Source organism: Ostrinia furnacalis, unplaced genomic scaffold (assembly GCF_004193835.3).
Source record: "Ostrinia furnacalis isolate ACB-3 unplaced genomic scaffold, ASM419383v2 OfSCF7640, whole genome shotgun sequence".
NCBI lineage: Eukaryota > Metazoa > Arthropoda > Insecta > Lepidoptera > Crambidae > Ostrinia > Ostrinia furnacalis.
In genome coordinates this window covers 1-63692 of record NW_021137879.1, presented here as the reverse complement: position 1 = coordinate 63692, position 63692 = coordinate 1, and the positions used below count along the sequence as shown (strand labels likewise).

General features: G+C 34.8%; 3 protein-coding genes across 6 annotated transcripts; 2 read left to right on the top strand and 1 right to left on the bottom strand.

The window, feature by feature from the left end:
• Window positions 1–9153: 9153 nt before the first annotated feature.
• FMO2 (flavin-dependent monooxygenase FMO2) lies at window positions 9154–17810 on the top strand. 4 transcript variants are annotated; one of them, XM_028322363.1, is made up of 9 exons: window positions 11066–11314; window positions 13888–14087; window positions 14214–14352; window positions 14440–14611; window positions 14700–14975; window positions 15085–15248; window positions 15326–15469; window positions 15945–16193; window positions 17042–17810. In XM_028322363.1, exons 1-8 carry the CDS (start codon window positions 11240–11242, stop codon window positions 16158–16160), a joined length of 1386 nt encoding a protein of 461 aa, XP_028178164.1. In that variant the 5' UTR covers window positions 11066–11239; the 3' UTR covers window positions 16161–16193; window positions 17042–17810. The 4 variants fall into 4 exon arrangements, with proteins under 4 accessions (XP_028178163.1, XP_028178164.1, XP_028178162.1 ...); XM_028322362.1 differs by lacking the exons at window positions 11066–11314; window positions 17042–17810 and adding an exon at window positions 9154–9288 and having other exon boundaries at window positions 15945–16196; XM_028322361.1 differs by lacking the exon at window positions 17042–17810 and having other exon boundaries at window positions 11080–11314; window positions 15945–16196.
• On the bottom strand, window positions 17655–32988 carry FMO1 (flavin-dependent monooxygenase FMO1). Its single transcript, XM_028322365.1, has 8 exons — window positions 32796–32988; window positions 25474–25673; window positions 24112–24250; window positions 21651–21822; window positions 21017–21289; window positions 20708–20868; window positions 18711–18854; window positions 17655–18185 (listed from the first exon to the last, which is right to left on the bottom strand). The coding sequence occupies exons 1-8, from the start codon at window positions 32874–32876 to the stop codon at window positions 17982–17984; spliced, it is 1374 nt and encodes a 457-aa protein (XP_028178166.1). The 5' UTR covers window positions 32877–32988; the 3' UTR covers window positions 17655–17981.
• An 8021-nt stretch (window positions 32989–41009) lies between these two features.
• LOC114365724 (helicase SKI2W-like) lies at window positions 41010–42522 on the top strand. Its single transcript, XM_028322360.1, has 4 exons — window positions 41010–41135; window positions 41207–41380; window positions 41653–41911; window positions 42305–42522. Exons 1-4 carry the CDS (start codon window positions 41097–41099, stop codon window positions 42520–42522), a joined length of 690 nt encoding a protein of 229 aa, XP_028178161.1. The 5' UTR covers window positions 41010–41096.
• Window positions 42523–63692: the final 21170 nt, after the last annotated feature.

Here is a 63692-nt window from a genome sequence, read left to right as displayed (position 1 = left end):
AAAGTCTTTACCTGTTTGAGTAACATTTTCACCCGTCTTGACAAAATCCGCCATAACTGTTTTTTTTTAGTGTTTCCTATTGTAAATTTTAAATCTACTGTACATTGATCTCGGAGCTATCTACTTAGTAAATTCAAATCTAACTAGAGTGATTCAAAGTCAGCACCTGACAATATTATTCTTAAAGCGGGCAATCACTACCAGTGGGCAATCACTCTCTGGTTTACCCTACTTCTTTAAATATGTCAATGGTAAAAAAGCGTCTTCTTCAATGCCCCTGACAATGAAGTATGGAAACACCATTTCCTCAAATGTTGAAGAAATATGTGACATGTTCTCCAGTTACTTTGGGTCGGTATTTGAAAGTAAACAGAGCCATGACACCTTGTACGCGACCGAGTCTCATCATCACTTCTCATTATCAACTGCTGAAATCGACTTAAAATGTATAAAAGCTAAGATCAAGAGTCTTGACGGCAGTAAGGGTAATTTTTATAATATCAGAGTGTAGTTTTCGTCCGGTCAAAAGTATATCATTTAGTGACAAACCGTTATCTGAAGGAGCCGAGCCGTCAAACACAACCCTGAGGGGCGTAGTGGTACTACTTGGGCGCAACACACAGTGGTGCGGAATAATGTATTTAGAAGGCTCTGTGCCTTGATACAGTTCCATGTGATCCAAGGATTCATATTCCTTCATGAAGTCACCATAGGCCTTACGAAGGTCTGGTGCTCTGGCGAGACGGCGCTCGATTTGAGTGAGTCGTTTATAAGCGACATCATAAGAGTTACCTAGATCCTGGTGATCAGGCTTCATTAATATTGGGGAAACATATCGACCAGTTTCATCACGATAATGTTTTTCTGAAAATATTTTTTCAGCTATTTCTTCAGACGGACTCATGGGAATTGAGCACGGCTCAGATTCCACCTCCCAAAAACGTTTGAGAGTGTCATTGAGGTTATTTTCCTCGATAGTGTACGACACTAACGATGTTGTAGACGCTACAACGGTGACGTCACGGACGTCATTCNTCCGTCGCGGGTGTCGCGCGCGGTGTGTTTTTAATAATAATTTTATTGCATGCGCTGTCCGCTGTATTTTTAAAAACATGCCACGAGTGTATTGCGTAGTATACGGCTGCTTGAACTCGGCATCTTCAAAACCAGAACTTTCATTTTTTAAACTTCGTTATAATTCTGAATTGTAAAAATGATTAAATATTACTTTTTAAATAAAGTGCTTACATCTGATTTTGTAATAGTTCTTTTTAAATTACGTAATTACGCTTTTTAACAATTTATATTGTGTTCTATTTGATAAAGTAATTTGCTCCGCGCGCTTTTGTACTAAGTGATGAACTGTATTTAAAATGAGGCAATAGGTACATGTGAAAGTAAGTATCCGGTATTTTATTTATGAGAATAGATCTTCTACCGGCCTCTAATAGAACTTAATCAATTTATTCGATTATGTATTCGATCATTATAGAACCTAATTAACGTTTTATTTTTTTGTTAACTACTTAGTCAATTAATTTATTCGATTAGGTATTTGATAATTAAAAAACCTAAATAAACGTTTTAACAAATAAGTAAGTAAGAACCTTATTAATTTTATAAAGATTAAGAGTGCCAACCCTAACACTCAGTTGAAGTGTAGGTATTTAACTCGCCGAAAGGGCTAAGTTTCCGTACTGCTTTAGCTCATATATATACTGTGGTAGCACTACGGCTGCTACGACCATTGAGAATGCTGTTAAAAATGCTGATAAGAGGATTTTAAGTATGAAATTATAAAGGTCTACATTGAAATGAAAAACAAATTAAAATGAAATGTTTTATTCAGCGACACAAACCAAAACTTAGGTACATTAGAAGACCATATTTTTTTTTCTCAAAGCAGCACCAGTTATAACTCCAGAAGACACCACAGAGATTACGTTGTGAAATGTCATCTGTATAAATCGTAGTGCTACGTCTGCTACGAAGACTGTACTACGATTAGAGGGTTTTTAAGTGTGAATTGAAAAAGGTTCTTATGAGACGATGAACTCAGCCTGTCATCTTTCTATTAAAAAATAAGTCATCAAAGTTTTTTCAAGAACAGATCTCGCGAGATCCGTAGCGTTTGCAAAACAATCCTTTATTTCCAATAAGAAGTTCAACAAGTTGGGCATCGATATTAAATTATCCATAGTCCACAGCTTCCGAGAAATGTAAAATTAGTTTTCAGTGCGAGTTCTAAGAATGCCTGCTTTATTAGATTCCATAAGCCCTATTCATCGTTTTTTCGCCCTCTCTGGGCCTTTGAGTTGGGAGGTATTATCGAATAATGCGATGAACATTCGATCTGGAGTATTACACGCGGTCGGGGCATAATGTGCTCAATGATAATAGCCTGCCAGTATTAGCCGATTAGTACGTCCGCATGCGGTGTGCAAACCTTTATGGAGTATTTGGAAAATAACAAAACCTTTTGCACTTTTTTACTTTTTTCTAAAGTCGAGTTGCACCATTTTACTTTAACTTTGACAAACGTTAAAAATCGGTTAAACTTTATACAAAAAACATCAGTTATCGTTAAAGTTATGGTCAAACTTAGGTGATACAACTCTGCCTAAAACTGCATTTGATACCTTCTCGTTAAATGATTAGAGACGATAAGGTTTATTTCTTGTACGTGATAATAACTATATCAATCAGTAAGTAAAGTTATAATAATATTAAAATATGCGAGTATCAAATTATACCAACTCGTACAAAATGTAGTCAATTTGGAAATGTAACCAATTAATTTCAGGTTCATTACAGCATTAAGATACTTTTTGCTATCGAAAACATTATTTTGTTTCGAAGTGGTAAACTAAGTACTTAATCATTTGTCAAGCACCTATAAAATCATAAAAAAGAGATTTCCCAAGTAATGTTTTCAGAGACAATAATAATTGAGAAAAGTTTGAGAACGTTTGCTCCCAGCGAAATATCAAAAATGTTTGTGCGATCACCTGCGTGATTCTATTAGGAATTACACCGGATTACTGCGGAGCCGCGCACAATATGCGGATCTTCTTGGACAACTTATTTGTGCGGAGCTTAGCGGGCCTATTATCCTCTATGGGAAGTGCCTGTGAAAATATAGGAGTTTAGATGTAAAAGAAAAATTCTGGTTGTTTGATACATTATGTATTTCAGTACATGTAATCGGTATGTCTACAATCTACATTATCTAGTTATTTTAAAAAACAAAAATATTTAATTTTAAAATTCAGTTTACGAAGTCACTGAAACCAAAAATAATATTCGAGTAAAGTTTGGATTCGATGAAATTGACTGAAAATATTTATTGCGAAATCATCCAACAGATAAAACAAACTAGAACATTAATTGTTGTATCAAAATTCATCGTAATTGTACATTTATAGATATAATTCATGAGGTTAATGCTGAAAAGCTGCAGGAAAATCGCTAATTTGTTACTCAAGAAGTATCTTCAGTTATAATTTTAAAATAGTAACAACGATGACACTATCTTCGTGCAACCACGCGCCAACTGTCGCGGTCGCGAAACCAAAAATCCTTCACACCTCCAATCCCCAATAGAAAATAAAGGAAAAGTTCGCAGTCACGACGAATTACCTTCTTTGAAAGCTTTCCGTGGCGGGAAGTTAAGCCTGTATTGAGGTTGTCGGCCGTAAGCCCGCCTTTGTCCACTAATCCTACTGGACTCATTCAAGTCTGCCAGGCTTTGTATGGGCATCTGTAATCAGGCAGCCGTACTATGTGACGTTTATTGCATTCTGTACGGTCGATATTGGAATTGTCCTACAGGAGTCTATTGAAATTGTTGTGCAGGAGAGTCGAATAGAGTCTGAAAGCTTGAAATAATGCCATACAAAACAATTATGATTTAAGTGGGATCAAGCGGGAAGAGTCAAAGTCAAANATGATTTAAGTGGGATCAAGCGGGAAGAGTCAAAGTCAAAGTCAAAATGTGTTTATTGCATTTCATGAATGTTTACAAGATGTGGTTATCATATTATCCAGTACATCATGTTACCCATTTAGGCTTAGCAATTATATGATTGATTTAGTAAGAGGTAATTATGAGACATAAAAATAGAAAATCTATAAATGATTGAGTAAGTAGGTGGTAGGTACTACACGCCTTACCTTTCAGGAAGTATCCTGTTAAGGCTTAAATTTCACGAAGCTTGTTGAAGTAGACAATATAGACATTATATTTTCAAGAACATTTTAAGTATTAGCTGTGGTATTAGTCCAACTCTCACTAACTTAAGTTTAATAAGAAAAATCTAAGAATGCGGAATTTTAATCATTTCAATCAGGGTAGATTGGTCACAGTTATTTTTGCAGAGCATATCTAGTTACGAGTTCGTTTCAGCCAAAAAAATGAACTCGTAACTAAATATGCTATACTAGCTGACCCGGCGAACTTTGTTCCGCCTTAATGGCAATAAATAACGGGATAAAAAGTATCCTATGTCCTTCTCCTGGCTCTAAATTACCTCCCTGACAATTTTCAGCTAAATCAGTTCAGCCGTTCTTGAGTTATAAGTGGAGTAACTAACACGACTTTCTTTTATATAATAGATAGATTTAGTTACGAGTATATTCAATTTACCATCTTTTTTTCTGATTTCATCTCCATTATATTTTGTGTTATCAACTATCATCAACCACAATATTGTCATGTCTGTGTCTTACCAATTTTAAGTTCTAAGATAGTATTTTCTAGTCTACTCCCTACCTTACGAAGATGGGGTTCCAGAGGCGAGGGCCGATTTCCATGGAATTTTTCCATTACGCCGACAAATTGCACGCCCGACGAGGTAATGTGCCGCCGAACACGTTATTATTTATTATTTTTCTCAACTCAGACGATGTTTTAGAAAACTATTTGTTAATTATCTTTGTTTACTTTTGAAGTGAGGAAAATGGAACTTTAATAAAGTCGAATACTGCACTGTTTCATAGAGAGCAAAAGGACTGAAAAATGCATTTTGTAAAAAGGAAAATAAAGCCTTGTTATGCATAAAAAAATGGTATGGCTTTTGTTCAACTCGCAGTGTTTCCTTTAAATCTATATATGTATATAAAAGAAAGTCGTGTTAGTTACTTCGCTTATAACTCAAGAACGGCTGAACCGATTTAGCTGAAAATTGTCAGGGAGGTAGTTTAGAGCCAGGAGAAGGACATAGGATACTTTTTATCCCGTTCGAAATTTAAAAAAAAAGTCTGCTTATTTATTGCCATTAAGGCGGAACAAAGTTCGCCGGGTCAGCTAGTGAATAATAAAATATAATTCTATGCTGCGATGAAATATCATCATGCTTAATATCATCATCTACACTAATATTATAAAGAGGAAAGATTTAATTGTTTGTATTTTATTTGTATAGCGTATTGAGGCTCTGAAACAACTGATTGATTTGAAAAAGTATTTCACCATTACAAGCCTACATTATTTCTAATGAACATAGGCGGTACGAAATTCATCGGGTCAGCAAAATAATTGCCAAAATACTATGATGTCATAAAATTCTTTTAAGGCAAATAATGATGTTCACAGGGAAATGAAGGTCCAAAGTTTTCCTTTGAGTGGTCAGTGGAGCCTTACAGACTGTAACCTGCGGTCTGCTCCGACTTCACGCTCCGGCTCACAGTTTTAATGGTTTTATTGTTTGTCAAACGTGTGAGGCGTTGCAAAGGACCTGCGAATTATTAACGATATTATTTTTCCAGGCGAAAGGATTTGTCTTGACCACTCTGGTTTTGGTTTGGATGTCCCTCGGAAAGTGAAGGAAATTCAAGTCTTTTATAAATAACATGTTATTTTAAGATAATTGTAATAATAAAAGCATCAGCATTTAGTGCTTGAATAGTGACACTAATAATGATGGGTGTAATATTTATTTAAAATATTTCCTGGCTATAAACCTAATAACAATCTAATTTCACAGTTGGCTGTGTCACTCTTTCCTCAATTTTTTTGCTAATGCCTTTTTACACATTAAAAAAAATTGCTAATGGCTTTGTGGCCGCTTGACTTAGTCATCTTATCATTTGACACCGCGTTAAGACGAACCCTACACCACAGAATACCTATATCCACAGAGTTACAGCTCCCACACTTTCACAAAATTACTCTGTATGTAAACCTTCTTCATTGCTTAATTGCCTTGCGCGTTTCATTACTCCAAACACCCAGTTTCCCGACTGATTGCCTGGATACCGTGTAATTTCTCGGCACGAACCGACCAGACGTCCTGATTACGAGAGAATGCGGACACATTCCATACTAATACGTCAAAAGGGATGCTTGCTCTATTAAATTTCCCATTAATTGATAAATACTTGACCGTTGGCGTGTGTAATCGAATGTTCATACACGCTTCGAGCGAGCAACGGAATATCAACTGTATTATTAGAGATTTGAAGCAGGTTTTGGTGTAGGTACAGTCTGAGAGAGTAATAAATTATCAATATGGCTAATTATGCGGTCCCAAAAATTAGTGGAGATAGGTACTCAGTTCGTAATGGTTATTACTTAATGATGTTTAAAAAATAAAAATTGGCTATTCAATATTTAGCGTTTTATCGAAACTAGTGTTTAATTTGTAGATAATTTAGATAAACAATAATTACTCCATACTATTTTTATAGTTACGGCAAACCTACTCATAGCAAACCCCAACGACTTGGTTTTCGGGAAGTTAATACTTAACCGGTAATCTTCATAATTACTTACCATTATAACTTTACATCATAGTAAAAAAATTGCGTACTTTTTGTGTAAGAGTCCAAACACCTTCTCCCTCCCTCATGCGAACAATGTATGACTTTTTAAATGCAAATTAAAATGACAACTCAATTTAGCGGGAAAACTTAAATATGATTCAAGTTTCAATTTTGATGAGTGAATGGGCGGTGATTCGGGTGGCCCTCGCAACTCGTCTGGCTAATCTACAGAGGGTCGGACTGTCCCACAGTAGTTGCCAAAACAACGGATAAATATACTGATTTCAAGTATATCTATCTACCTACTAAAATATGTAAACTTTGAAATAAGATAAGTGACATTAGAAATAGGGTTAACTAAGTTATTCAAGATCCGCACTTCTGGACAAAATATTTTTTGTGCAGATCAAGGGAGATATTTGACCACAATCATACCTGATGTCAAGTGAGAAGAATACCATATGATACCAAATATTTGCTTATCAGTGTCAAGGCTACGCTTATTTTTAACGGAAGAGGTGAATACTAAAAATAAAAGACTTAAACTATGGCGAGAGGCGGGTCAAGCCTCAAATTCGAAGAATTTTCANTCTTTTATTTATTTGTTTGATTATGCAGTGGAACATAACTATAATAATAATAATAATAACATTGTATGACACATAAGATAAAAATAGCACTGAACTAATTAATTCTTATTATCTTAGTCAAATAATGGCAATATGTACGAGTACCAGTGGAATTAAACCTAACTTGCTTAAGTCTTTTTAATATGAATAGTGATACAATTCTTCTCTATATTAAAACAGTATCATTCGTTCTGTTTATTTTGCATGTACTGCACTGCTACACGTTGGGCTCCACCTCCACTAAAATTCTTTTTCATGGTCAATTTAAAAGCATAATACAGTTGTCGGTGAACAGCCCTCGCGAATCTAATTTTTGCCTCTTTGTGCCTCGCCAAAGGTTATCAGACTCACAAGTATGGGAAATCCAGTGAGAAATAAATATTGTTTAATATTTAAATCTAGTTAATCAAAATTGGTAAAACCCTGTGTTACTAAGGTTTTGTTTGTAGAGTAGGTAATAACTTTTTATATAAAACTTAATTTTAACATCCTCAAACTAAGACACTCTTTTGGCAATTTTCATTGCACTGAAATTTGCCTATACGATGGTGTTTTACGAAAAAAGGGATAGAATTGATTAACTTTTTACCCAACTCTATTGCTTTTAATTTCATTCATTGAGTAAAAAATATACAACGAAGTGTGATAAAATGCATTCAATTTTATTGATAACTAGCGGCCCGCCTACGACTTCGTACGCGTGGATCCCGTTCATCTCTTACGCGGTTTAGGTTTTTTCATACAAATGTTTTAAACTCCCGTTCCCGTGGGAATTTTGCAATATCCTACTGTAACTAAGCTTTAAGTTTACTAAGGTACCTGCATGCCAAATTTCAAGCGCCTAACTTAAGCGGTTTAGATTTTTCATACAAAATTATTTTCCCGCTAATTCCCGCTCCCGTGGGAATTTCGGGAATTCCTTTCTTAGTGCACCTTTACGGTACCTAAGCTACGTCCCTTCTAAATTAAAGGTGCCTACGTTTAGCCGTTTAGGCTTAAGGCTGCACACGCGACGGAAGATTAAAAAATGGAGTAATTTCTCCCGTTTTCCCAAAATTTCCCTTCACTACTCTGCTCCTGAGTATACTATAACCTGCCCAGGAGTATGAAGAATAATTGTACCAAGTTTCGTTAAAATCCGTCTAGTATTTTTTGTTTCTATAAGGAACATACAGACAGACAGATAGACAAAAATTTTACTGATTGCATTTTTGGCATCAGTATCGATCACTAATCACCCCCTGATAGTTATTTTGAAAATATATTTCATGTACAGAATTGACCTCTCTACAGATTTATTATAAGTATAGATATAGATTACTGTGTGGGTCTTTCGAAGCATAAAACCATTGTCAATAAATTGTTGGTATTAAAACATTTTTTAAATTGACTTATTGACAGAAGATTCTCGACCGGTGAAATTAATCGCTGTAGTTAATTATCTCTATTATTTTCCAATATCCACATACTTACTTAGTCACGTATTCTTAATGATATCCTATCGCTGGTTTGGCACATTACGGTTCAAATAGATTCGCATCTAAGGCTCAGTTGCACCAATTTATTTTAACCGTAGGCAATAACAAAAGCGGTGCTTTTTATATGGAGTTTGACAGATTTTTAACGATTGTCAAAGTTAAAGTAAGATGGTGCAACTGAGCCGAAAACTGTGTATGGGTCAATAAAACTGTGTGGGGGTCAAAACATTGACCGCATCATAATACATCTGCCACTGATAAACGATATTGAACTCATAGGATAAAGCCATTCTGCTCTGTTGTGTAATCAATCGCGGACATGTGGTGATCGAAGTTAATTATAAATGCTAAAAATCTGTTTTAAAATGAAGTGTGTGTTAATTTTATGTGTGTTGTTTCAATTAAGCTTCATTTTAATGGTAAGTGTTAGATTTAACATTCTTACAAAAAGTTTTACATCTCTGACTTTGCAGCTTTGTTCGAGGATATGCAACTGTTTTCAACAAATGTCAATTTATTTTAAAACAAAAGAGCTTAGAATTTTTCATTTATTTTTCCGCCCGCATCCAGACACGTCCCGCGGTGTTCACCAGATCGTCGGTCCACCTAGTCGGCCCACACCTAAGTTTTCCGGCCCGTGGTCGCCACTCGAGAACTTCTAGTTCTATTGATTTATCTTTTATTAATATCTTATCTTCTCTTTGTTAGCTTATTCTGTTGTATGTTAAAAGCTCTGTAATCAAATCANGTTTACTAAGGTACCTGCATGCCAAATTTCAAGCGCCTAACTTAAGCGGTTTAGATTTTTCATACAAAAGGATTTTCCCGCTAATTCCCGTTCCCGTGGGAATTTCGGGAATTCCTTTCTTAGTGCACCTCTACGTTACCTAAGCTACGTCCCTTCTAAATTTAAAGTGCATACGTTTAGCCGTTTAGGCTTAAGGCTGCACACGCGACGGAAGCTTAAAAAATGGAGTAACTTCTCCCGTTTTCCCAAAATTTCCCTTCACTACACTGCTCCTGAGTATATTATTACCTGCCCAGGAGTATGAAGAATAAGTGTACCAAGTTTCCTTAAAATCCGTCGAGTATTTTTTGTTTCTATAAGGAACATACAGACAGACAGATAGACAAAAATTTTACTGATTGCATTTTTGGCATCAGTATCGATCACTAATCACCCCCTGATAGTTATTTTGAAAATATATTTCATGTACAGAATTGACCTCTCTACAGATTTATTATAAGTATAGATATAGATTACTGTGTGGGTCTTTCGAAGCATAAAACCATTGTCAATAAATTGTTGGNGTAGTTTCAAAGCAAGATCTGTCAATGCTTAGTCGAAATCGACCACTTTATGTTTCATTCCATACAACGAAAATGGAAAATATTTTTTTCCAGTCAAACTATTGGTTTTAGAGAAAAACTTGTGAAGCATTTATTCATCAGAATAACGTAACCTATCGATAGGTATTTTTTTCAAATAGAAATTGTGAAAAAAATCGCTATGTCCATAAATCTCAATTTCGCTCCATAGGCCCGTGACTTCGTACGCGTGGATACCGTTCATCTATCTTACGCGGTTTAGGTTTTTTCATACAAATGTTTTTTCCCGCTAACTCCCGTTCCCGTGGGAATTTTGCAATATCCTATAGTAACTAAGCTTTAAGTTTACTAAGGTACCTGCATGCCAAATTTCAAGCGCCTAACTTAAGCGGTTTAGATTTTTCATACAAAAGGATTTTCCCGCTAATTCCCGTTCCCGTGGGAATTTCGGGAATTCCTTTCTTAGTGCACCTCTACGTTACCTAAGCTACGTCCCTTCTAAATTTAAAGTGCATACGTTTAGCCGTTTAGGCTTAAGGCTGCACACGCGACGGAAGCTTAAAAAATGGAGTAACTTNATTGTTGGTATTAAAACATTTTTTAAATTGACTTATTGACAGAAGATTCTCGACCGGTGAAATTAATCGCTGTAGTTAATTATCTCTATTATTTTCCAATATCCACATACTTACTTAGTCACGTATTCTTAATGATATCCTATCGCTGGTTTGGCACATTACGGTTCAAATAGATTCGCATCTAAGGCTCAGTTGCACCAATTTATTTTAACCGTAGGCAATAACAAAAGCGGTGCTTTTTATATGGAGTTTGACAGATTTTTAACGATTGTCAAAGTTAAAGTAAGATGGTGCAACTGAGCCGAAAACTGTGTATGGGTCAATAAAACTGTGTGGGGGTCAAAACATTGACCGCATCATAATACATCTGCCACTGATAAACGATATTGAACTCATAGGATAAAGCCATTCTGCTCTGTTGTGTAATCAATCGCGGACATGTGGTGATCGAAGTTAATTATAAATGCTAAAAATCTGTTTTAAAATGAAGTGTGTGTTAATTTTATGTGTGTTGTTTCAATTAAGCTTCATTTTAATGGTAAGTGTTAGATTTAACATTCTTACAAAAAGTTTTACATCTCTGACTTTGCAGCTTTGTTCGAGGATATGCAACTGTTTTCAACAAATGTCAATTTATTTTAAAACAAAAGAGCTTAGAATTTTTCATTTATTTTTCCGCCCGCATCCAGACACGTCCCGCGGTGTTCACCAGATCGTCGGTCCACCTAGTCGGCCCACACCTAAGTTTTCCGGCCCGTGGTCGCCACTCGAGAACTTCTAGTTCTATTGATTTATCTTTTATTAATATCTTATCTTCTCTTTGTTAGCTTATTCTGTTGTATGTTAAAAGCTCTGTAATCAAATCATGTAGGATGTTAAAACACCAAAAACTATTTCTTAATTTATAAGCAAGATAGTTATTTATTATTTAATGTAAAGTGTAATGAGTTGTCTACGGAGTGATTCTATAAGGGTTCCTTTGTACCTTTTAAGGCACGGGACCCTAAAATTATGAATCAATAAATTAGCTAAACAGTAAACAAAATAAGTAGGTAAGTAGACGAGTGTGCAAATCTTCGGTAGCCAAAATATCAGTATCTAAATTTTTAAGAGCGACTCAGAATCAGTAACTGATTGTTACGTAATACGTAAAGAAATCATTTTTTTATATTTAATTATTTTCAAAATTGGCTCACGTGGATAATAATTTGCTTCGTTCATAGAAAAATACGTACACACAGTTTACTACAAATCTTGAAAATAAACCTTAACCTTTCAAAATTAAGATACCGCGAAAAATACTGCGAAAAATCCAATACCGGGATTAAGAATAAAGTTGTATAATTTTATATTGTTCTATAGAGCTTATTAAAAAAATTTGGATACTGATAACAAAATCACCCTGTATAAGTGCGACTGGTTAAACTCAGTGGCTTAAACAATTACTAGATAGGTAAAAGCTTGTCTATAATACCTATAATAATTGTATAAAAACAGCTGTGGAACATCATATCAGACTGATAAGTAAGTAACAAATTAACTCTTTCCGTTGCTTTGTCCGTACCGCTTACATTATATATTATTAAACTATCCTCGTAAATGTCCGGACGACGACTGTCAGTTTTGTTTTACTGTAGATAAAAAGGATGATGGGCACTTTTCTATGGAATCTGGGCGTAAAACCAACAGAAATGTAACTACTATTATTTGTTAGGACTTAATGTCAGAAATATATTTTCATATAAATAACTACCAAAAACTCCCGGGTTTGCTTGGAAATTGACATAATGTGTAATAGTAATAGGTGCTTTATTGCGCAATCAAAAAATATTATTAATTAATTTACTTATCTACTTACATTTTAAATACATTAAGTTATTTATCCATTATTATGTCCAACAGTTCAGGAGTGGGGCCAACAAATGGTATATTTAAACCATGTTCTACATTATGAGAGTAGGACCATAGTTAGGTACCATTTAGAGAAATGACATGAACACAGTCATGTTTCAATGGGATTTCTACCAGTTAAGTTGTAGTGTTGTCGCATAATCGATCACGGATCGATTATTAATCGATATTGCCAAATAACGATTTATCGATTAACAATTCGATTAATCGATTTTATTGATTACCATCATTACTATCATTTGATTGTTAATTCAATTCCTTATTTTAAGCAATATAATCGATTATTGCAATCGAATAATCGATTATGATTTATTCGGTATACATACTTACTAAATCGATAGAATCGATAGTAAGATATGATACAATACTCTCAATATGATCGATAAAAGCAATCTAATTGACCTAATACTATTTTTATTACTCTAATGTGATGTGAAATACTTTGTAAACTTTGCATATTCATCGACTTCTATCTCCGTATCCCCGCGTATTTCAGGATCGTTGTCATACTATGAAATGAAGTACTAGTATTAAGCTTTAATTTAGTATACTTTTTGTTTCTGTTGATTTAACGCCCAATATGCCCATCATCCTTTAAGACAAATCTTATCTACTGTGTTTTGTTACTCAGTATTTCGTAATCAACAGAAGTAGTGAGTCGTCAATTTTAATATCAGCAACAAAAATAAAATGGTAAGATAATAATTGATATCCATAACCTATTGGACAAACCTAAACCGAATTATTGAAAAAATACGGTTTTAATGATCAAGTTCAGTTCATGACCTTGAAATATTTTTGTAATCAGCTGGTAAAAGAAAGTATACTACTTACAAATTACTGTACTACGGGCTACGAGTGTGATTTATTTTTCCTATTTACAGACTCTACCTCTTTGTTTACAATCGTTACATCCTAGTGACCATGAATAAACTTTGTCAAAAAAAAAATAGAAACATTTACGGAGCTTGCTTCAGTTTGAACATAATAATAATAGTTTTAATAATTATTTTATTCAGGATTTATTGGTAGTACCTACTATTTAAGTAATTTAAAATTTGATTAAAAAAATAATTTAAACTTGATGTTGATTTTTTTTATCTTACATTTGACTCAACATCTAAGGATACGGTCCGAAATAGACCCCTAGAAATTTTGCTTATTATAAATTTTAATGTGTGATTTCAATTCATTTTTAAGGTAACAAGTTCTCCTCGAGTGTGTGTAATTGGAGCTGGCGTTGGAGGATTATCAACTGTTCGCTACTTAATAAAGGAAAATATAAAGTTTACGGCTCTAGAAAGTACAAAATATGTTGGTGGCACGTGGCGATACGATGAACGAGTTGGGCAAGATGAATATGGACAGCCGATACACACAAGCATGTACAAACATTTAAGGTTAGTATTGTTTCTTTCTTTTTCTCTTTCGTTTGAAGCGAAACGATAGACAACTTATTTTGGGAAATGTAAATAAAAAGGTGTGTTTTTTAATGATCTATTTATACATTTTTGCTTATTTTCCAGGACAAATCTACCAAAGGTTATCATGGAACTGCACGATTTTCCAATGCCTAAGGACACTCCTTCTTATCCCCCTTGGGAGAATTATTATAACTACTTGAAATCATATGCTGAACATTTTGACCTCTACAAGCATATAAAGGTAACATTCTATTTATTTGTTTTTGAATATACAGCATTAGTAACTTTTTTTTTTCAATTTTAAACATATTTGGTTTTTTTTTTGCAGTTCCAACATCATGTAACATCAGTAAAGAAAATTGATGATATATGGAGGGTAAAATACAAACACATTCCAACCGAAAACGAATTTGAAGAAGAATTTGAATATGTTGTAGTCGCAGCAGGGCATCATAGTAAGCCACATAGACCTATTTTTCCAGGAGAACATCTTTTTAAAGGTAAAATCACTTTCTTCGTTAAATAAATGACTAATAGAGTTCGTCACATATTGATGATTGGTTGTTACTGTGATTTGATCATTTTCAGGAACAATTATACATAGTCATGACTACAGAGTTCCTGAAACGTATACTTGTCGGAGAGTTTTGATTGTCGGTTCCGGACCATCAGGGATGGATATTAGTCTAGATGTAGCTTACGTCAGCAAGATCCTTGTTCATAGCCATCACTCAAAAATCGACTTTCGAACACCTTTCCCCAAAAACTACATAAAGAAACCAGACATCAAGGAGTTTAATGGCACAGGAGTCATTTTTACCGATGGCACCTATGAAGACATTGACGATGTAATTTATTGTACAGGTAATTTAATTATTTTAAATGGCAATATGATAGATTTAAATACTTACATCTTGCTGATTACTTTCTGTTTCTTATAAATAATTGCATTTTACCTTTGCATTTTTTACAGGTTACGAATATCACTATCCATTTTTGGATGAGAGTAGTGGACTAAACATTTCTGCACACAGTGTTGTTCCATTATACAGATATTTAGTTAATATAAATCAACCTACAATGCTTATCATGGGTTTAGTCGTCCGGGCTTGCTTAGTAGTGGCACTGGATGCTCAGGTACTTTTCTTTTTAATTATTTATTTTTGGTTAGTGGCAAATTATTTTTTGTTTATCATATTTTATTTACTTTGTAGGCTCGATATGCTACAGCTCTTATCAAAGGTGACTTTACACTTCCACCCCAAGAAGTAATGATGCGTGATTGGCAGAGGCAATACGATGTTATTCGGTCAACTGGCCGACCACTGTCTCACATACATTTGCTAGCTTATAAAGAAGTAAGTTTGATACAATGCACGTTACACACGTGTTTTTGTCACATCTGTATTATTTCACTTTTATTTTACTTTTCAAATAATAGGATAAACAATGTATAATATGTACGATTCGGACCGCACAGCGCCACTTTAAAAACCGAATAGAACTGTCTTCGTAAACACACTTCATAGAAAGAAACCGTGGACTTTTTGGCGGGAAATTAAAATGTCGGTATAATTTTTTTTTCTAATATTTTTGTTTAATTGAAAATTAATGTGACAAAATAAACCCTAGATTACAATATTGAGTGTTTTTAACATTTAACGGAATTACACAAAATATAACCTACCAATACCGATTCCCAGGGATTCCGGTTTCCAATTCCAATTCCGACGGTACATTATTTTCTAAATCGCATTATCTCACTGTGCTAAGACGAATAGTGGTACATAAGTTTAATTTTGTACATTTTTAACATTTGTTATTTATTTCTAGGATGAATACTACGCTGCACTAACAGAAGAATCTGGAATAGAGAGAGTTCCGCCGGTATTTTACAAAATCCGCACAATGAATATGCAATCGATGCTAGAAAATCTGTATACGTACAGAAATTATGCTTACAAAATTTTGGATAGGGATACATATGAAAAAATACTACTTGAACATGAAGACAGTCCGAAAAATATAGACTGCACAAGTACTTCATAAATAAAATAAATTACTAGGTATTTAATTTACTTACTTGGGTCATTCCACAAAAATATGTCAACTCTTAGTCCGCGCCACATTTCACATGAAATATTTGTTAATATTTTATTCCAAAATTGTTAAATAACAGCTCGCAATGTGCTTTATTCATCACCCATTTATATTTTTTGAAACTATTTTTAAAACATCTTAAATTACTTTTGAACGACCCAAAACGTCATTCCCTAGGCATTTCCGTACTCCAAAAGTTTGTGTTTTGGGACCCACATTTATAAAAACATCAACTTTATCCTTTATTTTAATTAACGAATAATGTATTTAAATGTATATTACATCAAATTCTATTAATATTTTGCGGTTTCAATAAACAATAATTTGATTTTCTTTAGTTGAAAAATGGTCTACAGCTTTTAGCGTCATTCCCTCGCCACGCACTGATTTTATAATTTTGCGCTTTAATATGTATTTAGAGTGAATGACATTTAGTTGAGTTTAAAGTAGGTACGATACTCCAAATCGTCAGTCCCTAGAGCGTCAGGCCCTAGCTTTACACGGCACTTGGGACTAAATTACTAGTTAGGGAATGATGTTTTTTGTATAGTGATAATAACAAAACAACTACATTATGTATATTAACTTATCTGTAAATGTTAAGGTTATAAGTTTTATACTTTATTAGAAGTCATATAGGAGTAATGTAGTATGAAAAAATTGAAAATTATAATTTCTCTTCTTTAATAAAGCATAAAGTGACTGGCCCTTTTAGACATAACATAATTAATTAATAACCTATAATTTACACTAATAAAGTATTCAAAAGCATCTTAAAAAAGTCACGGACAAAATGACGTCGAAAATATACAGATTTTTATGGAATGACCCACTTAAATAATGTGATCAAACCACAGACTTTTTACATAACTAGGAACAACACAATATTTTAAACGTTCTCCTCTAAACAACTTTCAATTAATGAGAATGTCGGTGTTTAGTTTATGAAAAACTTGACATTTATGAAAATAATATATGAATTAATTACTTAGTTTTAATAATTCTAATTTATTTTTACATTGCATTATGTAAACTTTGCATTTAGATACGCACTTAATTTTATAAAATATCGGACTAGATACGTAATAAAACCAAATATTTAGTATTTGTACTTAGTTTTATTTCTTAATTAATTGGTAACACTTATAAACTTTATGTTACAACTTTAGTTAACTAGTTATTCTAGGTATAAATGTGTATAAAATAAAATAAGTAACTATTAATTACGTTGTTAAGTAGAGAGCAGAAATAATAGAATTGCATTCAATAGATAACTATGTATTTACAAAATTATTAATAAGTAAAATATACTCTACAGCCAGTTATATAAAAATTTGAAAAGGCTATAAAATAATTAGTTACAATATCGAATTTGTCAAGAATATCAATAACTTTGTCATCAACTCAATCAAAATACTAATTACCTATTTATTATAAAGTTACATTATTCGAACATAAGGACGGAATTAAGTAAAGCTTGGTGCCTATTTACCTACTACCACACTACTTAGTAGCAATTTAATTTTCATAACGAATTATGCTGTCAAATACGAAAAAAATACTATCACACACTGCAGCACAGAAACAGTCATTATTTAACTAGAATCATAAACAACAATCAAATACATACATCAATGCATATTTTTTTAAAGTCATAGAACAAAATTTGGTCACCACGATTTAGAATATGTGACAGGAGTGTTGTCCCCAATTTCTATGACACCCTATATAAACAATCTCACTTGACTGTTCCACAAATATCAAGTTTATTTAGTCCTCAAAAGGGCAAGGATTTCCCTTCCTCGGGTTATACCACCGCTTGTAGTTGTGGTCGTCCACTATCTGATAGTCGAAGTCGCGGTAGTTCAGCAAGTCCTCCAGACGGTACCTGGCATTGAACTGCCTAATGTCACTCAGTACCGGAGGACGCCGCCGGATGCCAGCCTCGGCTGTCATGTTGGCGAAGTAATCATCCTGGAATGGTAAATAGAATGTTATGAAATACCACTCACTGATTAATCACGAAATCTCAGAAACTATAACAACTAGCAAGTAGGTTCCTTATAGGGTGTAGGTATGTGTAGTAGACATCCGCAAAGAACTGATTATACGAAACTCCACCCCTAAGGGGATAAAACGGGGTTCAGGCGTAGGAAGTCGCAGGCTGCCGCTAGTACAGCTATATAGAACTCAAAGAAAGATCTACGCCGATGCAAATTTCCATGAGGAACAAGATACGAAGTGAATTTCACTACTAGTTTCTAGCTTGGAGAGGACTTTTCAGACTTTTTATGCCAGAAGGGGCTTTCCAGAAAAATCTTTGGTTTATACAATTTCTGGTCAAAGAAGACACGAATCGAAAATCGCTCTAGTTTCTAGCTTGGATAGGTAGGTCTTTGCAGACTTTTTACTCCCGAATTCCTTCTTTTCTTTCCTCGGGCTTTCCTCAGCAGAAAAACTTTTCCACTATAAAACCTAGGCTTAATTCTTTGGTCTTACCGCATCATTGTCAACGACGTTGACGTCCACCAGTCGCATGCCTCGTGCCTTTTGCGTGAGCACGTGTGTGAGCCAGATCTTGAGCATTGATTCCTGCGGTGGCAGCTCGAAATTGCCCGCTGCTAATGCTGCTACGTATTCAGCCTAAAAGCAGAGCATAAAATCAAAGCCATATAAATCTATTCCTTTTCTTAAAAAGAATGTAAAACTCCTCAGGGGAATTAATTAGTGGGGCATTTCTTAAGAGTTCGCAAAAAAGTTTTATAATGCTTCTTTCTTCCTACGTTATTGCAATAAATAAAAGGTTTGCTTTTGGCAAATAGGCAAACAATTCAGAGACACTGCTGCACTTAGGAATATAGGATGCAAAACTGATATACAGGGTGTTTCTTGTAAGGTGTCAAGCCGAAGGCAGGTGATAGGTGAGGACTAGACCTATCGATTTCACCCCCATGTATGTTCTACGATTTTTCATAGTTAAGAAGTTATCGTCAATTTTGTGATTTTTTCAAATTGTATGACCCAGTAGGCTTTAAATTTTTTTATCTTTTTTTTGGGTCGACTTTTCTCAGATTTCTTTTTTTTGACAGATTCCCTATTAATTGCAGATTTTTGAAAAAAATTATCAAATTCCTGTATTTGATGCAAGATACAAAATTTTTGCTAGAAACATAAAAAAATATGCTTTTAGCGGAACATCCTAAAATTTTCAACTTAAAAGTTTAAAAAAAAAAGAAATTCCATAGGTCCAAAATAATTTTAAAAACTGCGCAGTTTTCTGAACTTTCATAATAACACAAAAAAACATGTACTTAATAGGCCATTATTTTCTGTAATCGCTCCACTAAAGTGGTAAGTCGGAGATTCCGTTACATGTTTTTAACTTTCTTAGGACTAACTAATGATTGCAATTCTCTAAGTTTACGTTATGTAGAACACATTTAAAGACAATAACTGAACAGAACATTTTTTTATCCACAACGAGGAANAAAATCTCTAAAAAACCTGCAACTAAGGAGAAAAGAGTTACAAAGAAGAAAAAAGGGGCTAAGAATAGATCATTACACGAGAATAGTGACAGCAATGCTGAAAATACACCTTGTTTGTATTGTAAAGGCCTATATTTGGACTCAAATGAAGGTTGGGTTGCTTGTTCAGCATGTGGCAAATGGGCTTACTGCAGCTGTGCAGGTTTAGATGACGAAGATGCAGATACCGTGTTCACTTGTGAACATTGTGAACAGTAAATAGTCGTTTGCTGACATACCCCATCTTGCCCTCTTATTGGTACCCCATCTTACCCACGGGGGTACCCCATCTTACCCTAGGGGTGGGGCATGATGGGGATAAGGGTGTATTTCTACTTTTTGGTTTTTTAAATTTTATTATGTTGATTAGACTGCCAAATTACACGTTAACAATGAAGACTGATTATCGAAGAAGATTAAAACTCTTTACGGTCAATTTTATTTACCATCAAACGTTAAGGACCCCGTCTTACCCCACTCTCCCCTACATATGCAGCGATTTCAAGTTCGATCATTAACATTAACTGATACTTTTTAGGCATTTATGGTACTAATCCTACTTCCTACTTAATATTATAAATAAATGCGAAAGTTTGGATGTCATGATGTCTGGATGTTTGTTACTCTTTCACACAAAAACTACTGAACGGATTTTGTTGAAACTTTACAGTATTACTGTTTATAACCCAGATTAACATATAGGCTATAATTTTTGGAATTCGCTGCCTGCTGCTGTATTTCCTGAACACTATAATCCGGGCGTTTTCAAGGCGAGAGTGAATAGGCACTTACAGGGCAGGTATGTACCATCCTAGACTGCATCTCACTTAACACCAGGTGCGATTGCGGTCAAATACCTGCCTTGGCTAGCATAATAAAAAAAAAAAAAATTTATGACGATCTGTGACAAACTAAATTTCACGCGGGTGAAACCGCGGGCAAAAGCTAGTGAGAGAATATGGGACATACCTGCGCCTCTAACACGCTATTGAGGATTTTCTTAGAAACCCCCACAAATGCCAGGGTGGGGTGGCGAATGTTGATTGTGTGCTGGTAGAGGGGCAGCACGAACTTGCCTGTTGCTGTGATCCCCACACTCTTGTCCAAGAATGGATGCGTGAAGTCATACCCTGAAAAACAATAAAAATAGATTTTTTCTTCCAAGTTTTACTTAATCTATTGACCTTTATGCTAAATGTGCATCTGCAATGACTCTACCAAAAGCGACTAACGCCTTCAAAGACAGCTGAAGGCTTTTAGGTTACCGTTAAAACTCACCTGTACAAAAGATAACATCATCAACTTCTTCAAAGCTGTTATCTTGGAACACGACTCCATTGGACGTGAACATCCTGATGTCTGGCTTCTTCACGTACGTTTCAGAGAAGTAGGGCTGGTTGTACTTGAGGTGGTGGCTGTGGACCAGTTTAGAAGTGACGTTGGACAAGTGCATGGCCAGGTCCAGACCTGAAGGACCAGCACCCACTAATAACACTCGACGATTCCTGTAGTCTTCCGGGTCTTTGTAATCGTGGCTGTGTATCATCTTTCCTGGAAAGATAAAAACAAAATTGTTTTAAGAAAAGTAGTATTTTATAGCAGAAAATTCGTGTATGGTGATGAATTTTCGGCTTTACCTTAATGAGATTGTAATTAATCTATCACTAATGTGACGAATCTTTTGGGAATCGATTAAAAATCTCATTTTTGAAACATTATCGGTGAGTAAGACACGCGGTCGAATAAATATAACGGAAAATAGAAATAATTATTTATGCAAAAGATTCACAGAAAGGCACAAAGTAGGTAAACTTAACTAAAACTTTTAATATCTAACTTTTTTTAAAATATCAATGCTTAGTTAAAAACGAATAAAACAAACTGCAACATGGGATTCCCCTCGTAAGCTTACCTTTAAAGTCTTGTTGTCCATCAAAGTTGGGCCAAACTGGGGAGCTGAACTCCCCATTGGCCACGGTTACGAAGTCGCACTGTTCCGTGTGGTTGGTCTTCGTGTCAACCTTCGTGTATGTGACGTTCCATTGACCGTCGGCCCACTTTATCGAAGTCACCAGGCTCCTGAACTAAGAATAATTTTAAATTAATACTTAAGCTTTTATTCACCATCACAATATTTATTATCTTGAAGTAGGTAAGTTGCTCGTATGCCAAGAATAGATCCTAATACATATGTAACGCCGTTGAATTGTGTAAGGCCTACGCAGACGAAGACTATCCTCAATGTAAACATTTTTGTCCGTCGATATAGTTCCTTAAAAGCTGTATCGAATCAAAGTAGTGAAACCGGATCGGACAAGACTCCGCGAAAAAAATTACGGAAAGTCCGCGAAAAAGACGGTTACGGGGGAGCCCACGAAAAAACTTTTTTACTTACCACGAAAAAGCAATTTTAAATTGATTTTATTGGCGTAACTACGAGTATGTATATTATGAACTCTAAGATATAACTGGGTCTCTGGTGCCTTTAAAGCCACTAATAAATCATATTCAGTTTGCAGTTAGAAAATCCGCAAAGGCTGTTCATTGACACGCGAACTGTACATACAATTATGCAAAAATGTCTACCGGTTCAGCATCCAATGCTTAATACATAGAACTGAACCGATGTTTATGGCACTGCCGGTAATAGAACTGGTTTCTCATGGTTCTATGATGCATTGTTGCAATTACCAATTTACTGCTTTGTTAATACTGGCAAGGCTTACGTATCTATTAAAATAATTTGCTATTCGTGATATAATATGCTTGTCTTATAGCCAATTGGCTTTTGCTCACGACAGACAATTTTTAACACTGGACTTTATTGTTAAGGCCTTATTTTAATCGTAACAATAACATTAACCGGTGCTTTTTGTATGGAGTTTGACAGATTTTGGACGTTTGTCAAAGTTTAAGTAAGATGGTGCAACTCAGCATACATATGTATAAATATTATTGTTAGTCCCGTTAAGTTACCCCTATAAGATATTATTACTTACTCGTATGTAATGTCGAAAGATTTTAATTTTTCTCATATTATTTTTATTTATTTGTACCTACTATAATTGATAAAATATCAGAGAACGCCAATATAATTTAACAAAACTTGCTTAGTCATGGTCGCAAGGTTTTTGTTGATAGTCATAAAGTTTAACCACTTTGCCATAGAATCCTCCAATCGTTAATCAAACTAAGTACTATAATAAAATAAAACCGATGAATAAATAGGTACCGATAGTGAATTAGATTTATTTGTGTTCTTAGCACGTTCAAGCAATATCCTTTCAGAGTGTGAACGGAAGCTTTATTAGATTTATCTTTTGAATAGAATAAACATGTATGTAATAGTTAGGTACTTACTTACAAATTATAACTTTACCTTCTATTAAAAGAATAACATGCTTGAAAAGCCTAGGCATAATAGTAGACATTTTTGGCATAGATCACTTTTGGCTATTCTAAAATTACCTAGTAGCAATATTGATGTAAGCTTTAGTTTATTTAGTAAAAGGACAATGACCAAAAGTGGTCCAAATGTCCACCATTAATGAGAGCTATATTGGCTTATAGTCCATTAAATAGAGATTAACTTTCAGTATGGGACGAAAAAAAAATAAGCTGTCAGTAAAAAGTTATGACTGTTTAAAAAATTGTAGTAGTTTACGCGCTAATCTCAGGAACTACTGGTCCGATTTGAAAAAAAAAATTTGGTAAGAATAGCCCATTTATCAAGGATGGTTTTAGGTTATATAACATCACCCAAAACCAATAGGGGCGGAGCAGTAAAGACAAATGTTGTCAAAATGGGAAATATTATTCAAAATATTTTCACGCGTTCAAAGTCGTAAGCACAGCTAGTATAATATTTAATGAAATTCATCTATAAACCCGTGCCACATGCGACATGACATAACATACGTAGATTAGTCCAAAATATGCTATGGATAGAATGATATTAAGAACAATTTTCGGATGAAAAGGTAAAAAACATGACTTTTCATTCAGTCATAACTTTTTACTGACGGCATATTTTTTATTGCGGTTTGGTTATAATGAATCAGTATTTAGTAGACTATTTTACTACATAGGTCTCGTTAGTGGTGGACATTTGGACCACACTCCATACATTTTTGGTCATTGTCCTTTAGACATAAATAAACATAATATTAACTACAAGTTTTCTGTTTCCCAACGCGCGATATAATATGAGTAAGATAAGTATTTAAGTAAGTATGTAGTAGAGGCTTTCTTTGAAACAGTGAAATCCACGCAGCGGGAAAAAGCTTTCATAAACAACAGATGCTATCACAACACATGTTTACTATGCCAGATAATAAAAAAAATTAAAAGGAAAATAAGATTTCAATTCTTACCTGAATATATGGGTAGAGATCAAACTCCTTGGTGAAGAGCTTCAGGTACTTATAGAAGCATTCTCCCGTGGGGTAGGACTGGGTGTCCTCGGGGAAGGGAAATCCTGTGTATTCCATAGTCAGCCGTGGCGTATTGATCCTGGAAAGAATAGTTAGTCTTCATACAGTTTGGAATTCATTAAACTACACGTCACGGTTACGGTAGTCGTGGATTCTAGACTAAACGTTACATTGTTATAGTGGTTCTCAGCAAAGTTCAAGCCAAAAGCTTTTACTTCGTTCATTTCAACCAAACCACGTCTACTGCTGATCAATGGCTCATTTCGTTCGTTTCAGCCAATTGACGTCCACTGCTGGACAAAGGCCTGCGCTGCCAGCATCCTGGTTCTACACGCCACCAGATCGTCATTCCTCCTAGTAGGAGGCCTGCCCACGCTACTCAAGGCTCATTTAAAAGCTTTTAAAAACACGGTTTTTTAACCGTAACAAATAGTTCTGTGCAACATCTAGAGAAAAAATACCGAGCGCCAACAGGAAAATTGAGCATTTAACAACGCTAATAAATGTGTAAGGTATTTTTGGTTTTTTAAACCTTGTTTAAATTGGACTTACTANTTTAAACCTTTACTTCCGGCTCATAGTAACAAAGATATAAATAAACTTGCTTATCATATCAACACGTCAGTACTCGGAAATGTCGCTTAAGATGAACTAGAAAATAACTGGTTGGAATATAGGTGTTCTGGTAATTTCATAACGATAATAAACCAGTTTCCTCGATTGACGTTCAGAAAGTTTGGTTATCTAACTCCCATGTCTGTTATGATACTTACACACACTTAACTGGGAGATTTATAATCAGTTATCTCCAAATTCACTTGTGCAAAGTGTAAATGTCTTGTAAACTTGACACACTAGAAGTTAGGTAGGTTTCCAAGTTAGATGTCCTATACATCTTAGTTTTTTTATGCGTCAAAGTATAAAAAGGTGTCGTAAAAAGAATAGTCTTTGTGTCTTAAATAAATAAACATTCCTAAAAGGAAGTAGGACAATAAAAACCACTATGGAGTCACCGACAGCATCAACAACATTGACCATCCAACCAAATCGTTGACGTGCAGCGCATATTATGCTACCTATGGAAAATTGAACTAAAGCTTCAACCACACCAACGCGTGCAGATCGCCATCGCCGGCGCGATCAAAGGCCAATGTCACTTCCCTATGATGATCTCCACGCGTTGGTGTGGTTGAAGCATAAGGAAACAGTATTTTATTCTGCGGCCATACTGAAAATTTCGCTTCCACGATTCTAAGATGTCAGTGTAAGCTTGATGTGCTGTCGTCCATGTACTTTACCCACCTCAAATTTTTATACTGGCTGGTGAATAGAGGCAAACCATCCTCGTCAGTGCCGACATGGGGGTCAAATCTCCAGGTGCCTCCCACGTATTTAGTGGCCTCAAATACCGTGAAGTTCAGCCCTTGATCCTTCATGTACCGGGCCGTGGCCAGCCCTGAGTAGCCAGCTCCGACGATGCATGCCCTGGATGCTGGTTTGACCTTTAAATAGATGACATTTATTTATTTATTTTGTTACTTGTACATAAACAAAAGAAGGTCCTCTATGTTGCTATTCATTTGTTATTTTTGCATGGGTCATGTGGGCATCTTAGGCAGTTTTCAGTTCAGTGCCTTTGCCTACTTATTTAAGGCGAAGCAACTAGGTATAACTGACGCAACTGCAAATGTTCAAAATGTATGTTTTGGTTTCAAGTTGCGACAGCAAATCAAGTACACAACGAAAATAAATTAAAAAAATATATTTTAATTAAAAATCCTCCTATTTTCTTCTGATAAATTTCGTTGCGGGTCCAATTTCTTTACTTATCGGTGTAATCTGAAGAGGTTTTTATAAGCAGTTAATAAAGCTTTAGATATTCAGGCTACACAAGAGTTTCAGCAGTGGGAACGAGAGTTGGAAAGGAGTATTTCTTTTGGTTTATTTTAATCTATTCCTGCAGTCTTCTGATTAAGTACATGGTGTTGTAACTAGTATTATGGTCTAGAAGTTGGATGACATGGATTTAGCTGATACAAACGCCATACACGTAATTTAACTTGGTATGCAACATCGTCGCTTCAACCTTTCGGCCCCATTTTCTCTTTACGTAACCTATGATGTTGGAAGCCCACTCTTATTTGGTAATAGTCAAGTCAATGCCAAACTTAGGCGACCCACGCTTAGTTCCTAGGTACTTTTAACATTAGTTACATATACCTGGAAATAATATGAAACCAGTTTGTACCACAACGTCAACAACGTCGTCAAAGAAAAAGACGATCGAATGATTAAGTTATCGTCATCATCATCGTAGCCAATTAAAGTATTTAAGTTCTAAAAAGATAACTAAAGTAAACGCACCAGTACCTAATAGATTTTTTTTAACTCCCTTTATCTCGCTATTTTCATAGGTTCATAAAACACCATTGTTTCCGATATCCTATGCTTGAAAATTAAATAGGAAAAAAACATTAAAAAATATCTATTTAAAAAAATAAAAATAATTTGGTTTCGCGGTTTCTAAAACCCCATTTGGCTAATTTTATAATAGAGATTATTCAGTACTTGGCAAAGATTTTTAAAATATTAAGGCAAATCACGTAAAATAATCAACATGGTGTCATAAGAATCAATGATGGATTGATTGTGGGAAAACTACACGACAGAAGTAGTAAATAGAACGCTTTCTTTCAATTTCTAATTAGTAATTAATTAAGTCTTTATCTAAAACTCTTTCTTACTTCAAAATGACATAAGATTTATTTCGTACTTAATTGAGGAAATTACGTATTCGTCATTAATGCATTTTTCATTCCGAGGAAAAACATTTCTTTATTTCCCGTCTAACATCAATGCTACTTAAAAATGACATCATAGAATATTGGAAAGTATCCTCCTTAATTACTTTTTGATTATAACTATGAATGACGAATGGCTAAAACGATTCACAAGATGCAAGCGGAGTAGAAACTTGTTATAGCCTAAAAATCCCACTGGTTAAATGACACAGGATTAAAAAATAATTTTGTTAGGTACAACATCGCTAAGAAACGCCTGTAGACTGATTAGCTGATGGAATCAACGAAATCTATGGCACAATATGTGGTTTGTAACATTACCCATTTTAAGAATAAATCCGGAAAATCATGACTTTTCTAAAGGAAAATTCTGGAGATTTTCTCTGCAAAATGGTCTGTTTTCACCCTCCAAGTTGTCGCCAGTCCTATCACTTTAGGTTCATATTTTAAAGATAACTAACTGGCCGTGAGCAAATTGAAGGCTTAAAGTGAGGAGCATTACCTATGTAATGTAGGTAATTTTGAACAATTTTTATCAATTTTGTTTTAATAATGTACAAAATAGATTCCACAAGTAGGAAGAACATACACAAACTATGTAGTACATAGTAGTTATTATAACTTGTTAGATTGGACTAGGAGAGCGGTTTAGCCTTGTAACCCGCAATTCGCGAGGTGGTTCAATTTGCATCATTTGCATGGCAAGTGGATTGAGTATTCTAGTTAACTTAGTGCTATTTGATTAATTAGATCCATTTCAAATTCTCAGTTACGGAAACAAATGAACATTGAACCCAGTTCATAAGCCTAAGATTACACAAGGAGTTAAAATGTAAAATTACGAGTACTTATTTAACATTCAAGTGTGCATTTATTTCTTAATCAGACCCTGTTGTACTAATTTCTGGTGGCATTTCCGAGAGTATCGCAAATTCGCAATGGAGAAAAGACAAGGTTACCTCACATTGTTTTGTTTGTATTTGGTCAATAATTGGTAAACAAATCAATTATCAGTTGCATGTGGTTGCATGTATGTATGTGCATCATCGTCATGCAAAAGCGGCCTTGTCTTAAAATAAATAATGAAGTGTACAATCCACACACAGAATCCACACCAAATTATGTTTAAAGTGTGGTCAATATAAATATTGTTTTAGCACTTTAGATAATACCTATCTGATCTGATCTGTACATTTTCGTATATTTTATGTTTAAAGTGTGGTCAATATAAATATTGTTTTAGCACTTTAGATAATACCTATCTGATCTGATCTGTACATTTTCGTATATTTCCATTATTTCCAGGATTTCTAAAAACTGCTTTATGTGCAATGAAGTTCTAAATTATTGCACAAAATTAATACTAAATTCAATATTATTTTTCTCACACACCGCTAACAGAACCAACATCAATTGAAATAAAATTGAGGTCAATAATGTACATTTTAAAATCTTAATGTGGCACTTAACAATAAATAGTTCTGATAACAAAATTGTTGTTTAAAATTCTAAACCCGCATTTTAAATTCCATACCTGCATAACCGACTCTAAATAATTGTACCTAACCACGTAAATATTTCGAAAGTTTGTACGTCATATTTTTAATGCATTTATGTAAGATTTTTTTAAATGCATACACAATGTTACACAATTAATTAACGTGGAGATAAAATAATAACACATTACATGCTTCCTTGTGTTACGATAATAGGTGCCAGACAATGGATTTTTTCGGAGACGAGTGGTGGCAAGCCATTCCGCGAGCAAACAAGAGCCAAAGATCAATATCTTCATCAAAACTGATTCGGCTGGGATCGAACCTAGGATTAAAACTATTTGATATAGGTAAGTCTCAATAAGTTAGGTAGACACCATTAAATTAACCTACACAGCGATCGACAATAAACACTATAACTGAATGACGTAGGCATTCTGTAATAGGAAAACCCAATGACGAAAACATTACTTATCTTAAAATTATTTTAGCTAAGATCAACTTATTCGGATTTTTTTTTACTCAGAAAATAAACAGCTTACAAATACATAAATTGCATAGATAAGTACAATGTAGTTGATCAAAGCCTAATAGCTTATAGTTTTCACCTAGGTAACTAAACTTTGAACTTAAACCATAAACCGAGAAAGATGATTAGATTAAAAGTCAATCTGATGGCTTAGTCTGATGGGCAGTAGGTATTTATTGTACCCACATAAGTATTATGTTTTCATCTCGCTTTTATAGATTACATTACCAATTCATATTAAGTACACAATAAATATGTAATTATTACAAAAATGGTGTCCCAAACGGAGTCAAGGTCCACCGGTCCATCGGATGGACAGTTTTCCCATGAACAATATTAATTCGCGATTGCAGCCATCAATTTGTTTTTGTCCATGACACACTGCAATGTAGGTGTCCACTGCTGAATTTAATAATTACATATGTAATTACAGGAAGGTAAAAACTAATGACATCCCCTCACTGATATGCCCTTTTGCACACACACTGTTGTGCACACTGCGTTACATCAACTGTTTTGTTATTGTAATGTAGTGTTCTTGTTGCTAAATACTTTCTAGCTACGTTAATGGGTTTAAGTAATTACTTACTCCGTTGTCAGCTAAATAAGTATAATAGTCATTTATGGTAATTTTTTAAACTTATTTGCTGTTTTTATTTTAAGTATGTTTTTAGATGCAAATCATGCATTGTTCCTTAAAATTACAGTTTCTCTTCCTACTTTTCTCTTCTCGTCGGTCTATTTCGTAACGATGAGAGTACAAAATGTTTTGTTTGTATTGAGTTTGTATAGTGCACGTAGCTAGTTTCAAAGCATTTAATAATATCACATAGGCACATTCAGGAACGAGCGGACAGTCGAGGCAAATCAGGTAGAGCAACTTTATTATTGTTAGACTTTGGTGACACCATTCATCTCACGCTTTTATGTCTATGGTTCGTCTAGGCAGTTTTAAAATAGCATGTAAACACGAGTCATCGTGTCGTATCATATGAATGGACACGCGCCGAAACCTCCGCGAATATGGAGAGACATTACGCCTTACTGGTTGCGAAACTGCGCAAGCGACTTCCCGCTTCTACCATTTCAACCGCGTATAGGGCTGCCAATGCCATGCTGATCAATACCAGGGTCTTTTTTTCAAACATAACTTGGTAAGAAAACTGAAGATAACCCATTTGTAGAGTTGGTGAGAAGTTTGCGAAAGCATGTTTCAATTCCCGCCTTAGGCAATTCGACTTTTTCAAGTTTTTTATTTAAAATTTAGCATGTGTGTAGGTAATTTCATGATTCTGGATGCAATTTTCAGTTGATCCGAAAAAAAAGTAAAATTCGATAAATGCGCTTTCGAACCTCGTTCGATCACGCTATGCCATGCCCATGATAGTTAGATGCTTGACGTGACTGAAGTGAATTAGACAATCTGAAATAAGGCTGGAAAGTTTCCTCAAACGAAAGAAAGATACATTCCAGGAAAATATTAGATTTTCTACTCCCAATTTAAGCTTTTCCACGAGCTATTTATGCTTCTAGCTTTTTAGGCTTTGATAGTTGTTGTACCGACCTACCTATTTAGAGGCAGCCCTAACTAGCTTAGCTCGCTTTCCGCGCGCGCGCACAATAATCTATCGAAATTGAACGCGATGTCTGCCCGGATTACGGGGCGTAAAGTATAGAAATGGTTCCGGTGTGTACTTCAGCCTGTTTGAAGTTTTCTCTTTCACTTGCCTATTGTTACATTGCGATGGACAATAATCGGTAAAACATAAAAAATATAATAAGCCAATAAAATCACATTATAACCGATTATGATCGACTATTTCTCAGACTCGGGACGGAACTCGAAATTGAGTAAATTTACACAGCCCACACTATGTTCATTTTAAATTTTTTTCGCACGAAAAATTACTACGACTACGAGTACACATTAATCGTTCTGAGGTTTAACTCAGTATTCATACCTGTAACTAGTATTATATTATCTGTGCCTGTACTGAACTAAATCTTATAAACAACTAAAAGTTAAGTGGTGCTAGAATACTGTAAGGGGTCAAGATTACCGGTAGTATCTCTACATTACCATACACTTAAATCTCGTGCAGAAACAATTTTCAAATTATGCAGCTATTTAATACTTAAGTAGGTAATATCCTTCACTGAGATACTGTTATTTAGTTATTATGAATCAATGAGATAAAGTTAAGTTACTTTACTGGTCACACAATTTCCAGCTCTAGTGTCATTAGCATGGTATCCTTCCGTTTGGCCAAATTACTTTTCGCCAAATTTCACTTCGCAAACAACTTATCGCCAAAGTTTCATTTCCCAAATGAACTTTTAGCAACTGCACTTTTCGCAACTATTTCATTTGGTCAAATTATCATTTGGCAAAATTTTACTTGGCAAATGTTTATATAGCAAATGTTTTATTTTGCCAAATATTATATCCCAAATAATTTGTTTGGTCAAATTGACACTTCACATACTTACTCACCGTTACCCACAAATCAAAGCATAAGGCAGATCATGGTTTTCACGAGAATTTTATGTAAAACAAAGAGATTGCAGAAAATAGTATGGTTGCAGAAAGTAGGTATTGCAGAAAATAGTAGGTTAGGTTAGGTTAGAACAGTGACCCTTAAGAATCACCTCTATTGTTATTGAATCATTTGGAAATTTCGATAAAAAGAATGAATGAAAAAAGAATGTGATAATTTGGGAAACGTTTTTTGGCCAAACATTAGTAATCCCATTAGCATACATAGGTAAAGTCCGCGTTTTATTATCTAACTAAATGTTTGACCTAATGACCGTAATTCATTAATTACAATATCGTTTGAATGTCATTTTTTAGTTGGTTCAAAAATTTTAAAGAATCTTTTTGCAATATAGATAAACTAATAAGGTGTTTAATCGCTTTTTAAGAAAAATGAAGAATTCCATTTTTTAACGTAATAAAATTAACGCATTTTAATTGGAGAAAATTTCACTTGGAAACAATCACAACAATGATCACAAAAAGCTTAATTGTCATTGTCTTTTTCCGTGATCTAGGCATTTTTCTTCTATCAACCAGTACAGATGACATGTAGTAACTTTAAAGCATTAATGAACTACCTACGGGACACATAAACGATCAATTGTTTAGAGATCTTCGTAAATTATTACAAGAATACTATCATAAAACATTTGATTTCTTATTCTAAATCTCAACTTGTAAGGAGTTTACAGACCACAGAAATAGGCGTATAAATTAACTAACATAGTAATCTCTTCACAAATCCAATTACTTTATAGGAAACTGCTATTTTTTCAAATTAATACTAACATGTTATCATTGTAACTAAGTATGAAATGTAATTTTGGCTAAGATAATTACGGTAATTTGACAGTAATCACATAGTAGGAAGCATGTCAGATTAAACCAGAGGTTATTATGTAATTTAGTATTCTAATATTTAACTCGTAAGTACCTAGGTATGGTAATATTAGTAGGAGGTCTTTGTTAATGAAATAAAATTGATAATCATTTGTTTTTTAGTTTAAAAATGAAATGTAAATTAATAATCTGACTCCAAATCGTTGTTCTTCAACCCCTATCTTTCTTAAAAATAACTACCGAATGAACGTTACATTCAAACAAAATATGGCATTTTGTTTTTATTTGTATCAAGTCGAACGATACAAACAAAAACAAAAAAATAAAAAATGTTTACTTCCATTCAGGTATAAGAATGATTTTGAGTCAGGTATCTTTATTAATCCAAATAAAAACAAGTAATGAATGGAAATACCCACCATGCCAAATCCATCTTTGACTTCCAGTGTCAAGGTGAGGAAACACAATAGAACAGCACACGACCACAGGTTATTGGCCATAGTAAAAAATAATGATGTAATGAATTAAAATTGGTTATTAAGCTCGGTGTCTAATGATGTGCACGCTTGCACCGCGGCGGGCCGACTCGCGAATGAGTGGTACTGGTGTGAGACAGGGCTGGTAGGGACCTGCCAAACAACCTTGACCGTCAAGGCTCACTGACTCACATACTCGCATCTCAGGCAGTTCTTAAGAATCGATGGCAAAAAACATGTCCTTTAATTATAGCTGCGAATAAAAACTATATGGTAAGTACATGCGAGGCATTGTGGCAGATTCGTAGCCGGAATCCGAAGTTTTTGCATTATTTTTTTGTTCTTATTCATAATTCAATTAGTGTGAAATAATTAGAATATGTAGTCATTTTTGCACACTACGCATTTTCCGCCTTAGTTAAAATATTTTCCTGCAATCTTGACTTGAATCTTGAATTGGTAGTTTGCATCATGTTTTCTGGTTTAGGTATATTGACCGGTAAATAAGCGGAAACATCTTCTTACCTACTTACAATCTACAGTGGAAAAGATTCGATTGTCTAATACATTAATTAAGTAATAATACTAATAAGTCGCAGCCACAGACCACAGGTTGTGTGGCCTGTGGTCGGAGCCTAAGCTCCGAACCGAAACTACAGGACTGATTTGAATAAATCCTTCATCATTAGAATCCTACATTATTGCTGATGTGATGAAATAAGTAGGTGGTACGATGAAAGACGATTAAATTATTTAAAATTTTAAATAAATAGCAAGTTAATGTACCTAAATGAGATCTAATTATCATTCGTAGGTAGGTCTAATTAAAGAGAGATTAAATAAAATAGAACCTCACTTCTGATTTGGAGTGAAACTTCAAGCTCATGAGTATAATAAATAAGCATGTTATTGTAGTTGAAATAAACGGAAACATAAAATAGAAAGGGACCTCATTTATAAATCATTTTATCTTACTGTTTTTAATATTTTACAACGTAGGTAATTTCCTGAGGATGTAATAATATTATTGCTTGTCAACTTTTTCCCGAGATTTCGTTAAATAGGTAAGTAGTGAATTAAGAAATAGATCTATTATACCTAGTGTTATTCTGACTTTAGCGTTGAAAAGATTATAGTAACAAACTTTTACCCTCACTCACCCTACTGGTAGCTAAACCATCTGTTCTGTATGTCCCATGTCCCATAAGACCCTGGCGGCCAGGGCCTGGCCAAAACCCATACAAGTTTGGAAGTCATTGGTTTCCCTAATCCTAATGCGGAACTGAAGACGGGACCCGCATCATCCCGGCGGGACCTGCATCATCCAAAACAATGCGCTGCACTGCCACCACCGTAGCACAAACCGTGGTCTAGTAGCGGCAAGAACGACAGCCTCATTATCCATTTTTTGTAATTAGATTTATTTGCGTATATAGGTAGGTATATAACAAGTTAACGAGACTTACTTTTTTTTTCTGTAAGTGCATATTTTATTTGGATCCAGTTAGATCCTGATTATTCACCTCCTTATTAAAATGCATGAGCAAAATCTCAGCAAAGCGCAATAGTGGCTCATGCAGAATCTACAGCTGATTCTCGATGCTGTCAAACAGCTGTCATCTTGACAAGACAGCTGATGCCTGTTAGGGATGTACAGGTTCATAGTTTAATCCGATTTATAGAATCGAACTAATCGTAATGAACCTTAACGATTTTTATTAATTTACAATTTTTAAGTAATCCACGATAAATAATAAAGATATAAAATCCATATAAAATATCGATATAATGGAATGGCGTTATAATTATGGAATAATAAAGAAAACAATGACATGGTAGTATTTTAATTTTACAACGAAACGTTCATTCAAGCATGCTGGCGACTGTAGCAATCCACAAAAAATAACCTAAAGAAATAATAAATTTACTTACTCAATAATAAAACCAAAAATATTGTTTGTGTCAATCCCAACTAATATTATAAATGCGAAAGTAACTCTGTCTGTCTGTCTGTCTGTCTGTCTGTTACGCTTTCCCGCTTAAACCTCGCAACCGATTTTGATGAAAGGAGAATGCCCAAGTGACTATGGGAGTTGGTATCGCTATCAAATTCATTGTACATTAATCGAATAAAGCTTAATTTATAGTATGCATACAAGACTATTTGGCACAGTTATTTTTTTTTTTATAAAACTCCGGACTTTGACGTAATTTTGGTTTAAGTGAAATGAATGGTGTCCATTGGCATAGCTACAGGTTTTACCTTAGAATACTTGTTTTATATTTGTGGATAGTTACCCTGCCTAAAAAAAACCCTAGCTAAGCCAAAGCTAGCGTTATTTGATAAGGATCAGATATAAACACAAAATAATCTTGCGTGCATACCAATGTTATTTATACCATTTTGCAAGGGGAAAGGGATTTGTGGTTAGCCCTGACTNAGTAGCAAAGGGCAAGGCACAGTAGTTCGCAGAACTGAGGCAGCAGGGTTCAAGTGGAGGCTACGTACCGGAGAGCGCATCGTAGGACGTCCACCTACAAAGTGGACCGACGACCTCATAAAGATAAGCAGGAAGGTGCTGTATGCAGGCCGCTACCAAGCGGTCATTATGAAAATCATTAGGGTACAGGCCTATGTTCAGCAGTGGACGTCCTACGGCTGAAATGATGACGATGATGATGATAAAATGTTGCTTTATCTAAATTCCTACGCTAAAAATTATCCATTTGTATTTAATGCCACTATGCAGTCCTAGTTTAACTATTACGAGAAAAACTCATTTTTGCAGTTTTCATACTAGTTGCTATTCAAGTAGCCATAAGATAAAAATAATACAAAATACATAGGCTTGTGATACCTTTTCAGAATCTCAATTAACCAAGGAAGTTTTTAAGGTAATGGGCACGATGGTCTTCCTACATTTTTTTTACACGATGGCTGATCAAAAGTGCAAGACAATGAATTAATTTTTCCTTCTTCTCTGCAATATCTTAAAATTTTCATACTTTTAAACTAGTTTGTTAAACTTTAATCTTTTCTTATGATAGCCTAACTATCCCTTGTGATAAGGAAAAAAACTAGATTGAAAAGTATCCTCATTTGTAGAAATGGCATGAGAAAAAGTAATTGCAGATGGCAATTTTCTAAAAATGCACAAAAACCTAAAAATCTTGAAAACGGTGATATTTTTACTGGGGTCAAAAATGGACGTTAGGGAGATCATGGCGAGGCCTATCGATGGTTACAGGGTTATCCATTGTTTTTGGGACACCCTGTATGTAGTGTAATTTTTGCACACGACGCATTTTCCGCCTTCGTTAAAATACTTTCCTGCGATCTTGACTAAATCCTGAATTGGTATAGTTTGTATCATGTTTTCTAGTTTATATTGACTGGTAAAACGTCTTACTTACTTACAATCTACTACACTAATAGTATGAAGAGGAATAAGATTTCATTGTTTATATTGGGCAGGCCTCCTACTAGGTGGACCGACGATCTGGTAAAGGTCGCGGGAAGAGCCTGGATGCGGGCAGCGCAGGACCGTTCATTATGGAAAACTTTGGGGGAGGCCTTTGTCCAGCAGTGGACGTCATTTGGCTGAAATGATGATGATGATGATGATATTGAATAGGCTCCGAACCGAAACAATAGGACTGATTTGAAAAAATCCTTCATCATTAGAATCCTACATTATTGCTGATGTGATGAAATAAGTAAGAAGTTGGTACGAAGAAAGACGATTAAATTATTTAAAATTTTAAATAAATAGCAAGTTAAATGTACCTAATGCTGAAGTGATGAATATACCTACTCGTAAGAAGGTGGTACGAAGAAAGACGATTAAAATATTTATATAAATAGCTAGTGAATGTCTAAATGAGATCTAATTATATCATTCGTATTCGTAGGTAGGACTAATTAAAAAGAGATTAAATAAAATAGAACCTCACTTCTGATTTGGAGTGAAACTTCAAGCTCATGAGTATAATAAATAAGCATGTTATTGTAGTTGAAATAAACGGAAACATAAAATAGAAAGGGACCTCATTACAAGCTTTTTATTGTTTATAAATCATTTTATCTTACTGTTTTTAATATTTTACAACGTAGTTAATTTCCTGAGGATGTAATAATATTATTGCTTGTCAACTTTTTCCCGAGATTTCGTTAAATAGGTAATAAAGTAGTGAATTAAGAAATAGACCTATTCCTATTATACCTAGTGTTATTCTGACTTTAGCGTTGAAAAGATTATGTAACAAACTTTTACCCTCACTCACCCTACTGGTAGCTAAAAAATCTGTTCTGTATCTCCCATGTCCCATAAGACCCTGGCCAAAACCCATACAAGTTTGGAAGTCATTGGTTTCCCTAATCCTAATGCCGAACTGAAGCCGGGACCCGCATCACCCAAAACAATGCGCTGCACTGCCTGCACTGCTGCCAGCCTGCCACTACCGTGGCAGTCGTGGCACAAACCGTCGTCTAGTAGCGGCACGCACGACAGCCTCATTATCCATTTTTTGTAATTAGATTTATTTGGATCCAGTTAGATCCAGTGGGTCTAGACTTAATCTAAGGTCTAGACAAAGTGCAAATTATAATCGCAAACCAGTCGAAAAGTGGTCGAAAAGCCCCTTTTTTGTATGGAGTTTTGACGGATTCGATTTTCGATTCGATCAAAAAGTGCGTTTTGTCTAGGGGGGCTGATTATTCATTCACCTCCTTATAAAAATGCATAGCAAAATCTCAGCAACGCGCAATAGTGGCTCATGCAGAATCATGAAGCTAAAGATAAAAATGGAGGGCAGAGTTGGAACAAAAACTTGAGTCAAATACCTACTTGTCGGCGCCGGACACAGATGCTGCAATTATTATTGATGATTAATAGTACCAATCTTAATATTATGTTATCTGTATAAATCTGTAGAGCGGAAGGTTTGTGATTCCTAAACGTAACACCCGACTGATGCGCAGAAAAAGATAACTGTCAATCAGTTGTGTCATGTCAAGTGTGAGCAGGCGGCTGCGAGGTTATCTTATGGTTATCTAATATCTTTGAAAGCGTGTTGAGTTTGGTGGAACGTTAAATTGTAGGAAAAGTGATTGTCAACCATCCAAGATATTATCTCCTTGCCCGTTAACCCACGCCTATGGAGATTCCACCCCTAGAGTTCCTTCTGATAGAGACCCAGTGCCTTTATACTTATATCTATCTCGCTCTCTGCGGCCCTACCTTTCTTTTTAGTGTGAACTGTAGTATTGCTACCTTCTGATTTAAATCTCCTTGTAAATTCTTCGAAATAGCCAATTCACTAACCAAATCAGAAGTTAAACAAATAAATAATTAATATTTGAAACTAAGATTACCTAATTAAATAAAAAATCACAAAATTGTCGGCCATTTAGGCTTAATGTGTTGGCGAATCAGGGAATTACAATCCCAATTCCTGTGTAATCGGTACCATGTGGCAACATCGGCCCAATCCGGCCCATCATGGCGGTTGTTTACTATTTTGTTTATTAAGCAGTTAATTTCGTTTGAGATTGTTTACAGAAAATAATCATTGTTTTATCACAAGAATTGGTGCAAAATTTTGTAGTGCGTGGTTGCGGTAGTACGTGGTGTCCTGGAAGTGACATAAGATTCCACGCGTAAGTGTTTATTTCGTGATTTCCGACATTGGATCATTGTAAACATTTTTCACATTTTTACAGTAATTTCTTCCTAAAACGTTTTACCACTAATTACACTTATCATTTTTAATGATACCTATGTCAAGAAATAAAGATTTTTCATTGGTTTCATTGAATTTGAGCAATTTTATATTTTTTGTTTATTTAGAAAGAGCGAGTCTGCCCACAGAGAGCGAGATAGTGATACTTAGTTTGTGCTTCAAGTAGGTATTCGGAGTGTGGCCTCCATTTTTATCTGTAGCTTCATATTGTGCAGAATGCACAGCTGATTCTCGATGCTGTCAAACAGCTGTCATCTTGACAAGACAGCTGATGCCTTTTAGGGATGTGCACGTTCATAGTTTAATTCGATTTATGAAATCGAACTAATCGTAATGAACCTTAACGATTTTTATTAATTTACAATTTTTAAGTAATCCACGATAAATAATAAAGATATAAAATCCAGATAAAATATCGATATAATGGAATGGCGTTATAATTATGGAATAATAAAGAGAACAATGACATGGTAGTATTTTAATTTTACAACGAAACGTTCCACATACGTAGATTTCGATGATTTAGGCGGCCAAAAATATTTTTTGCTTGAAATTAGTTATAAGTACAAAATGAAATTAAAATAAACTATTTTTGACTGATTTCTTTTACTATTGTTAATAATAAAACATTTTTTCACTTAAATATAGCAATTTAAAAAAATATCAGGGCTTAGGAGGCGCCGCGCAGCCGCTTGAGGCGCTCCTTCTCCAGGTGGTCGGCCGGCGGCTCGCGCTCGAACGAAATATTAAAAAGTTTCATTATTATTATTGATACCCCATCGTGTGTGGTATCGTTGGATAGGTAATTTAAAATGACTTGGTGGTTTCTAAGACTATTTTTTGATTTAGGAATCCGTTTGCAAAATTTTAAACTTTAAAGTGATAATTTTCGTTCGAAAAGGGCGCTCCCCCCTCTAAAAACTAAACTGTTGGTTTGAAAAATCTGGAAAAATTCATATTAATAGTGCTTTTTATGAAATTTTAAGGAAACCTATGACGGTTAAGATAGATCAGTTAGTTCAAGAGTAATAATCGTTTAACTCGTGTAAAATTTCATACTTAATAAAAAATCCTTAGAAGAAAATATTAAAAGTGACTTTAGATGAAGTAATTGCTTGTTTGTTTTTAAAAACACTTCTTCATGTTTATTGGCTTTCATCCATCTCTACTTAAATTAGCTTTTCACATAAGAATAACTTTGCTTCAAACTCTTTTTAGCATTTTCTGTGTCTCCATAACGACTCAAAAGAAAATCTTCATAAAAATCAAGTTTTTCACTGAAACTTGGTAAATTTTGCCTTTATATCTGGTCATATAAGTATTTCCGAGTAACTACTTTAGTACCCGAGGCATCAGACAGGCCTAAAATAAAAAGTAAATGGATTTAATACAAAGTAGCAATAAAATGATATTTTGCTAAATTTTTTCTCCAAGTCTTCAAATGCTGTTAATTTAAAAAAGCGCGGCAAACTTTTTTGCAGATTTAAAGTACAATATGTAAAGTATTAAAAAATAAAGAAATTATTGCTCGGACGGACCCTGAAGTTAATTAAACGACCACTTTAAAATAAAAAATACAAAAAAATCTCATTTCTAATACAGCTATCTTTGACAATTTTTAAATATATTTAGGAAAACAAAAACTAAGTAAATTACTGTTGAAAAACATAGGCTCTATCCTTAATTATCGCAATCCACCACGGTCACTCGAAAACAATGGTTTTGAAAATAAATATGCAATTTACAAAAGTTGTAAGTTTAAGAGCGCCCGAAAACAAATACATACACGTTAAGCGAACTATCGCATTCAGACTACTTTAGAGAGTAGATTTGCGCTCGTTGAACATTGAAAAAGGTACCTTGGTATTCCTGTAGTACGAGAGCCCACGACNTACTACACACCTAGTCGGGTTCAGAATCATACAATCTAACGATTTTATAGGGTTTTTGCCGTATTGCTATGACACAATATGGTTTTGGTCGTGGGCTCTCGTACTACTGGAAGTGTGTACTACCCGCGTACATGGTTTATTTTTCAATAGATTGTTTTTGGAAAACAGGGTTTTGGCCGCCTAAATGGTTGAAATCTACGTATGTGCGTTCATTCAAGCATGCTTTCGACTGTACCAGTCCACAAAAAATAACCTAAAGAAATAATAAATTTACTCACTCAATAATAAAACCAAAAATATTGTTTGTGTCAATATTAAACTAAAACAAAAATATTAACGATAGTAATACGATTAACAATGATAGTCATAAATCATATTATTATCCTAATTAATGGCATGAGTGCTATCTCGAACATAGTGTGACTATTAATATATCGTAACATAGTATCGATTTTAATAATCGCAATTCAATCGTCTAAGTGAGATGTCCCTTCCCTTATCTATTTGACATATTGTTATTTGTTAACGGGGGTTTCCGGAATAACCTAAAAATCTTTACAGAAATAAACAAGATATAAAAACAGATTTATATTCTAAAATTCATATTGAAATGTCTTTAGATACAGACGATGAATTCGCAGATTTTAAGGTATTAGTATGATAGTTATTTGTTGTATTTTATTCAATAGATTTTTTAATTTACTAAGCAATATGTTGCAGGTTCCTCCAATCTTCGATGATTTAAATGAAAGAGTAAAAGGATACCTTTTGAAACCTGAGAGGCTTTCGATTCATAAGTGGGAGAGGTCGCAGACCCATTGGCATCGCAAGTCCGATGTTAATTCTCTGTTTACGATAGATGATGACGAAATTGGACCTGACACGACCCTCGAGGTAAACATGTCGGCATTTTTGCCAGTGTATGCAATTTTATTTATGCTAAAACTGATTAAAAAATAGTCCAAGATAGAAAGCACTTAGAAAACAAATAAATTCTCCATTAACTCAATGACGCAGGTGATACATAACAAATTGAATCAGACATAAATTATTTAATATAATGTCAATTATTTAGTATCTTTTGTACAATTATTTTCTTGTCTTGAGTGGTGTATAATAAAGTGTGTTCAATCTATCAAAGCTAACAATCCATTTGAATAATTCAGGTGGTCCGAGACCCAATAACAGGTGAAATAGTTGGTGTTGAAGAAGTGAGTATACCAGTAGAGGATGATGAAGATAGCATGTCCATGTCACGGGCCCCCCTGCCTCCCAGTCTGGCCACCAGGGGGACCACGACTCAAAGTCCCTTCTTACCTGCGGGATTTGAGGAAGAACTTGACAGAATGCTCAAGGAAGTCGCACAATTTGAAAAGATTGATATTGATTTGGAGAATGATGAGCCAGGAAAGTTTTTGGGAGAAGGTATGCTTTATACATACTTTCCTGTGTGACAATTTTTTTTTATACTTGTATCATACTGCACGATAAAAGACTGATAGATTTTTTTAAGCTAATACCTATTCATATAAAAATTGAAATATGAAATGTACCTAAGGCGGTAATCACACTGCGCCGCGCTCCGCCGCGGTACGCGGGACGACAGATTTAATCATTGTATGCAAGTACCTCAGTTTGTATAGAAAACACGCGCGGCACTTCACACTGACAACGCGTCTGCGCGCAGGATTTTTTATATGAAATCACACCTCCCGCGGCGAAGCGCGGCGCAGTGTGATAACCGCCTAAATAGGTAGTTCTTATTAGTGACCTAAAAATTAATGGACACATTTAGTTTTACTACCTTATATTTTCCAGATATTCTTACGATCCCACCTGGTTGCAAAGAAGGTGTGTTATTCCACGAAGATGGCATGACTGTCTTGAACCATGAAAACAAGGAAGAGACAGAGAAAGTGGATGATGAAGAAAAAGTGGACATTCAAATTAAAATTAATTTGGAAGAAGTTGTGGATAATAATGCTCATTTAGTTGGTATGTATAAACATATGCATTTTCTTCAGAAATATGAATAACCAAATTTCAAGCGTCTAACTTAAGCGGTTTAGATTTTTCATACAAAAGGATTTTCCCGCTAATGCCCGTTCCCGTGGGAATTCCTAAGTATCCTATAACCTGCCCAGGAGTATGAAGAATAATTGTACCAAGTTTCGTTAAAATCCGTCGAGTAGTTTTTGTTTCTATAAGGAACATACAGACAGACAGACAGACAGACAGACAGACAAAAATTTTACTGATTGCATTTTTGGCATCAGTATCGATCACTAATCACCCCCTGATAGTTATTTTGAAAATATATTTCATGTACAGAATTGACCTCTCTACAGATTTATTATAAGTATAGATGAATATCATGTAGTACATAAAACCAGATTTCGGAAAATGGTATACCTATTGTTAGGTTAGATGGCGCAGTGTATTATGTCCAAAAGAATATTCATTTATTTACCAGCAAATGTGTTACATATACACTCTGGTATGTTTTAGTATAAGTACTTACATTTGAAACGTGCTTACTTAGCTGGAGCTTTACCGAGATACGTTTATTGCCAATGCAGAATCCCCGATGGACACACAAAGACTTTTAGAAATGAACAAGTCGCGGACTGAAGCTAGTTCTTACTTACTTATAGTATTATCTCAGAAGATGGTGTTCTTAAAACTCCTTGGACAATTCCGAAATATTCTCTCGGATTTGTTTAGTAAGTTAATTGTGGTGATTTAGGTTACGGCAGTGGCGCCGGTGAGCACAAAGGAAGGCCCGATAACATCTCCGAGTGACACTTACGCTGGAATATTGCAGCTTCTAATTCTCGCAGATAGGAACACTGAATTATTTCATTAAATGCTCTATAAATTATGCGTTTAATGTTTTGAGACACATGTTATAAAATAATTAAATGTTTTACCGCATAATACGACTTTTAAGTCTGCCATCAATTAGTGACTCTACTTAGTTGTGGCTGTTAGCCTGTGGGGTCAGCCTTAACGTGTTACGATTTTGAAAATTCAAAGTACCTATTCTAAATAATAAATGAATTCTAACTATAACAATAATTGTACAAATTATGAGGTAACGTCATTATCATTTTAGCCACAGGACGTCCACTGCTGACATAGGCCTCACTCAATGTTACATACCTTTACTTAAGTTTATGTACCTTTATTTGGTTTACCAATTAATTATTGACTAACTATTGCTATGTAGCAGATAATGATTTTGAAAGACTAAGTTTGTTAGAAAGTAATTTGTCAAATGTAAATAATTACAGGTTTACAAATCCCGAATATTTCCAAAAATGAAGACTACCGTCTTCGCATTTGTAAAGGTATGTGGTTTAATATATTCTCAGTTTCTAGACCTGTAAAAGTGAGTACTGGAACTTACGCTGAAAGCTTCCATTCAATGAAAAATTCCTTTGCTAGAATGTTCCATAAACAAGTTTCAAAGCTTTCAGTGGAACAAGCATTATTCGCAAGAAAGTCATGCTCGTGTCGTGATCGAGATACTTAACGTAAAAAATGGTTGACAATTTTCGGCTATTTTGAACATAATATTGGTGTTTTGGTGTAAGGATACTCGTATTTTATTAAGTTCATGTTAAAGATATTGGAACCACAGATATTAATGTGAAGTAAATTTTTTTGGTTATTGCATTTTTAAGCTATTCATGGTAGTTAAGTCGGTATCTTTATAGCCTGTAAATTCATAGTCAAAGGCTAGCAATACCAAAAGTAGACCTTTGTCCAGTCGGACCGGTCACGGTCCAGCACTGATTACTTACTTTTCGTGAAGCAAGGTGACGCAGCAGTCAGGTTTACGCAAGTAACTCAGCATTTTGAAACTGAATGGTAAAATTATGATAAAACTAATGAAGCGATAAATAACTATGCGGCTTAACTAAAGCCAAACATACTGTTATTTATAACATCCATACTAATATTGCAAATGAGAAAGTGACTCCTCCCCCGTTTCATTTCAACCTATCCTAAAAAAGCTTATGCTCAAACAAAATTTTGATGATGAATAAAAGAGAAGGTAAATAAAGGCGCGGGTGAGATAGTAATCAATAATTAACCTATTTATTGTTGTACTAAAGCAGCGAGATAGATATTGTTTTCACAAAGCAAATAGGTAATACACACGCAATCAACGCGATACGAGTATATCACAAGATCACATTTCAAAACTACATAACCTAGTTGCCGTTTGTGAGGCTTCATTAACACTTCAAAGGACTGCGTAATCCTAAAGTTGGACGTGTTTAATTTTGCCTCATTTTATATTAAATTTTCCCTTATATAAAATTACACTAGGGAGCGGAAATAGAAGACTGATGACGTACCTAATTTAACTGTCATTGATATCATCAAAACAGTGGGTCTAGACAAAGTGCAAATTATAATCGCAAACCAGTCGAAAAGTGGTCGAAAAGCCCCTTTTTTGTATGGAGTTTTGACAGATTCGATTTTCGATTCGATCAAAAAGTGCGTTTTGTCTAAGGGGGCAGGACAAGTCTCTGCATTGATGTCAATGAAAACAGACAACAGATTTTTTATTTATTTATTTATTCATGAATAGAAACGCTAGTACCAATTACACTATTCAAACAAGACGTAACAGAGTTCAGAATACATTTAAGTACTTTAGTTGCAAAATAGCATAAATTATAGCTACGTAACCGTAAGATGCCACATTGTTTAGTTTGTTGAACTACCGTCGCGTTATCCGTTACAATTACATTAATATCTACATATTTTTTTAAATGTTTTAAAATCGAGATAACATTGTGGAACTTTTAAAACAATATAAATCACGATTATGTAAATTACTAATAAGATAATATTCTCTCACAAAGAATAATCCTTCTACTTTATTCAAGCACTCTCAATTTAAGTGATCTTCTACATGGAGACGCTTTTGTAAAAAACCCGACCGCACGCTATCCTATGAGACACCGACGGATAAACTTTTAAGCTTATATTTTGTTACGTACCAAAATATTACATTGCATAAAAAGGCCTGAAAAAGTATTGCACAAAAGTTCCTATTGTATTCAAAGTTATATTGGAAATAATGTTGATTATTGTTTAGGTTAAAAGATACTCGTGATCTCAATAAAACGTTAAACAATATTGTGCACCTTTTTGTATCGCGTTAACAATATACCTATACCTAAAAGAAGTCCCAGGCAATGTAATATGACGTTGTTTATGTGTACGCCTACAATCCCGGGGGATAGCCGGGAGCTTGCTCGGATAATTAGCGGAGCTAAGGGCGACGTTAATAGATCTCTAAGATTGATGGCTCGGCACAAAGAAAAACATGAACTCATGCATCAATTTGACACCCCTCGTGGATTTTTACTTTTGTTTCAAGAAAGCCGTTATACTCGTAAATGTATAATAGAAAGGATGTTATGTCATGGCTTTAGTGAGTTTTACAGTTCGTGGTTTTATGCTAAGTAAATACCTACAACCAAATAATAATACCTTATTTACCTTCGTAATTATTTTAAAAACAAAGTTTTCTGTGAACTAGTAGTTTAGATTTATTTTAAGAATAATAGCACAAGAGCGGTAGGTAATCTTAACCTTAATTAATTTCTTTATTTATGTAAAATATGCTATTATTTATAATCAAATTAACTGTAACACAGGATACATGTTAAGCGTAGACATAGTTGTATAGAGTCACAAATTACGAATCATTTTCGATCCAGTTAAAAAACTCTTATAAGAAGTACATTGCAGCAGTGTTATCAATCAGAGTAAAAACGCCTATTCTATCCGAAGAGTATCGCAGGAGACATTAATTGAGATGAAGATGATTTATTTGGGCCAATACAAAAACTCACCTCTCTATATCAATCATCGGAATCTCGCTCCGGGTTATTCCCGATTTTCTATTATTTGACGTGAAATAAAAGAGGTCAATTAAGTTTTAGGACGGCCCCAAATCTAGTTTCGCCGTGGATGCTTTTAAGCAAAATTCGAAGGGTAGAAATAAGAAGACTATTTTTTGCGACGGGTGAAATTGAAGTCCATGTCGGAGCCTTGAGATTTATTATGTTTGTTTTTTTACGCAATGTGCCGAGTTTCCCTTTCATACAGTTAGTTANGTTAGTTATGTATTTCGAATATTAAATTAACGTGTATGATGGTATGAATTCATGAAGCCACATTCTTGTCTCTAGCAAAACCATAAATAGAAAGGGTCGGACAGATATAAATCGATTCTTTAATTATAGTAATTCGGCAGTAAATGTTGGCGTAATTTTAGGGATACAGCGAAAAGTGCACCACAGGATTAGTACCGTGTACCCTTTTTGAAGAATTACCGAGGGATTCAAATTATCTGAGGGCCAATTTGCTCTACTCCGATATAAACGGATTAAAGTGCTAAAAGTTCAGTCGTGCTTGACTTATTTAAGAGTTGTCCTATTGAAACGGTAAACATGTGCCTTTAATTAATGTAATGACAACACAAACAAAACACGTGCTCGTTTTCGGGAACACGCGGGCGCGCGTAATCAGTTTCAGGATGTTGGGAGGCTGCGGATCGGCACAATCTGTATTGAAAACTCCTGCTAGCATTAAATTTAACAAATATTGGTGATGAACAGTATTTTTTTATTAAAACCTACTTTAGTAAAGCTATCATTGAATTAATACATTATTTCTCAAAAACAACATGTGCGATAAAATTATGTAAAAAGAAAATTGCTAAATAATATCCACTATGACACCATAAACTTGGGCCTATTTGTTTCGTCCCTTACCATTTTTTAAATACTAAAAATTCTAAAGCACTTTTCTAAAATACTTCAATTAGACCTGAATCCAATTATTTCTCAATTATCTAATTAAATTACTGGTTGTTTCGATATTAAACGAGTGATGTCATAAATGTTCCTAATACATTTCAATTACACCGGTCAACAAAAAAAATTTTTTTTTTGCGCATGGATTTTACTTATTATCTTCTGATTATATAAGCAAATTTATACAAAAAAGTGCGATTACAAATCGAAAATATTTGCTTTTTAAGAAGTTATAGCGATTTGAATTTTCCATCTTCATAGTAGAATGTCTCTAAAGATGCACGTCCCATTCTCATTGGGATATATTTATAAATAATTATGGAGGCTTATTCGCAAGAACAAGGGGCACGCTTTCATCAAAATATAGTAAGATTTGAGAGACGACGTTACCAAGCCAGTATACTGAAAGCATGATAGGGTTAGATTTTTATGCGAAAAATCTTCTATGGAACATAACAGGAAATTAGAACTTTTCATTTTTAATAAATATTTGGAATCTATTTTAAATTTTCTCTTGTGAGAATGAATCTTAAATGGATGTTTGGTATGTTTTAATAATTAGAAAGAATGAGAGAAAGAAAGAAAAAAATATATTTGGCAACACATTGAATCATCTCTATGTTCATGTTTCATACATTCATTGATATGAATTTTTCTATTTTTTACACATAAAAGCCAATTCAGAACAATTTTTTGTTGTTATTCTTATTTCTAGGTCATAAAGCAATAAAAATAAGCTATGCATAACCCGTGCGCAAAAATGCTGTAGACAGTTGTTATCGGTTACTCAACTCAGCTATTGACTCGCAGAAATAAATAATGACCTGAGTTTTTTTATATGAATAGAAGAAGATAAAAGATAATCTGTCACATATAATACCTACTTACTGTCTACTGAAAAAATACGCTTAAAAGTGTCATATGATGATTTCGTCTTCGTTCAAAAGAAAAAGTTATTTCATTTCAGCAGTAACTATATTCACGTAATTTTTCACCTTTGATCTCTACTTTTTCTTATTCGGGCAAGGAGGCTTTTAGTCATTTGTCTTCGTAAAATTTCTTGTATCACTAATATAATTAATAAGAAAGTGACGGGATACTGAAGTCTCGGAAATCTTAATTTATGGGCACTTTTGTTTTAATAAAGCTGCTTAAAGATCCATAAAATACATATGTTTACCTGGTGAAAATGTTAAGATGTTGACTAGTTTTCCTATAATACCTATTGATTTGAATTGAATAACACAATAATTGCTCATAGATTTTATGTAAACAAATTATTTTTATCCGTCTAGCCATACCTTCTCAGAATGATGTTTTTTTTTTTGGAACGGTAGGATATTTTATTTATCGTTTAGGTTTACTAGTTATACGAAATTGCTTGTGGCTACGCATGTAGGCAATATCGACCAACATTATCCTCGTACTTACACGAGCTGTACAAAGTGCGTGTTCTATAATGGCCTTTTTTGTTTTCTTTCGTTTCCGTTTTCAGGTGTAGGCTTTTCATTGTTTCCCGAAAAAACCGGTACAGCCGGGTAATCGTAACATTGAATCACCCGTGCCACGGGTGCCCTCCCTGCCCCAGTGTGCGTTGTACTTCATCCTCGAATTATGACTTTGCTACGTGCCCGATATTAGGGATGAGATAAGAATGCCATTTTCTCTAACTAGGAGATGGAAATAAAGGAAATAATAACGTTTTTCAAAAGTTGCACTATTGAAATTATGCTTAGGTACGTCGAGCGTTATCGAACCCGCGTGGTGCAAATATCGTCCTAATTATTTTGTCGTGACGAACGATGAACTGACGACCAAACGGAGATCCGTCTCGCGGCAAAATTTAATGAGGAACACAGTTTTTGATACCTCTCTATCCGTGCCGTCTAGCACTGTGTAGGTACACATTTATTTTTTGAATTCATGTCGCTTAACGGCAAATCCACGCGGCTTTGCAGAAGCCAGTACACATCACATTACTTATTCTAAATTACGGTCTGACTTGTTGTTCTGCGAAAGTAGGTACACGATATGTTTTGCGATCCAAGTTCGAACAATAGGTACGTTTAATGTATTAGATTCATCGATTAGACGTTTATTTATGGTAGATATTTATTTACTTTTGGGCGGCCTAGTGCGAGAGGGCGGCCCCGGGCGGCACGCGTCCTCCACATTTTGTTTGATAAGTATACTTGTTTGTCTAATAACTTTGTTTTTGGGTTATATCGAAGTAAAATTGCTCTCGCAAATTAAAGTTATATTAATAATTAAATCGCAGAAAGAAGTAATTAGGGACTGTGGAGTATTTGCATTCAAACTTTTTGTGCTACCTACTTCTGTGTAGTTTTAAACCGATTCTGTTCTGTCTGTCTTGGTTTGATACTTTTTTTGTATAATTCGTTTTTAAAATCCCATTAGTTAGTTGCTTAGTTCAGTTCCTTACGCGATTACAGAACAGAGGTAGGTATACTAAAATATTTCGAGGCGTGGGTGAGTGTGTGGGTGTAGTAGGTACCTATCATCACTTAAATTGTGCTTACACATTGTCCAAAATTACGATTCCTTCTAACTTACGAAAAGCAAAGAAGTTTCTGAAAATTACAATAGCAAGCATTAAATATTGCGAATAAAAGTTTTGTCTGATACCTATGTCCTATTTGTTATTCTAAGAACAGAAGTCCCCATTCTACGAAATTGCCAAAGTTTATTTACAATACAAATTCAGACTCACTATATTTATTGGCATACGACAGTTCCTAGAATTTTCTCTAAGTTTTCGTTTTCCAATGCCGGTAATGTGCTAACTGAACCTTCGTTCAAAGCCAGGAAACAGAGTCTACAACAAGAAAAACAAAAACAGTGCCTACAGCTGATACTTGCCGAAATTTGAATGTTTAATTTATTTTATACCTTACTCGGACTGGGAGATGTAAAATCGTGTTTCATCCACGGCCGGCTCTCAAAGATGTTCATTTACTGTTTAGTTCATCGTGTGAATAAGTTAGATAAGTAGGGGAGGCAGCACCGGCGAACGGCAAAAGGCAGTAAACAACTGGATTTAATGGTTATAGAGCTGTCCGTGGCTCTAAGTGAAAATGAAAGTGATTCCCAGGAGCCCGTTAGCTCCTCGGGATTATGACGAAAATTCCTGCGCTCATGTGTTACCGGCACTTGTGACCTGCTTATGATATTGCAGGTCATGCCGTGGCTACTCGTATAATATTGATAATATGTAAGTATTAGGAATTTCTTATTACGTTATAAATATCGACACCGAGAACCTACATGAAATCTCTTCTATTTTGCGAATACAAAAGCTAAAATGTTATAAAAACCAGTTCCGCGCAGACAAAGTCACGGCAAAGAGTTAGTATTTAATAATAAATGTAATAACTACTTATCGCTTTTTACATTGGTTAGATAGATTAACAGAGCCTTTTCATAAATGTTATGGCAAAAAGAGACTACTTCAAAATGTTATTATCTATTAAAATAGTCCGCAATAAAATCCTATACGAAGATTGCAGGCTAAGCGCCAAACTTGGCGGGAGGTAACTTATTCGTCTTACAGGGTGTTAAACTCGCGGAATTTGTATCTCCGCACCTACATTATACAAAGCAAGATTTACCTACCTATAGCCAGCTGAAGTTGCGACGCGAAGCGCCTGTAATGGTATTTGTGAACAGGGATTGTTGCAAATAAGTCCCTGGGGGTGGCTCGCCGTTGTGTAGTTTCTGCCCGATATTACAACGTAGTTTCGATTTTAAAAGCGTTCAAGCAACCTGCGTATCGTGTTCTCTTAGTAGTTTGCTTTCAGCAGATTGTGCAATCGGAGAAATGAACTGGAGTCACGACCTAATATAATACGGATTGGATTATTTAAATGAACGAGAATGTTGTAAAGACGAGCTTTATACACTTTTGTTTAAGTGAGCGGTCGTCTTTATGTAAGTATTTTCTTAATAAGATCAAATGTAAATAAAAGATATATTAATTATCTTTTCCTCATTAACTTTATGCAAAAAAAAAACGCGTTTAGGTGTTTGAAAACAATTACTTCAAAAATACGCTTGTATGTTATTAGAATATTATTTTCTCACATTAGTGTCCGTTCTAAAAATGTATCTCATTGATACTCGTATTTTCCTGTCTACCTAATGTTATAGCAGGATTAAATATTTGATCCTATTAATGTCGTGTGTGTTTTGTACCCGTGTATTTCAAACGCTACCTACACTACACCACAATGTTGATATTCAATATATTATACTAGGTACATATTTACTGTTACATGACCTAAATAGAATATGTCAATAACAACGTGGTTAGGTAGATACGTATACGTATAGACCATTTTTCGGTCGGCAGAATATAAGCAAAAGGTTTTATTTTCCGAATTGGTAATTAATCACCGAAACGTTACCGCGTGATGTGCCGCCCCACAGTTAGCTTGACTCAGCAGAACTTTATCAACGGGGTATCCGATGAACGAGCAGCTTTTATTTTTATATATCAACATAATATTATAAACGTAGGTACGGATAATTAGGGCGCTAATATTCCTTTTTCAGAGCCGTACAATTAATTTAGAAGAACAATTAGGGAAGACCTAATTGTTTTTGGTATCCTTTTTGTCGATAGTAATTCTCATTTGGAAGTGTGAAACACTTGACATACTAGACGGGTCTTTTACATAAACATACTAATACACTAGAAGGTAAGTACGATTGAGATTCAGTTCGGGTCCAGCCGATTTCATTAGGCTAAACTTAAGTGTACACAATTTTTCATGATTAAAACTAATTGTAGCCGTTTTATTTGGCTAAAACTCTACACTTAATCCGTGGCATTAACAAACCTACACATAACAAGTCAGCTTTAATGTCTTTCTCAAACTTACTACGACAAGTACGAAACTAAACTACTACGACCGTGCTCTACCGTCGTAGCGTTCGTAGACAGTTGTCAATAAATAATCCCCATTACATATGGTAAAACAACTTAATATTTTATAACCTTCCGGGGAATGCCATTAGGACCTAATACTCTGTATATTTCCGTATCTTGGAAGTTTAATGGTAAAGGTTAAGGAATATTCGTCTAACCTCCTATGGAAATATTAGGAATGAATGACCGGGGGCCTCTTCAATATTATCAGAGAGCGAAGGACATTCCGCTACCCACTTTAATTGCGTGTTTATGCAAATAAGAACCCCTGCTGCCGTTATCTATTATTCATAATTTAATTTTAAGTAGGTACGTTCATACTATTATTACATTCTTGGAGGTTTCAAGGATGTTCATTAAAGTGCTAAGTTGGATATTATAGCAGAAGTAGATACTAGAAGAAGACGTAAAGTGGTAGAAAATGTAATTATTCATTCATAATTCCTTTCACACGAATGCATTTTTTGATAAAAATATTGATTATTTTTCTCTGTCGTTCATGTGTGTGACAATTGACATTATGTGCACATAATAAACAAAATTGTCACTAAAATCTAATTACCTATGTAATAAGAACTACTTGTACTTTACGAGCATGTCGGAAAATAAAATTTTCAGTCTCATGATACCTACTCCCTAAGAAATTTGATTATCTCGCCATCTTTGTAACTTGAGATACCTACATAATGAAATTAAGGATCTTGTTAGAGCTTTTATTATAATAACGTTAACTCCCGTGATAATAACGTTCCTGATTCCTGAAAAGAGAGATTGTACATATGTACCTAGTCGCTTCCACATTATTAAATTGGTAGTTAATTAAGAATTGATTTAAATTAATAAAATTTAGGTAAGAGAAAAACTGTACATCCTCTATGTTCGGCTTTATGTCTATGTGTGGAAAACACACATTACTGTAGTATACCTATAGGTAGACGTTTTAACATTTTAACAAACTGACGCTAGGGATTTTAATTAACAGTTTTCATAAATTTTATAAAGCAGACAGCCGGGCTAGGATGCGCGCCGCGATAAAATCTTTTCGATGATTTTAGACGACAAATGTATGTGCTTATCGCTCAAAATCGACAAAATGGCGTGATAAACGCTTATTGCGGCGCGCATCCTAGGCCTAATGTTTAGTTAACGATCGCTTTTAATTTGCTTCGCTTAATTCTATCCACAGCAGCAGGTCAATCAAGTCTACAAAATCATACGTACTTTATTTACGTATGTAGGTATTATGAATTTACTTCCTATCGCGCATTTAAGACCCGAAGCAATCTTTTTTTTACTTTAATTTTGCTCTAAAGGTTTTCGTGATTGACGTTAACGTTTACATTAACATGATTCTTTGATACCCATTCAAAGCAATTAATTAATAAACGAAACCCAACTAATCTTGTTACAGCTTTATTTATTACTTGCTCAATGATACCAAGGACTTAAGAATCTCAGTGCTCTAGGTCGCAACGCGAGCACTGTTTAAGTTTCCAGTAAGTCCATCCCAACTAATATTATAAATGCGAAAGTAACTCTGTCTGTCTGTCTGTCTGTCTGTCTGTCTGTCTGTCTGTCTGTCTGTCTGTCTGTCTGTTACGCTTTCCCGCTTAAACCTCGCAACCGATTTTGATGAAATTTGGCATAGAGATAGTTTGAGTCCCGGGAAAGAACATAGGATAGTTTTTATCCCGGTTTTTGAAACAGGGACGCGCGCGATAAAGTTTTTCTGTGACAGACAAAATTCCACGCGGGCGAAGCCGCGGGCGGAAAGCTAGTATTTAATATTTAAGCAGTGTTATAGCGGGCGCAGTAATAATCCCGGTTTATAAGAGTTAGTGTTATTGCGGTCAGCAGACGGCGACGCTGCAGTTAGCGGAGGTTTTAAGGATTTAATGCAACAGTCCTTAGTATCTTTGACCTAATTGCTTCCGAGCTACAAAGACCTCTTTTAATGAGAACTTGCCTTCTTAAGTTTAAATATCAAAATTAAATAAGTATTACTACCTAATGCCGAGTTATTCTACAGCGCTTCTTAAATAACTCGCGCAAAGCTTATGGGTTTATCAGGTATAACTGTCATCTTTCTCCTTAAGACTTGATCAGCTGTGGGTAAGTTGTTCTTGAGGTGTGTTATTATTTGCAGTCTATGTTTAATTTCGCTAAGTGGTGAATCTGTCGCATAACTCGCATAGATGCGCAAATTAATCTTAATGATTGACTAGCGGCCGCCCGCGACTTCGTACGCGTGGATCCCGTTTTACCCCCTTCATCTATCTTACGCGGTTTAGATTTTTTCATACAAATGTTTTTTCCCGCTAACTCCCGTGGAAATTTTGCAATATCCTGTTGTTACTAAGCTTTAAGTTTACTAAGGTACCTGCATGCCAAATTTCAAGCGTCTAACTTAAGCGGTTTAGATTTTTCATACAAAAGGATTTTCCCGCTAATTCCCGTTCCCGTGGGAATTTCGGGAATTCCTTGTTGTAACTAAGCTTTAAGTTTACTAAGGTACCTACATGCCAAATTTCAAGCGTCTAACTTAAGCGGTTTAGACTTTTCATACAAAAGGATTTTCCCGCTAATTCCTGTTACCGTGGGAATTCCTAAGTATACTATAACCTGCCCAGGAGTATGAAGAATAATTGTACCAAGTTTCGTTAAAATCCGTCGAGTAGTTTTTGTTTCTATAAGGAACATACAGACGGACAGACAGACAGACAAAAATTTTACTGATTGCATTTTTGGCATCAGTATCGATCACTAATCACCCCCTGATAGTTATTTTGAAAATATATTTCATGTACAGAATTTACCTCTCTACAGATTTATTATAAGTATAGATATAGATAAACCAGAGGGCTACTTACCTACCCGACCTGAAAGTAAATTACCCAATTCAAACCCTTCAAATATTTGTCCGATAGATTAAAATGGAGCTATTAATAAACTCAATGTAAGTAATGTAATTACATTTCTCTTACTTAGAATTATTAACAGGAATGTTTTTATAAGTCTCGTTAAGTCGATACAGAAATAATTATATGACTGTTTCCTGGAAGATAAATTGTGAATTCTTTTCGAATTTAAACAATGTTCGCTTCAAAGTAAGCATTCGGGATGGAGGTTTATTAGGTAACCTTTTGCTTGAAGCACAGTTTTATGCTCTGCCGAGTTTTCAATATACACACAAGTGTTTGCCCGGTGTCGGCCGACTAAGCCCGCGTTAAAATGCAGATTGCGGGCTGCCCGCGCGGGATACAGCTACCTGCATTTATTACTCTGCAAATTGTTCCCAGAGTAAATTGTAAAAAACGCAAAGTGTCATTTCATCAGGCGCTCTGAGGCGGCGGGGATTGGCCTTTAGGTGAAGTCTAGCTATGTGCTGTACTGGCTAGTGATTAACATACAATTCAAATGTATGAGTTTCTGTTGTAGTCTTTTTGAAGAGGATTAAACAGGTTTGATGTAATGGAATGAAAACAAAAAAAAAATTGCCTATGTATAATTTTAAAACAGTGATAGATTACCGCGACAGAGTTCCTACACCATATAAGTATTTTATGTAATTCAAAAACATAAGATGTTTTTTAACTTAATTTAACTTAGTTCATTCTTTACTAACCAACATGATGCAATATTATGATTATTACTATACGCAACTTGAAAATAAACTAGGTAGGTATTATTCAAGTAGCTTTCCTTCCTACTTCTTAGTTATTTTAAAAACCTCTCGTTCATTCCTTTAGTTTATCCTTGGACTGCTATATGCTTAATAAAAAGGCTCTATTACTGGTCTGTATTATTAAAGCAATAGGTTCAAAACTAGCTAGATCTTGCTTCCGGTAATACCTTCTTAATAAAAAAATATCGCCATTTATAACAGTCCCCATTCCACGATATCGGATATTTATGAAAAGAACTTATACAGCGGAATTGCTAAGGCATCTGCCTTCTCTCTTAATCGTCTTACGTATGCCATATCTTATTTCTAAAAGATCAAAACATTTTCTCCAAAGTCATATCTATAAAAATCCGGCGCCCCGGTTAATCTCCTTTGGGGTGGCAGAAATGGTTGTTTCAAGCTTTTAACGCGCTCTGCCCGTGAGGTTTTTGTAGAGAACGATAAGTAACTACGTAGTTGGATCAATTTTTCTCATATTCAGCGGGTATATAAGCGACTTGGGCCTTGGCACTTTAGTTTAATCAAGTTGTAGTAATTTCTTTGGCAATAATATTTGAGAGTAAAATGATTATTATGTATGTGTAAATATTTATTGATCAACAGCTTATTGAAACTGAAACCAGAATATTCTGAATGAATGATACTTATTGGTCGTTTTGTCATTATGTCGTTACACAGAATACCTTTTCCGTCACATTCGTTCTCCTCGTGTAGGTACCATTCCATTCATAGATACATTGTACTATGTCACATTTTGAAGATAAATTTTCTATTGAAATTCATACTCAGGCGAGCGAACACAAGTTCCTCGACATCCTAAAATAATTAGTAGGTACACGTGTAGTAGTTGGCATATATTACTTACTGTAAACTCTCTATTTAGATCCAATAAGCTTAAAGCTCGCACCCTACTCTGCTTCAAGGTCAACTCTAAGAATGTTTGTGTTAATCTAAACAGTGAGTAAAAGTCAGGCCAAGTTGTCGACGAAATTTCCTTTTTGTCAGACTAAACACGGATTTACCCAGCGGGCCGCCATTAAACCATGGTACTGTACACGTTAACGATCACAGAGTTTTTAAGCGTTCTATTTACACTTTTACTGCTTTTTCATGGTCGTGTTAATACGCCGAAAATATTTTCATTCCATTTTTTGAACAATAGGGTTAATTGCTGTAAAGCCTTCCTCATTAAAGCTTCACAAGATCCTTTTGAAAAAACGCTCCGAGTATTTTAAGGATGCTGTGTCTAAAGAGACAGAACAATTATTCCAAAGCTGTCTTACTCGATGATTTACAACAATGTAGAGTAATTGAATAATAGGCTTTGGCCTACATTTACTAAAATTATTAATAACGTCTTTTAATATGATAAGATTCTTGCTCTTTGTAGTATTCTACTTATTTTATATTACTTGGATATTTATATTCTCTTCCAACTTTCTTGAATGTCGCGTACTTCAAAATAAGATTAGTAAGTATGAAGAGTTTATCTATGTATTTATTCAATTATGATAATCGTATGATCATAGATCCAACGAAGTGTAAAATAGTTATGATGATGATTGTGATTTAATAAGTTTGATGCATAACACGATTCAAATACTTTTATCCCAAATAATTAAAACGTTCCGACGCTCCAACGGAATAAGGATTAAAGGTTTTCACTTTAAGTCTGAAGAGTAAAGTAACTTTTGATCCGGGTATTTTTATTCTTAATCTGACTGGGAATTGCCGGGATAAAAATTAGCTTAGTAGCTTAGCATTATAGTAATTAACTTTTTACAGTAGATTTGGAAGACTTTTAGACAGTAGACAGTAGACTCTCAGAATATTCTGAGAAATTTACACATTTTTGTTAATGTCTTTTCAAGTAGTAAATAATAAACCAACGTTGAGCCACTTCTTTTTAAAAAGAGTGTGTTGATTTGATCATCAGACAGTGGACAAGTCTTGCGTTATAACATAACGTATATTATGGAAGCTGTAAACAATGTAAGTTACAGTGTAGACCACCATAAAAGTCCCTAGAATTTGCATAATGCTGATTTCGAAATTACCACTGTGACTGTAAAAATGCGAAGCTGGCGCAAATGTCTGACCGTTACCGTAATAAAATATCTATTTATACGGCCCAATTCTGAAATCTATGAAGATTCTTCAGCTGGAATGTAATCATGTTCACAGCCTATTAGCATGCGATAAAGTGTTGCGCATGTATGCGAAGGGATGAAGGAGGGAAACATTAATTTACGTGCGCGGTCATTTTGTTTGTGTACAGCGTCGCGTCGCGCTGATATTGCGTTTCCCCGTGCCCTGCTACTGTCAATACACCACACGTGAATGCAAAGAAGGCTCAGTCAGCCGTATATGTAGTGTACACTATACAGTATATGGTTTTATACGGTTTTATTGCAAAATAGTACATAACAACTACATGTTTCATGGGTTTTATATTGCTTTAAAAATTTTACCTAAGGATTAACACTTGTAAATCGGTACGCCCACTACTTAACTAACACTAAAGTTACTAAAGAGATTGATACTAGTAAATGGACAGTGTGCCCCAAACAAATAAAAACGTCATCGCACGCCAAAAGTCATATTAACTTCCCGAATTGGTTCCAATTTTGGAATATCTGAGGACAAGGTTGTGTCCTCGTTCGGAAGAGAGGGAAAGAGAGAGAGAGAGAGCTAGAGGTGGTTATATAATCATAAGTGAGCCTACTGTTTGAAATCGATTTGTAAAACAACCTTTTATTCGCACCTGTGTTTAACACGTCCAACACAAATTAAAAGTGTTACTGATGAACAGTTAATAGCTATTTAATTAGGTCCTCCTGAATGCGCGTGCATTGTGAATTGTTTACAAGAATATTAAGTATTTAACGATTTTAAACATTATTATTACGAGTGAATATTTATTTATGTTTCATCGACAGTGAATTTTAAATAGGTCCGGTAATAATTATTATTTTCATAAAATAATGGATAAGTTGGGACTCGAAATGTTTGTATTGCATCATTTAATCATTGGCTGGTCATTACCATCAGGATCAGAATAGAATAACTTTATTTAGCATTTAACATTTACAATTACATTTATTTTTCTTAATACTTATACTTATTGTCATATACGAGTAGTTAATGTTATAGTCACAAAACGTGTTAAAACTTTTGAAAGCTGTAGATTAGATACCATTATGATGTTGAATAACAAGGATAATGTTCTCAGAATCTTTTGTAATTCTACCAAAGGCTTATAACATTGTCCTTTTAAAACACTGTCTTGAATTTAATCGTCAAGTAGTAACTATAGTCCCAATTTCTTAAAAGTACCTACTCTGTGTTCTGAAACATTCACTTACCAGAGCCAAATTAATCCGCAAAGTAGCATTCGAAGTTAAGTCGTGATACCTTACAATCAGTGTGCAAATTAAAAAGAGGAGTAACTCGAAGAAAATTCCAAGTGAGTGTGGAATTCCCCGGAATTCCGGAAGGCGGCCGGAAGCGGTTGCCGCAATCGAGGGGAAAAGTAGCTCGCTCCAGGCAGCTTTGACCGGTCATTCGTGCTACTGCCTCCAGAGATTTCTGTTTAAAAGTTTCACCAAACGTAAACATTTCGACGAATGTTGTACCTACATAAACTCGTACACGACACAAATTGCCAAGGGATGGCTTTCAGGGATATCACTTTTTGGACTGATCCAATATATTTTCCTTTCATTTACAATTCGGAGATAATTATCTAAATTCAAAACGTGTATCCTGAAATGGTGAATGTTCCAGGTTAGTACCTATACACATTTTCTCCTTCGACGTTTTAATTGATAAAAGTTTTCCTTCAAAAACATTTTCAGCTTTTATAAAAAATCATTTGACTACAGATGCGTAGGTAACTAAATGCAATGAAAGATCTAGCTAATTTACTCGTTTAACTAATTTGGCTGTGTTGTTTATTTAAAAGAAAAACATTTCAGTCGTTATTTTGATAATTTAAAATGATATTCATTGTATTACCTAAAACTTTTAGCTCTGACTTTGATAGAATAAATTAGATGAATAAGACAACATTAACTTTGCTGTAATGCAGAATTTCACGAGAATTCACTAATTGGATTTGAACTGAGAATGATAGTAGGTAAAATAAAAAGTGATATCAGCAAAAAAATTATGACCTTTAAACTATCTAATGTCGTTGACCTTACAGAGAATTTGGATTCTGAAATGTGGCATTGAAGACAACTATTCGTGTTCGAAGTTTCAATCGGAGTTGCAGTGGTGTGAGTGATAATGACTAGGAGACACGTTGCACCAGGACAACTAACGGGGCGAAGATGTTGACGGATTTGACGGCAGAAGGCGCTGGCTCGTACGGATTCCAATCTACCGTCAAGCGGGCCCCCCCGGCCGCCTGCCACCCTGACTCTGGTTCATTATGCTGCCGCCCACGGCACGCGCCAATCACATAGCAACGCTACGATATTGCTGTCTCGATAGAGATTTCAACGATGTTTGTCGACACTCAGTGCGTTTATTGACGCCTCGCGTTCGGAAACGTTCATATTCATGTGTTAGACTTTGTTGCGAGGAATGTTAAATTTAATCCATTTTATATTATTTAAATGTATTTCTAAACAAATGCGATTCTATTTATACATGAAATTATACATATAAATCCTATAGGAATGGACGAATATTTCCAATAAGAGTTTTAATTAAAACACCTATACCGAGAAAAGCAAGCATTTGTACAGGATATAATAATGTACTTACATTACCTATCTACCAATTATTATAATCATATTTTAAAATAAATACAAAATTATACTGTTAAGGATTACTTCAAATTACCATTCATTCAACATGTTTTAGTGGAAATCTCCTTTCAACACTTCACACAAACAACTAAGCCACCACGACCTACTTTGAGGAACTCACCTTAGTAATTACTTATTTGATGAAAGACTCATGGATATTTTACGTCAATTCAAATTTTAATGTTTTTCAGTAAAATTAATAAGATTTTACAATACTTAACTAACTACTGAAGAAAAGGCTGTTAAAAAGTTTACTTTCGTAAAAGATACACTTTAAAAGGCACCGATTTATAAAGGCAATTGTTTACTGTTTAAGTTCAATTAGAGGCTTTCAAATTTTTAACCTTAAATTCAGTGAGATGTAATAAACCTGATTTCTGAACCTTTTGATGGATAGGTCTTTTTAGAAAACACAAAAGACACAGGGCTTAAAATGAAACGAAAGCTTAGAACTTGGGTATTTTTTTGCCTTCAAAATATAGGTACATATTTTGTAAAGATATCAATATAACTTTGTTGAATGCTTAAATCCTCAAAAATATAGCATTGGCATAACATTTACATTTAGGTAGGTATGTTAGGAGCTTTAGCTCTGAAATTAGTTCAAAAGTCCAAATAGATAATTAGAATTAATGAAAGAATTCAAACAATTATAATTTTTCCCAGCCATTGTTAATCTAAATTATAGAGACAGACGAATTCATATGGAAAATGTATACCAGATAAATTAATAATGAAGCAATTACTAGTGTGTGATACTTTTGTCCTCGAAATAAAGTATTCACACCCTTCTAAAAGTACTGTAAGTTCATTGTTCGACCTCACGCTGCTTATCGTGGTCTGATAAAGAAAAAAGCAATTAGAAACGCGTCCGTTGATTGTTACTTACGAAAGTGACTGAGTCAACATCGATAGTGAAAAAGGCCCAGCTCTACCGATTTTACCTGTTCGCAGCACAAAGAATAATCCGGCCCATCGTCATTGTGTTGTAGTGCACGGGCGACAGAGAGCCCCATGGCTCGTAACGCCTTGCGGTCGGACAACTCCGGGCGTTTTTTATTGTCCGCCGCATCCAAAGCTGTGCATAGTCAGAGACACGTTCACTCTTGTGCATCTTACCAAAACGTACACGGTGGAAATATGCCAAGTTGTTTTAATTTTAGTGACATGTCACGTTAGGTACCTACCTACTACATAGTTTAATAAAAATCTGACAAAAGTACCTATTAATATATTTTACGTAAATTAAAACTGAAACAACAAATTAGTATTTTTTCTTATTTTTATGCTAAAGTAGTAATTAGATTTCAAAGTTTCTGCATCCAAAAGTTGTCTACTGTGTCGGTCAATAATTGCAAAAGTGCTAATATGTATTAACTAACATAATGTTATGCTAGACAGCAATTAATTTAATACAGAGTTAATGCCACTTATGCACGTAATTGACGAATGATTGATGATGCATTTTAAGGGTACACTTGTTCACACGTACTGTGTGGTGTTCACGTGTTTATCGAGCATTGAAAATCAATGTTGTACTCTGCAAATCTATGTAGTTCATTCTCCAAACATATAAAGATATAGCCTTATTTTTCGAAATACAAGGCTCTTTAAGCTTTATTTCGGTGGAACTGAACACGGGATCTAGCCCATTTAATCACATTTAAAATCGAGGAAGTTAAAGCAAGTAGATTGAGAAATCAAATTATTCCCAAGAGTTAAAATGCTAGACGATTCCGAATGCAACGTTTGAGGAACTTGGCCTGATGCTGCCGTGCACCTAAATAATGCAGCGAGCCGCGCGCGACCGGCGTATCTGATAAGTTATTTCCGTTACTCTGAGACGCTTAATGCCGGATGCGAGGTTGTTATAGGTTTATGTACCTACAGTATTTTATATCGTAATGCTGGTATACATCATAGCATTGTTTGTAGCGCAGACGATGCTGTCGGAATCGCTCGGTCCTAATGAAGCATCCCCGGCGTGATCGTCTCGGATTGTTGTTTACAATGTGCTTACATATATTTTAGCATGAGTGAGCATCTGTATTTAGAGGAAGGTTTAGCGTTTGATTAGTAATTCGTTAACCGTGGTTGAAGTATAATCACGTATAATCCATTATTATAATAAGTACTCTTGAAAGTGAACATTGAAACTACACAAAATAATGTCTTATTACAAGCGTTGAGTAAATAAACACTGGACATAAATTGAAGATAACAGAGAAAGTATTTCATATAATAAAAAGTAGTCTTATGGCTGCTCAAAAATATATAATTTATAAGTCAATAGGGCTTCTACGTTCCAATTAAACCTATTTCAGGACAGAAATGTGGGCTATTGCTTCTCAGCAGGGCTAGTGCTTGTGTTTTTTACGCTGTTACTTCTCAGTAACAGCGTAAAAAACACAAGCAATCTTGTGGAAGGTTCCTTGAGTGAAACTGGCAAGGCTGCATTTATTTTGTGAACAGGATCGCAATTTGTTTATCCCATATTTAATTTTAATTTATGAAGGCGAGACGAATAGTTTGTGATAATACTGTTATAAACTGGTTAAGTCGATATTGTGGCGAGGGCGGAGCGCGGGCGGCTCGGGCGTCTGAATGGTCTGAATGTCGAGACAAGTAGGGTTTCCAGGGTACTGCTGACAGTTGGATATTTTGAGCATATTGACAGCTCGTGGGCAAAAAAAATATTTTCTTACAACATACAGCAGATGTTTTTTGTGTTCTTGTAGGTACACGAGAAAAAGACATCTGCTGTATATTCTCCAACAGATTTTGATGAAAGGACATTGTCAGAAACCGCCTAAAATACCGCCCAAAAACATTAACCCATCATAATTATTTTCTATTTTTTTTAATACATTAAGCACCCTTTCATTCTAATGGACACTTAAGCATTGAAAAA

What these genes read in the sequence shown, in the direction of transcription:
- FMO2 (XM_028322363.1), top strand. Translation starts at nt 11,240, where the DNA reads ATGCTAAAAATCTGTTTTAAAATGAAGTGTGTGTTAATTTTATGTGTG. An exon ending in AGGAGAACATCTTTTTAAAG is followed by an intron (nt 14,612 to 14,699) that starts GTAAAATCACTT and finishes GATCATTTTCAG; the next exon opens with GAACAATTATACATAGTCAT. An exon ending in TAGTGGCACTGGATGCTCAG is followed by an intron (nt 15,249 to 15,325) that starts GTACTTTTCTTT and finishes TTTACTTTGTAG; the next exon opens with GCTCGATATGCTACAGCTCT.
- FMO1 (XM_028322365.1), bottom strand. Translation starts at nt 32,876, where the DNA reads ATGGCCAATAACCTGTGGTCGTGTGCTGTTCTATTGTGTTTCCTCACC. An exon ending in TCAAAGATGGATTTGGCATG is followed by an intron (nt 25,674 to 32,795) that starts GTGGGTATTTCC and finishes ATCTATTTAAAG; the next exon opens with GTCAAACCAGCATCCAGGGC. An exon ending in ACGTCGTTGACAATGATGCG is followed by an intron (nt 18,186 to 18,710) that starts GTAAGACCAAAG and finishes TTACCATTCCAG; the next exon opens with GATGATTACTTCGCCAACAT.
- LOC114365724 (XM_028322360.1), top strand. Translation starts at nt 41,097, where the DNA reads ATGTCTTTAGATACAGACGATGAATTCGCAGATTTTAAG. An exon ending in GACCTGACACGACCCTCGAG is followed by an intron (nt 41,381 to 41,652) that starts GTAAACATGTCG and finishes TGAATAATTCAG; the next exon opens with GTGGTCCGAGACCCAATAAC. An exon ending in AGGAAAGTTTTTGGGAGAAG is followed by an intron (nt 41,912 to 42,304) that starts GTATGCTTTATA and finishes TATATTTTCCAG; the next exon opens with ATATTCTTACGATCCCACCT.